This window comes from Oryctolagus cuniculus, chromosome 10 (assembly GCF_964237555.1).
Source record: "Oryctolagus cuniculus chromosome 10, mOryCun1.1, whole genome shotgun sequence".
Classification (NCBI taxonomy): Eukaryota; Metazoa; Chordata; class Mammalia; order Lagomorpha; family Leporidae; genus Oryctolagus; species Oryctolagus cuniculus.
In genome coordinates this window covers 18,644,834-18,714,802 of record NC_091441.1, presented here as the reverse complement: position 1 = coordinate 18,714,802, position 69,969 = coordinate 18,644,834, and the positions used below count along the sequence as shown (strand labels likewise).

Below are 69,969 nucleotides of genomic sequence, written 5' to 3'. Positions count from 1 at the left end.
GCAACACCAGCATCACATTTAGTTACCAGTTCGAGTCCCAGCTGCTCCACTTCCAAACCAGCTCCCTGCTAAAGTGCCTGGGAAAGAGCAGAAGATGGCCCAAGTCCCTGGGTCCCTGCACCCATGTGGGAGACCTAGAAGAAGCTTCTGGATCCTGCCTTCCTCCAGGCATTGTGGCCATTTGGGGAATAAATCTGCAGCTGGAACTCTTTCTCTCTCTCTGTAACTGTGCCTTTCAAATAAATATAAATAAATCTGTTTTTAAAGGTAAATGTGTTCTGTATGTGGGAATTTCCTTTCTGGAAGAACACCGGGAGGTGCTGGGGGCATCTGACACAGTGGTGAAAATGTCACTGGGGACAGCTGGGTCCCATATCAGGACACCTGAAGTTGAGTCCTAGTTCTGCTGATTCCAGCTTCCTGCTCACATGCACCCTGGCAGGCAGCCGATGGTGGCACAGGTAGTTGGGTTCTGGGCTCCTGGCTTCAGCCTGGCCCAGTCTGGCTGCTAGGGACATTTGGGGAGAGAATCAGTAGATGAGACATCTTTCTGTGTCTCTGTTTCTCTCTGTGTGTCCTGGTACCTTGCAGATGAAGAAAATAAATAAAAATTAACCAAAACAAAGAATCCTTGGCAGAGGGTACAATCTTTTCCAGTCACAGGCCACTGGTGAACCTTCTTATAGATCAGTTTCCTGATGTCTGCCATTCAGGGTTTAATGGTGATCCCACATGGACTGCTTGGATCCCTTGTCACTCAGCAAAAGCAAGGGGGTCAGTCCCTGCAGTGGGACCCAGCAGACTGCATCCGCAGCTGTTTATGGCCATGAGCTCCTCTGATAACAAACCTCTGCTGGGAGGCTAGTTCTGAGGCTCAGGAAACCATGACAAAGTCATTCACAGGCCACTGCCAGGGGTGAGCGTGGCTGCAGTGCCCAGCGAGCCGGACACAGATCGTCAGCGCCAGTCATGACCCAGGCCACAGAGAAGCCACCTCAGGGCCTGCTGCCAGCAGCAGGAGGGAAGCCACAGGACAACAACAAGGGTGGGACCCTGAGAAGAGACAAGATGTCCCCTGGGCTTCATCTGGAGCTGGGATCAGCGGGGCAGATCCCTGGGCCTTGGCTAGAGTCCTGGAGGACTCAGATTAGAGAGGAGGGGTGCGTGTCTGTGTGCGCGTGCTTGTGTGTACATGCATGTCTGTGCATGTGTGTGTGTGTGTTTGTGTGTGCGTGCATGTCTGTGCATGTGTGTGTGTGTGTTTGTGTGTGCGTGCAGTTAGGAAGGCAGCCCCTGCTGTCCCAGACTTTATGACAACCAGCACCAAACAACTAAAGACGAGGCCACAGAGAGCACTCCTGGAAACCCAGGACATATTCTAATTTATTCCCCTCTGCCCATGCTGTTATTACTAGCAAGGACTTCCTGTCTGTCCTTAGGAATGTAGAGAGCAATAAGCAGTCTAAGTCTTTATTTTACAGGAGGAACTGGCCCAGGGAGGAGGAGAGCAGAAAGAAGGCCAGCAGCAGTTTGGCTGCCACTAATGCTAATGGGTGATCAGACAATTCCCGGCTCCTGCACTGATTACCTCGGGCTTACTTAACACAGTCGACTTGGAGCATCTGCTGCCAGCCACATGCAGGAGGAAGAGGAGGAGGCAGTGGACATGACCTTCACCTCACCGAGCTTAGTCTAGGTGGGAGGATCAGTGAGAGTACAGAATCAGGAACCAGACCACAGTTCTGATGCAACTATCACTTCTGCTGTCTGTAAAAAAATCAAACAAGAAACAGAAGAGGTGACCTATTTTTGGGTAGATGCAGAAGAGTCGTCAATGGCGTTTTGGGATGGCATCTTGGCAGAGAGGTTTACGTCTTCACTTGTGACACCAGCATCCCATATGAGCACCTGCCGGCGCCCAGCTGCTAGCTCCCGGCTTTGTGTCTGGGAAAGGAACTGGGGGTTCAACCACTGTTCTGGTCGTCCTAATCAAAACTCTTTGGCTGTCCCAGACCCAGCTGCACCAGCCTGCCTGCTGCCCCCACCACGGCTGCTGTCAGCAGGTCAGTGCCACTGCTTGGGAGGGGCCCAAAAGGCAGTTTTGTCTGAAGCACTGTGGGATGAGGATGAGGTCAGATTGCCTCTCCCTCGCCTTTTCACAGGAAGAACTTCTCAGAGGATTAGCACAGTGGTCTGCTGGTTCAGGACACTCAACAGACGCAGATAGGGTCTCTCTCTTCACAGCCTCAAGGTCATGCAATGCACATTCTCAGCCAAAACAGACCCCCCCCCCCCCCGCCCAGACACAAAACCATGGTGGATGGTCACCAGCCAGAGACAGGTGTAGTGCAGAAGGTTGCTATTCCAGTCCATTCCCTGAGGAGGGCCACTACCTTGCCCCACCTTCCCGTCCCCAGGGACACAGCCTAGGGCAGCCCTGGTCATCTGGTGGAAGAGTCCACCCCACACAGCACTGCGCAGGAGGCAATGTCAAGCCCCAGTCTCCTTTGGAGAAGCACACTGTTACCAGGGCCTTGCGAGAATGGGAGGTCACTCCCCCCTCTCTCGGAACTACCACCGTTTATCAAGTGACTGCTTGGTAACCACACTCTACTTGGTTGAACCACTCTCTTAATGATGCCAGAGTCCGTGATATGCATGGCTCTACAGCTAGAGCCTGTTTCTGATTCTACACTCTGTCCTTACAGTGTTCAGACAAGCACTGACCACACAGGACAGCTGTGCCCCCTGGAGGCAGATTCTCTTGTCTGAGAACATGCTGAGATTGAAGCAGCGGCGTCTAGAACAAACTATTTCTCTCCTTAAACTAGGTACTCTTCCTGCATGAAGGAGGCAAGGTTGACATCTCACAGAGACGACACTAAAACTGACAGTGCCTTCGCACATGTCCCTCTGCCTCTTTAAGGCCACAGAGCGCTCCCTAAGAGGCAGCGGGGATGGCTCAAGTAACTTGGCCCCATCAGCCATGTGGGAGACCAGGACAGATTTCTGCTCCTGGCTTTTCAGCCTCACTCAGATCCGGCTACTGTGGACATTTGGGGAGTGAATCGGACGTTGGGAGCTCTGTCTTTCCCCCTCTTTCAAATAAATGAATAAACTGTAAATTAAAAAATAAAAAGAACCACTGCTGACAAAGGATGGTGTTTTGTGCCAAGGCCCCCTTGGGTCAGAGCTCCATGGAGCCTTGTCCTGGGACCTCTGAAAGGAGAGGGGGAAGGGCTGGCACTGTGGCACAGCAGGTAAATCTGCCTGTAGTGCCGGCATTCTTCATGGATTCTGATTCCAGTCCGGTTTACTCCACTTCCAATGCAGCTCCCTGCTGATGCACCTGGGAAAAACAGCTGAACATGGTCCAAGTGCCCAGCCCTGGCTGCTGCGGACATAGGGGCAGTGAACCAGTGGGTGGAAGATACTTTTCTCTCACCCCTTCTCTCCTCTCTCTGTATCTCTGCCTTTCAAGTAAAGAAATAAAAACACACACACACACACACGGAAAAGGAAGTGGGTGAGACTCCCTCACTTCCCAACACCGATTGGAGATCCCACACTGTTTCCTGCAGGAAATTCATTCGATAACGACAATTAGGGTATTTGGTTAGGAGGTTTCCTAAGAGAGAGCTTAAAAAAAGCCACCTTGTTGATGCTGATGTGCTAATCCACCCGGCCCCCAGCCTGTTCCTGGACTTGTGCTCTGAGGCTCTGAAAGTATTCAATTCCTCTTTGGATTTTCATTTACTTTCTCTGTCTGTCGGCTCTTTCCGTGTCTGAGGACATCAACAAGAATGCTTTTGTAAGCCGGCGCCGCGGCTCACTAGGATAATCCTCCGCCTTGCGGCGCCGGCACACCGGGTTCTAGTCCCGGTCGGGGCGCCGGATTCTGTCCCGGTTGCCCCTCTTCCAGGCCAGCCCTCTGCTGTGGCCAGGGAGTGCAGTGGAGGATGGCCCAGGTGCTTGGGCCCTGCACCCCATGGGAGACCAGGAAAAGCACCTGGCTCCTGGCTCCTGCCATCGGATCAGTGCGGTGCACCGGCCGCAGCGGCCATTGGAGGGTGAACCAACGGCAAAGGAAGACCTTTCTCTCTGTCTCTCTCTCTCTCTCACTGTCCACTCTGCCTGTCAAAAAAAAAAAAAAAAAAAAAAAAAAAAAAAAAAGAATGCTTTTGTGGATCAACTTCGGGTTCCAATGACCCTCAGCCTGTCTAAGCTCCACACAGCACAGTGGCTGGCCAGGTTTCCCTGGCGATGAGGAAGGCACCCAGTGTGGATGGATTCCAGGACTTTCTGGGTTGGGACTGCCTCCCTGACTGCCCTCTGTCCTGCAGGTGGGCCTGGTGGAGTCAGTAGAAAGGAGGCCCCCAACCCCGGAGCCTTCCCCCTCTGATGGAAGCTGTGAGCTGGGTGTCCTGCAGGAAGCAGGGAGGGGCCCGGGCCCTGAGCCCTCCCCATGTGACAGGCACCTGTGAGCTGCTTTGCCCTTCTTACTGCTTCTAGGCCTCACAAAGGCCTTGCATGGGAGGTGTCACCATTAGTCTTCTTCCTTTTCAAGTTAGGAAAGAGAGGCTCAGAACAGGTCAGCATTGCTTATCTATCCAGGAGACAATGGAGCTAGCATGCAAAGAAAAGGGGAAAATATGTGAGAGCTGACACCAACTTTCCCACAGGAAGCTCTACAGTCCCAGACTGCTTTGCTTTGTTGGAGGAGATTAGTTTAGCTGTTACTATGTTCCTAGAGCAGGAACTTGAAGCGATGAGGAATAAAAGTTGGGTAGAAGAAGCAGTGAAAATATTGTGGAGGAAAGGGCAGCCCTGCTCCTGGGGCATGAGCAGCTTACTTGAAGGTGCCCACAGGCCAAGGTAGGACATGCTGTCCCAGTGAGACGCTGAGGGTGCTGAGCAGACCTGTTTGGGTGGCACTGGCACTTTCTAGAATTTACCCGCAGGGAGTGATCTTAGGGAACTGGAGTTTAGAGACAGAAGGAAGGGTGAGGGCTCCCCAGGCACAGAAGGTGTGGGAAGTCTTGCAGATGCCAGGTGCAATACCGCTCACTGTGGAGAGAGGAACTGGAGAAGGAAGTGCCCAGGGATGCTGACAGCAGGAACACAGGGCAGGAGGCAAGTGCCGATGTCGGGCTGGGATCCATGTCCCAGTGTGCAGTACGGGAAGAATTATGCCTCAGGTTCTGTAAGTGTGGACTGGAAAGGGCAAGTACCTGGCGGGCAGGGGCTCGGGGAAACCCTCCCCAAGGCCTTTCTCTGTGCTTTTCCCAGGCCTTGTGTCCCAGCACAGAGACAAGAACAGGCAGGTGGGAGGGTGGGGGCGGGGCTCCCACAAAGCCCTGTGCACCTGTCAGGCCAGGGTTCCCTCTGGGTCCCTCATGCAGCTGTTTCTCCAGGGGGTGCCCTGGGCAGCCCGCAGGTTGGCAGACTCCCCACCCTCAGCTCTGTTCTTCAGGAGTCTGCTCTCAGCCTTGACTTTGCTCACAGTCATCATACACAACACAACTTCCCTGCAAACTCCTACATTTCTAGAAAGCCCAGTATGTCCCAAAGCCAAATCTAAGACTGAATAACAATAGTGGTGATTGGTTCAAGTGCTTCTTAACCTGCTTGATATTTACACATGAACTGTGAACCTCTGGAGTTGGTTTCTATTCAGATAAGGAGGTGGTTCAGATAGTATTTTTTTTTTCTGAATACACAGTCAGTCCTCTTAAAGACACTAACGGAAACATCTTTCTTCCCTGGATTCTCCTCCTCAGCCATGTCTTTCATTCCCACCTGGGTCACTCCTAGGGAGCAAGAAAGAGGAAGGCCATGAAGACAGGCAGATGGACTTGGATATAACAGGAACTGGGAAGCAGACAACAGACGTTTAGTTTGACCTAAAGAATTTTATGCATACTGCAAGCAATTCAAGGTTTTCTGAATCACTCATTGAATGTAAGGTGGGCAGCATATCTCAGGAATTCAAGAAATGCTGTGTTAAGCTACAGACATTAAATCTTTTTCACATTATGCAATGTTGTGTATGTTATCCTACTAGAAATGCACTTCAGATGTAAGTTCCTTCAAAGTGTTAATTGAAAGAATACTTAGTGTTGTGAGCGGAAAGCTTGGGAAGTGTGGAAAGTGTGTCACAGCACAACTTCCACTGAACAGCACCTTCCTGGCTGACAGGTGTTCTAAATGGGTTCCCTTACGGGGCTACCGATGTATTCCTTACCGGATACACTGCTTCTGAGGGTATTAACCACATTTATGGTGGGAAAGTAACTACCTGAGACATGCTTTAACAGCAGGTGGCCCCACCCTGGTCAGGAAATGTGGGAATTCTCAGAAGACAGGTTGCAACAGTGGCTGTGTGGATGACAGTACCGTGTCCTATGAGAATTAATGTAACAGCTACACATGACAGGGTCTCTGGCTTAATCCCGACTACACTGCTCCCACTGAGGCTGAGAGAATCCAGACCGCTGGAATCTACCCTCTGATGGTATCACTCACCTGCTTAGAGCCCTCAGTGGGCCCCTTGGCTGTCCATAACATCCAGATTCACTAAAGCCACAACACAGACATGGGCAGATCTGCACTGTCATTTCCTACTTGGCCCATCAGGAGGACCAGCTGGAGACAGTTTTAAAAGCGGTCATCGTCACCAGTCCCTCCCCTTTTGTTTCCCAATCAGATAGTAGGGGGTTCTACTGCCTCATGAGAGCTATTTCCATATTTCCTCACTTCAGTGGTCAAGATATCTTTATGTTTCTATCTTGCAAGCCCAACATTAAATGACGCACGACTTTTCTACAGACAGATGATTAAAAATGGTTTTGCACATTGGGATCCTTCCTAATTCCCTAAAACAAATGTTAGATGTGGTAGCATAGACAATGGCGCACTGACAGTCCACAGTCACCCAGCTGGCTTGGTAAATCCTCAGCAGGCCTCCTGCCCATTGCTTCTTCTTTCCCCCAGGAGGTGGAATTTCCATCCCCTCCCTAAAGGCCACAATATTCCTAAAGTTGTATCTACCTGTTGGCTGCACAAATAACACCTACATCAGTCTCAAAACTAAGTTGTTTCAAAGTCAAGAGTGGTTTATTTCCTTGCTTATAGTCCTGTGTGTACCTTCTACAGGGCCCTGAAAGAAATACACATTTGCTAGTGTGTGGCCATTGCATGATTTAAGATAAATAAACACTCCGATGTCTACTGGGTGCAGATAATGCAGGTGAGAAAGGCAAGCAGCAGGGAGTGTCCTGGGGAACAGGAGCTCAGGGGCTAAGGAGGAGGGGTCTGTACAACATCTAAACTACTCTGCACTTCTGCACAGTGGACCCCAGGTTGTCACGCCTTCCGACTTCCTGACAACCCAGGCTTCTAATGCAACCTTCTGGATATTTCAGCGTTGGACCCATGCGCGGTCCAGGAGTCCTCACTGCTGGGTCATGCTGTCGTTCCCTGTGGGCCTGGGCTAGGAGGGCGTCCAGCTCCCTGCCTGCATGGATACTGAGAATGGACTTCACCTCTGCGAACCTCAGGTTCTGCACCTCCAGGGCGGCCTGGGCTGTTTCCAGGACAGAATGAGAACCTGAGAGCCAAATCGCTTGGCACAAGGCAGCCCCGCCTGCCAGGTGCGCATCCCGGCGCTGCCTCTGCTCCCCACACTGCCATCTGTGTCCATGGCCAGCACCATTCCGGGAGACCTGTGTCTCCGGACCCCGCTTCACCGGATGTCTCCTTACTAAAAAGCAGGACCCGCACCTGCCGCCGCACCCACTCTCCCCGCGGGGAGCCGCGCTTCTCCGTCTCCGTCCTGGCGCTGGAATCGGAGCCCGAAGTCTCTCCGTTTAGAAGTGAGTCATGTCTGGAGCTGGTTGTTTCTCCAGGGCCGCTGGCCTCTCCTCTGCGGTTCCTAACGCCCGTTTCTCTTCCGTCTCTGCCACTTGCTGCCTCGTCCTGAGTCGCTAAGGGCCAAGGGTCCAGGAATACGCGGCGCCAGGCCTCTCGCTGCCTCCACCTGTCCCTGGAAAGCCTCCCCTCCCCGTCGCCCCCAGTCCGCGTACGCGGGCAGTGAGTTCCAAGGCAAGGCGATCCCTGTGGATCCTAAAGCCAGGCGCACCCGCGTTCTGAGGCAGTAATATTTGGGGTTGTCCAGGGTCTGTCCCACCCAGCCCCTGGCGCTCCTGCTGCGTTTCCGTGATGCCTGGGTCTCCGCGGTCGCGTCACAGGCAGGACGCGATGGCCACGGCTCCCGCGATCACAGACTCTCCACTAGCAGTGCGGGCGCGCATGGGGCGGGGCCGTGGGCCGGGCCTAGAGTCTGGCTTCTCCCCGTCGGCGGAGGCGGAGTCCCTGCAACCCCAGGCTGGCTCAGCGCGCCCTGGCGGACTCGGTGCTCTCCTGCTGCCCAGGGCCAACATTGCTGCGCCTGCGCTCACAGGGATCATCGCGCGACCTACCGGAAGCACCTTGTCTTCGCACGCCCTAGTGCCTGATCCTAGAAGAGTCCCTGGCACCCGCAGCGCACTTCCCGGCGGTCCTCCTGACCATGCCCGGGAAAAGGGCGCGCAGGTACGGACCGGTTCTCGCTTTCAGAGACCCTGACCCGCTGAAGTCGTGAAAAAGGTCTTATAGAGGCAGGGACCACCCCTGGGACTCGGGCTCCGACCACAAGAGCTCTAAGGTCTGGCCAGGTTGGCGCCTTGGCGCGCGCCTCCTCTGTGCACCCAGGTAATTCCGCGGGGAATTTCCCCGGACGACTTCTGGGCTCCTACACAGCCGGTGTGAGGACAGCAGCGGCGACGGTCCTGCAGCGCACGGCAGGCGTGCGGGTAGCGGGCTGTTTCCCCATTCATCCGTGTGCACTTCCCTGTGTCCACGGGGAGGAAACGTGAAAGCGAGGAGGCTGCCCCGAGGTGAAGTCGGACCGGGGATATAGTCCGGCTTCTCTATGTCACGGGAGGAGTCCCTAGGATACCTGGCTGGCTCATCGCGCCCCGTCGCGCTTAGACCATTCGCATTACCCGAGCCTGAGGTTGCAGGGGTGACTCCACAGCAGGCGCCCATCGCTCACCCTTACACAAGCCCCGCGCCTGGTCCTAGAAGATTCCCTAGCACCGGGTGCGCAGGGTCGGGCCAGGTTGGCGCCTTGGCGCGCGCCTCCGGCACGCGCCCAGGTAGTCTCTGCGGGATTTCCCTGCACAGTGTCTGCGCTCCCACACACGCGAGTATAGGACGCCGGCCCGCGACAACAGCCGTGCCCGCGGGCTGGGCATCGGCGTGCTGGGCAACAGGCTGTCCCTACTTAGCTCCCGCCAGTCCCATTTGGAACCTTCTCAATGCTCATCTCCAGTTGTGCGTTCCTTGTAGAGCTGGAAGGTGGCTGTGGCGCTCAGCTTTCCGGAACGGGACTGCCCCTCCCCGTGTCTGCGGAGTTTTCAGCAGTGGCCCTGGCGGAGAAGTCTGGGAAGAAGGCACAGAAGAACGCCCAGCCAAGGCCGGCGCGCCCTCTGTCGGGTACCAGCCCTGCCGCCCCGAGAGAGCCCTGGGTGCCCTAACCTGTCAGCCCAGGGGGCAGGGTCTAAGCTATGGGAGGTCAAGGTCTGGCCAAGTTTGCGCTCTGGCGCGTGCCTCGGGGACCTTCAGGAAGTTTTCTCCAGTGCGGTGGGCAGTGGTATTGAAGTGGGAGCTGGTCCCCAGTGTTCTTTCCCCCACCTCCCCGCATTCCCCACTCTATTCTGGCAGGCTTCAGGGTAGCCCCCTCACCTCCTCTCCCCTAGAGACATCCCATCAAAGGCACAGGCCATCTATCTGCTAAGGGGTTTAGGAGGAAGGGCCTGAGGCTGTGGGTTGGAAGTGTGGGCGGATCATGGTGCTGGTACCTGAGCCCCTGGCAGGATGTCCGGAGCTGGGCCCAGGTGAAGGGAGTGGTGCCCCGCACAGGTGATGTTCCGTGCTGGCCAGAGCTCTGAGAGATCCAACCTGTGCACAGCATTCCAGTGCTGCTCACTGAGCTCCGGAGGACAGAGCACTGCTGTCCTGCACACCTCGCTCTGAGAACAACAGCAACAGGCGTCCTTCCCCAGTTCATTAGCTGTCAATCCACTTATAGGTGTGGGACGGGATCCAGACATTCAGGACACACTGGGGGTACTTCCTACTTCTTTTGGTGAAAGGGATCAGTTTTCCTTATCACCGTTCGGGGCTGCCAAAGTCATGGGTGGATGAAATGGCAGGATGCCCTGGGATATTCAGCCTGTCACTTGGATGGCTGTCTTAGCCCTTGCAGGTACAGCTGGGAGTACTGCCCGTGGTAACATGGGTATTTTGCTTTTTCTTAGAGCTGGAAGTCGAATGTGCCACTCAACTCAGGATCATCGGAGATCAACTGGACTTGAGCAGGAAGTGCCGAATCTGGTAGCTAAGCTCTTTAGCTTAGTCACTTGACATTTTTGAGGCTAATGTTTGGGCCAACCTCTTTAAAAAAAAAAGAGCCATTTCCCAATCTTGTGCAAGTTTCCTCACTTAAAGGAGACTTCATTATCACTGAGAGGACTGTGGAAGATCATTTGCATGCTTTGGGATGCCTTTGAGATGAGAGATGAAGGGGCTGGCTGCCGCCTGCTGGTTGGCTTCACCTACAAGCACAGGTTCGAGTTCTGTCTGCTCAACCTCAGATCCAGCTCTCTGCTATGGCCTGGGAAAGCAGTGGAAGATGGCTCAAGTCCTCATGCCCCTGTACTCGAGTGAGAGTCCAGAAGAAGCTCCTGGCTATTGGCTTCAGATCTGCCCAGCTCCAGCCCTATTGGCCATTTAGGGCTTGAGCCCAGAGATGCACCCTCCTGGGACACCTGGAAGACTCTCCTGACTCGTGGCTTCAGATTGGCCCAGCTCTCCCACGTCTCTGTCACTTTCCCTTGAAATAAATAAATCAATCCTTGAAAGAAAAAGTGGTGGAATATGAATTCTGCCATGCCATCTGAGGAGCAGGGGCTGCTCTGGTGATTTCTCTGTCAAATCAGATGGTGGGGAGTGACCCCAGAATCTCTACAGCCAATTCCTGCACTGGCTCCCATGACTCACACAAGCTAGGGCACTATTCAGGAGCCTTCAGCTGATTGTTCTTCTCTTCTTCCCGTCACCGCTTCCCTTCCTCACCCTCTACCAATGATGTGAGCTCACTGTTTCCAAGGGTAAGGGTAGCGTATACACGTGTCTCCTAGATGCTAGCTGCAAACAAGGGGTGTCTCTATAGCTCTCATTCTGAAACAGGAAGCAAGCTACGCCTACTTCTGCACAGGACTTGGCTACACATGAAGCAATTCTTGCTCTGTAGGACTGGGGGCAGAGGGAAAAGTGAGAGATCACCTGCAGCTCCTCTGGTCTGGCAGGTCCACCCAGGAGCAGTCCAGGGTGCAAGCTCACTGCTTCTCCAATTAGAAGTGGAGTCTCCGGAGCCAGCCACTTTAAATAAATCCCTTCAGGGCATCCATGTGGAGCACTGAGCTTCCCTCAATACCTCTGCCTAGGATTAATTTCCTATTTCTCACAATTTTCCTTCCCAATTAAATTGTATGTCCCTTAACAACAGAAGTTACACCAATGTTCCTGTATTTTCTACTCCTACCTTGGAGCTGGAACAAGGGAAATGATGTGGTCAAAAGACTCGTGCCAATGGAGACCAGTGAAGATATTCTGGGTTGATAATGAACACGTACTAGTTCATGTCGTGAACAAAATGAATGCAGAGGATGGTGATCACTTTAATAGCTTATTGCCACAGTAACAACTTTTGCATGTGTACAAATGTATAAATATATTCATAGATCAAAGGACAAAGTTCAGTTTCTGAGAAGAAAATTAAAAATCCTTACAATGAAATAAAATGGTTGTAAATCATACTGAGGCACAGCTGATTCTGCAGTAGCTTCCATGTATAGGAACGATAGCCCACACTCAAATTCTTACTGCAAGAATTCAAGTGCTTTGAAATTCTTGGATCCTGACTTAAAAAGGCTACTTTAATACTCATTTTCAAACTAAGCAGATCCTTTAATTTAAAGAAATAAAATAAAGATTATTCCTGATTTGATTATGACATTTCCTGAAGTATTTTTTGTTGTTTTATTTTTAATTGACAATTTGATGTGTGTGTGTGTGTGTGTGTGTGTGTTTACAGAATTCAATGTGATGTTCAATACGTGTATACGTTGTGGAATGATGGAAAGAAAGGGACGCCCATATATTTTCCCTCATCCGAGGTAGCTAATGGAGTACCGGAAATGTACTGTGTGAAGTGAAATGGCCATTTTGAGATACCATGATTGGTTGTAGCCTTTTTTTCTTCTGTTGAGGAACAGTGTGTTTTTTCTTCACACTATTTGTTGAACTCTTTTACCTAGTGTACAATCATTAATTAAACTGAAAATAGATCTTTGTAAAAATTAAGAGTGGGAATGGGAGAGGGAGGAGGAAGAAGGGTTGGAGCTTGGCGGGAGGGAGGGTAGAGTGGGAAGTATCACTACGTTCCTTAATCTGTGTATGACTTAAATAAAATTTTTTTAAATTGGAGAAAAAACAGTTAAAATCCTCTTAGTTATTTTGAAACAAATGTTAACTACAGTCACCTTGCTGTGCAATGGAACACCAGACCCCTTTGCCATACAACTTTCTACCTTTTGAACTTGCTTTACTCACCTCAGCCTCTGGCAACAACCATTCTACTGATTTCTCTCTCTCTCTCTCTCTCTCTCTCTCTCTCTCTCTCTCTTTCTCCCTTCCCTTCCCTTCCCTTCCCTTCCCTTCCCTTCCCTTCCCTTCCCTTCCCTTCCCTTCCCTTCCCTTCCCCTTCCCCTTCCCCTTCCCCTTCCCCTTCCCCTTCCTTTTTTGACAGGCAGAGTTAGACAATGAGAGAGAGACAGAGAGAAAGGTCTTCCTTTTCTGTAGGTTCACCCCCCTCAAATGCCCCCACGGCTGGCGCACTACGCCAATCCAAAGCCAGGAGCCAGGTGCTTCCTCCTGTTCTCCCATGTGGGGCAGCGCCCAAGCACTTGGGCCATCCTCCACTGCCTTCCGGGGCCACAGCAAAGAGCTGGGCTGGAAGAGGAGCAACCGGGACAGAATCCGGCTCCCCAGCCAGGACTAGAACCCAGGGTGCCAGCGCCACAGGTGGAGGATTAGTCAAGTGAGCTGCGGTGCTGGCCCATTCTACTGATTTCTAATATGCGTTTCACTTTAGACCTTTCTCTTGTATCCGCACATTGTCATCTATGCCAAAATTATTTCATTTACCGTGTGTTCTGTGCACATCCATGTCATAAGAATGATAGAATTTTCTGGATTTTGTTCCACTGGGGACACACACTACTTTTATCCACACATCCCTTGATGAACACTTAGGTTGAGTCCATTATATTGGCTACCTACTGTAAATAATGCTATGATGATCATGAAGATGCAGATACTTCTTCCACACACTGATATCAAATCCATTGCGTATACGCCCAGTCGTGAGATTGCTGGATTGGATGGTAACTCTATTTTTAGTTTTTAGCTTCATATTGCATCTCAAAAATGGCTTCACTAATTACAACAGAACAATGGGCAGTCAGAATATCCCTTTTCTCTCTATCTCTGTTTCATTTTTCATCTTTTCTTTTTGTTTTCTTTCATTTTACCATTTAAAAATTTTATTTAATTTATACAAATTTTATAAATTTCATATATACAGGTTTAGGAACATAGTTACACCTACCCTGCCTCCTAACCATGCTCCAATCCTTCTTTCCCCTCCCTCTTGGATTGCCACTCTAATTTTTTACAATGATCTATTTTCAGTATACTTAATGATCATATAGTTAACCCTACTCTCAGTAAAAGAGTTCAACTAATAGTATGAAGAGAAAGAAGAAACAGAACAGACAAAGTCTATAAACAACCATAAGTTCTAAAATATCTATTTCATTTCAATACATTACATTTCAGGTACTCTATTAGTTAACTCGGATTAGGGAAAGCATATGGTATCTTTCTTTTTTGGGACTGCTTTGTTTCACTAAGTATAATGGTTTCCAGTTGTGACCATCTTGTTGCAAAAGAGAGGGTTTTAATTTATTTATGGGTGGGTAGTACTCCATAGTGTGTGTGTGTGTGTGTGTGTGTGTGTGTATATATGTATATCATAATTTCTTTATCTATTCAACAATTGATGGACATCTGGGTTGATTCCATATCTTAGGTATTGTGAATTGTGCTGCAATGAACATAGGGGTACAGATAACTCTTTCATATACTGATTTTTTTTATTTTGGTTTGGGTAAATTCCCACGATGGCTGGATCATATGGTAGGTCTATATTCAGATTTCTGAAATGTCTCTATACTGTCTTCCACAGTGGCTACACCATTTTACATTCCCACAACAGTGGAACCTTTCCCCATATCCTCGCCAGATTTGTCATCTGTTGATTTCTGTATGAGAGCCATTCTAACTGGAGTGAGGTGAAACCTCATTGTAGTTTTGATTTTCACTTCCCTGATGGCTAGTAATCCCGAGCATTTCCTCAAATGTCTGTTAGCCATTTGAATTTCCTCTCTTGCAAAATGCCTGTTCAATGTCCTTTGCCCATTCCTTAACTGGATTATTTGTTTTGTTGTTGTTGAATTTATTGAGCCATTTATAGATTCTGGAAGTTAACCCTTTCTAAGTTTCATACTTTACAAATATATTCTTCCATTCTGTCAGTCCCCCTGTTCACTTTTCTGAATGTTTCTTTTGCAGTGCAGAAGCTTCTCAGCTTGATATAATCCCATTTCTCAATTTTGGCTTTGATTCTTTTGCTTCTGTGGTCTTTTGCAAGAAGTCTTTGCCTATGCCAATCTCTGGCAGCGTCTCCCCAATGTTCTCTAATGATTTGATGGTATCAGGTCATAGAATTTTGTCTTTGATCCTTTTTGAGAGGATTTTTGTGTAAGGTGTGAGGTAGGAGTCTAGTTTTATACTTCTGCACATGGAGATTCAGCTTCCCCAGCACCATTTGTTAGACTGTCCATGCTCAAGGGATTGATTTTAGCTCTTTTGTCAGAAACAAGTTGGTTGTCGATGCATGGATTGATTTCTGGAGTTTCTATTTGTGTGCACGTCTGTTTTTGTGCCAGTACCAGATTGTTTTGATTATAATTGCCATGTAGTATGTCTTGAAATCAGGTATTGTCCTTAGAATAAATTTAACCAAGGATGTCAAAGATCTCTATGATGAGAATTACAAACATTAAAGAAATAAATAGAAGAAGAACAAAAAAATGGAAAAATCTTCCACGTTCATGGATTGGAAGGATCATCAAAATGTCCATACTATGGAAAGTGATTTGCAGATTCAATGTGATATCAATCAAAATACTGAAGACATTCTTCACAGGTATAGAAAAAACAGTGCTGAAATTCACACGGATGCACAGGAGACCCCAAATAGTTAAGCAATCTTATACAACAAAAACAAAGTCAGGGGCATCACAATACCAGACTGCAAGACATACTACCGGGCAGTTATGTTCAAAACAGCTTGGTATTGTGCAAAAGCAGATCATTAGGCCAACAGAACAGGAAAAAAATCAGAAATCAATCCAAACATCTACAACCAACTCATCTTTGACAAAGGAGCTAAAATCAGTCCCTGGAGCAGACAGTCTCTTCAACAAATGGGGCTGGGGAAACGGGATCTAAACATGCAGAAGCATGAAGCAAGATCTCTGCCTTACACCTTTCACTAAAATCCACTCAGAATTGACTAAAGACCTAAATCTATGACTGGACACCATCAAATCATTAGAGAACATTGGGGAAACCCTCAAGACATTGGCATAGACAAGAGTTCTTGGAAAAGACCCCAGAGGCACAGGAAATAAAAGCCAAAATCAAAAAATGGGATTACATAAAATCGAGAAGCTTCTGCCCTGCAAAAGAAGCAACAAGCAAAGTGAAGAGACAACCGACAGGATGGGAGAAAATATTTGCAAACTATCCAACTGATAAAGGATTAATAACCAGAATATATAAAGGGATCAAGAAACTCCACAACAAAACAAACAACCCAGTGAAGAAATGGGCAAATGATTTAACCAGACATTTTTTCAAATGACGAAATCCAAATTGCCAACAGACACATGAAAAAAAAATTTCAGGATCACTAGGCGTCAGGGAAATGCAAATCAAAACCACAATGAGGTTTCACCTCACCCCATGTTTTTTTTGTTTTTATCTTTTTTTTCTTTTTCTCCCTCATACAAAGTGCTGAACTCTTTACCTAGAATAGAGTAAATATTCTGTGTATAAAGTTAAATGAGAATAGACCCTAGTAATAAATAAGACTGGCAACAGGAAAGGGAAGAAGTAGAGTGGTGGGAGTGTGTGGGAGGGTAGTTATGGTAGAAAGAATTACTATGTTTCTAAAGTTGTATTTATGAAATGTATGCAAATTAAATAAAATAAATCAGGTATTGTGATGCCTCCAGCCTTGGTTTTGTTATATAAGATAGTTTTAGCTACTTGGAGTCTCTTGTGTTTCCATATGAATTTTAGCATCATTTTTTCTAGTTCTGCAAGGAATATTATTGGTATTTTGATTGCAATCATAATTGAATCTGTAAATTGCTTTTGGTAATATGGACATTTTGATGATCTTTCCAATCCATGAGCATAGAAGATTTTTGCATTTTTAAATGTCGTCTTGTATTTTTTCTTTAGTATTTTTTAATTTTCTTTCTCCAAATTTGTGAAGTTTCCTGTACTTACTTCACTAAATAGGCCTTCTAGTCCACTATTGTTCCACTTCAGGAATTCCTAAGACCCAGATGTTGGGTCATTTGATAGGGTCCCACAGATCTCCAACACTGTTTTTATGTTTTTTATTTTCCTTTTTTTTTTCCCCGTCTGACTGTAAGATTTCCGAATATCTGTCTTCTAGTTCAGATGTTCATTCTTCTACCATGCCAAGTCAGCTGATAAGGCTTTCCACCACATTTTTTATTTTATCTTTTCTTATTCTTCATTTCTAATATTTCATTTTGAATTCTCTTTAAAATTTTTTCATGGGAAAAATTTTCATTCATGTTGTGTATGGTTTTCTTTAGTTTGTGGATTTGCTTCTGATTGCTTTTGAGTCATCCTAATTAATTTTTTGAATTCCATTCCCTGCATTTCATCAATCTCTTCATTTTCATGTTGTAATACTGAAATATTGTTGTGTTCCTTTCGGGGGTTATGGTGTCTTCCTTATTTTTTTTTTTTTTTTGAATGTCTATGTTTGTTTTTAGACATTCGTGGAGTTGATTTTGGTATTTCTTTTACTCTGATGTCTTTTATCTTTGATATATACCTCTGTGGCATAGTGGAATGTCTGCATCTTCAGTTAATACCAAGAGGTGTGTGGTGGAAGTGGGCAGGGATCTCTAATCAGTGCTCCTGGGTGGGGTAAGTATCCAGGGTAACACCGAAGTTGGGCATGGTAAATCTCAATACCTGCTACCTCCTGCACCTTCTCAAGTAACCCCCGAGTTCCCATGGTCTCAGCACAGAAGGCTCCCATAGTCACCGAGTCCAGAGGTTTCCCTTCACCGTGCCAGCCTGCCTAGTCAACAGAGAAGCAGACATTGCCCAAGACAACTCTACCTAGGAGTCCTGAAAGTTGGAGGATATGGGTGTCCCACGTGGCTGCTCAGCCAGCTCCTAGCCAGCCTCAAAGGCAGTGGGGACTGTGGACCATTCCTACACTAGAATCTCTGGATCAGACCTGCATACAAGAGCCACTGGCCAAACCTTGCTACCTGCCCACTGTGGCTCCCCATCTTCATGGAGGAACGACACAGGACCCTGCGCTGTTCTTTTGTCTGCTCGGCCCTCCCCGGGTTTGCTGCTGGTTCTTCCCGGGTTGGCTACTGTCCCTTCCACCTCCGTGGAAGGGCGGTTCCCCCTGGCCACTTTCCCCACTTCCGCAGGGGATGTTCCCCTTAGTTGTTCCTGGTGCGGTGCATGTTGTCTCTCTCCTCCTTTATAGTCCTCTTCCGCCAATCCCAACTCGGCTGCCCACACGCCCAGTACGCTGCTCTCCTCCAATCAGGAGCAGGATCAGCTCCTGGAGGTCATCACTCAAGTTGGCGAGAGGCAGCTGCGTAGAAGCTGTTTTCTCCTCTCCCAGCGCCACATTGTGGGAGAGCAGATGCATAGAATAAGTCTTAATTCCAGTAACTCAGTCCAGTCCGGGTTGCTCCCCACACCCACCACTGCCACCAGAACAGCAGATTAGGTGTCCCTTTCAGTAAGCTGCTATGGCTGTGCACAAAGGATTCCATAGCTGACAACCTAGCCAAAAATAGTGCCTGCCCTCGCTCATCCCAGAAGTGGGCACTGCTGTGGGGAAGTTGGAGCAAGACATACATGTCCCCTCAACTTCCACTGGGTCCAGAGTCAACTACGAGCAACCGCCAGCACCCAGGGCTCCAGTCCAGGTCCAGGACATGCTCTCCCCCTGGCTATGTCCCCACGGGTCACTACAGTCTGCTCTCACCTCTGTCTCCAAGCTGATGCTCGCTCCAGCTCTCCCCCACTGCAGCTGTGCTCATGCTTGTACTGTGCGCCTGCTCCCTCCACACAGGTCCATGGCCTTCCTGCTCTTCCCTTAAGCCTTGCAGTGGGTTTCCTCTCCAGTTCTCCACCAGAGAGTGCACTTCCTACACTTTTCTCTTCACTGTTTATCCTTAGCCCAGCTCAGCCTGTCACTCCCTAATCCACCCTCTTGGAATTCCATCTTTCTTGTTGTGTAAGTGTATGTATTTCTTTGAAAGGCAGAGTTGCAGGCTAGGAAAGACAAAGTGAGTAAGAGAGAGACAGAGATCTTCCATCTGCTGGTTCAGTCCTCAAATGGCCACCAGGACTGAGCTGGACAGGAAGCCTCAAACTCCATCCTGATCTCCCACATGGGTGGCAGAAGCCCAGGTACTTGGGCCTTCTTCTGATGCTTTCCCAGGGGCATTAGCAGAGCAGGTTGGGAAGTGGCTCATATGGGATGCCACTGTTGCCGGTGGCAGCTTAACCCACTGTGCCACAACACCAGCCCCATCATTTTTTTGAGAATAGCTGACTTGGCAAGTGAGGCAGTACCTCACTGTGAGTGTAATTTGCCATCCTGGTAATAGATGTTGAGCATTTTCCTATGCCAGTTAGCCATTTGTATGTCTTCTTTTGAGAAACATCTATTCGAATCATTTGCCATTTTAAATAGGATTGTTTCTTTATTATGGAGTAATTTGAGTTCCTGTTCATAGCCCAGAAAAACAAAAAAAACTCAAGAAACTCTTCTGAGAATCTATGTACTATTCTAAGGCAAACAATCAATACAGGTATCCATTTAGGTATGTGTATATATGGGAGTGCCTCAAAAGATTATGGAAAATGGAATGAAAAGTTTAAGTTGGTTCTGGTGCTAAATAACTTGAAATCCATGCAAATTTTTTATGACTTCTCATGTACATGGGCTTTTAACTGTAGATCAGAAATATAATTTCTCTTCATTTACTTTTTAAGAATTATTTATTTCAAAGGGATAGATACACACAAAGTAAAGCACACACAAGGGATGGGGGAAGACAGAGAGGGACACACAGAGAATTTTCCATCTGCTTTACTCTCCCCAAATGTCCCCAGGGGCTAGAGCTGGGCCAGATCAATGCCAGGAGCCTGGAACTCCATCTGGTCTCCAACATGGTGCATGGGCCCAAGCGTTTGGGCTATCTTGTGAGGCTTTCCCAGGCACATTGGAGGGAAACAGATTGGAAGTGGAGCGACTGGGACTTGAACCGGCACCCATATGATTCTGGCATTGCAGGCCAAGCTTAACCTGCTGGACCACAACACCAGCCCCAACCTTTTCCCTTTTGAAGAACAATGCATTCAATTTTGAAAACATTCATAATTTCTCCTAGAAGATGAGCTTTCAGAGCACAGACACTGACCAGGTGAGGAAATGCATTTTACAGTTTGTTAGAACTGAGCACTTTTTTTTTTTTTAACTAAATCTTGATTAAATCATTGAGGGTTGAGTCCTGTTCCTCTTAACCCTGGTTATAAAAATATCCCGTACTCGTTATCATTTAACATTCAATCTGTAAGAGTTCTACAGCCAAGAGGTAACTCTTGTGTACTTGTATTCAATTCTTTCCAAAGTTCTTTTCCAGTTCTCCATACTTTCTACGAATCCCCACAGGAGCACATAAAGGGAAAGGTCATCAGGACAGCAACCAATCGACTTCAGTTACAAAATGAATTATCAAACTATTCTACCTTCTGTAGTGACCTAGAAAGTCAGCATTCACTGTGATGTTCAGTGTTTCCAGAATGAAATTTTCTTTGTATCAAGACAACATATGAACACCAAGTACGACAGGTTGTGCTGGAGTTCTCAAAAGAAAGCACAACCAGAACCCCTCCTGCCCTGTCAGTCCTCTCAGCTGCTCTCACACCAGCTGGGCAGCAGCCTTCAGCAAAAACACAGGGACGCTGAACAGACAGAATCCACTGGAACAATTTTCTAAGCCAAAGAAATGCATTTCAAGTTTCCTTCCTTCTTCAACAAGTGGTTTAAGTTCTTATATCCCCAAAATGGCTTCTGGGAAACGCCAAACCAAAACTCATTTATAACATATTCTACCACTTTTTCTTTAAGGACTTATTTATTTATTTCAAGAAAGAGTGACAGAGACGTGGGAGAGCTGGGCCAATCTGAAGCCACGAGTCAGGAGAGTCTTCCAGGTGTCCCAGGAGGTGCATCTCTGGGTTCACACCCTAAATGGCCAACAGGCCTGGAGCTGGGCAGATCTGAAGCCAATAGCCAGGAGCTTCCTCCGGACTCCCACTCGAGTACAGGGGCATGAGGACTTGAGCCATCTTCCACTGCTTTCCCAGGCCAGCTGGATTGAAGGTTGAGCAGACAGAACTCGAACCTGTGCTTGTAGGTGATGCCAACCAGCATGCGGCAGCCAGCCCCTCCATCTCTCATCGCAAAGGCATCCCAAAGCATGCAAATGATCTTCCACAGTCCTCTCAGTGACAATGAAGTCTCCTTTAAATGATGAAACTTGCACAAGATTGGGAAATGGCTCTTTTTTTTTTTTTAAAGAGGTTGCTCAAAACATTAGCCTCAAAAATGTCAAGTGACTAAGCATTTTACATGCTTAGCTACTAAGCTTAGCTACCAGATTCGGCACTTCTTGCTCAAGTCCAGCTGATCTCCGATGATCCTGAGTTGAGTGGCACATTCGACTTCCAGCTCTAAGAAAAAGCAAAATACCCATGTTACCACGGGCAGTACTCCCAGCTGTACCTGCAAGGGCTAAGACAGCCATCCAAGTGACAGGCTGAATATCCCAGGGCATCCTGCCATTTCATCCACCCATGACTTTGGCAGCCCCGAACTGTGATAGGAAAACTGATCCCTTTCACCAAAACAGGTAGGAAGTACCCCCAGTGTGTCCTGAATGTCTGGATCCCGTCCCACACCTATAAGTGGATTGACAGCTAATGAATTGGAGGAGGACGCTCTGTTGCTGTTGTTCTCAGGAGCGAGGTGTGCAGGACAGCAGTGCTCTGTCCTCCGGAGCTCAGTGAGCAGCACTGGAATGCTGTGCACAGGTCGGATCTCTCAGAGCTCTGGCCAGCACGGGACATCACCTGTGCGGGGCACCACTCCCTTCACCTGGGCCCAGCTCCGGACATCCTGCCAGGGGCTCAGGTACCAGCACCATGATCCGCCCACACTTCCAACCCACAGCCTCAGGCCCTTCCTCCTAAACCCCTTAGCAGATAGATGGCCTGTGCCTTTGATGGGATGTCTCTAGGGGAGAGGAGGTGAGGGGGCTACCCTGAAGCCTGCCAGAATAGAGTGGGGAATGCGGGGAGGTGGGGGAAAGAACCCTGGGGACCAAGTCCCTCTTCCATTGCCACCGCCCGCCGCCCTGGAGAAAACTTCCTGGAGGGTCCCTAAGTCACGGACCAGGCTGCAAACCTGGCCCGACCTTGACCTCCCATAGCTTAGACCCCGCCCCCTGGGCTGACAGGTTAGGGCACCCAGGGCTCTCCCGGGGCGGCGGGGCTGGTACCCGACAGAGGGCGCGCCGGCCTTGGCTGCGCGTTCTTCTGTGCCTTCTTCCCAGACTTCTCCGCCAGGGCCACTGCTGAAAACTCCGCAGACACGGGGAGCGGCAGTCCCGTTCCGGAAAGCTGAGCGCCACAGCCACCTTCCAGCTCTACAAGGAACGCACAACTGGAGATGAGCATTGAGAAGGTTCCAAATGGGACTGGCGGGAGCTAAGTGGGGACAGCCTGCTGCCCCGCACGCCGATGCCGAGCCCGCGGGCACGCCAGTTGTCGCGGGCCGGCGTCCTATACTCGCGTAAAGGGAGCGCAGACACTGTGCAGGGAAATCCCGCAGAGAACTACCTGGGCGCGTGCCGGAGGCGCGCGCCAAGGCGCCAACCTGGCCCGACCCTGTGCACCCGGTGCTAGGGAATCTTCTAGGACCAGGCGCAGGGCTTGTGTAAGGGTGAGCGATGGGCGCCTGCTGTGGAGTCACCCCGGGAACCTAGCGAACGGGTAACTCGAGCGGTCTGAGCGCGACGGGGCGCGATGAGCCACCCAGGTATCGTACGGACTCCTCCCGTGACGTGGAGAAGCCGGACTATATCCCTGGTCCGACTTCACCTCGGGGCAGCCTCCTCGCTTGCACGTTTCCTGCCCGTGGCCCCGAGAACGTGCACACGGATGAATGGGGAAACAGCCCTTGCCCGCACGCCTATGCGGAGTGCCTTTCGACCGTCGCCGCCGCTGTCCTCACACGGGCTGTGCAAGAGCCCAGAAGTCATCCCGGGGAAATTCCCCGCGGAATTACCTGGGTGCACAGAGGTGGCGCGCGCCAAGGCGCTAACCTGGCCAGACCTTAGAGCGCTTGTGGTCTGAGCCCGAACTCCATGGCTGACCCTGCCTCTAAAAGACCTTCTCCCCGACCCCCATCTGGTCAGGGTCTCCGCAAGCCAGAACCGGTCCGTACCTGCTGGCGCTCGCTTCGGACTCGACTGAGATCTCTTGCGCACCCTCTTCCCAGGCATGGTCAGGAGGACCGCCGCGAAGTGCGCTGCCGGTGCCGGGGACTCTTCTAGGATCGGCGCTAGGGCGAGCGAAGATATGGAGCTCGCGCTAGGGTGCGCGATAATACTTTGCCTCTGCGAGCGCACGCGCTGCAATGTTCGCCCTGGGGAGCCTGAGAGCGCTGAGTGTGCCCGGGCGAGCTTAGCCAGCCAGCTTTTAAAGGGATCTCCCTCTGGTGACGGGGAGAAAAACTGACCCCAAGGCCCGCCCACGGACCCGCCCCTTGCGCGCCCGGGCTGCTAGCGGAGAGTCTGCGATCCAGGGAGCCGTGGCCATCGCGTCCTGCCTGTGCGGCGAACGCGGAGACCCAGGCATCCCAGAAACGCGGCAGAGGCGCGACAGACCACGGTCAGCCCCAAAATTACTTCCTCAGAACGCGGGTGCGCTGGGCTTTGGGATCCGCAGGGATCGCTTTGCCTTGGAACCCACAGCCCGCGTCTCAGGGCCTGGGGGCGGTTTTCCAGGGACAGGTGGGGGCAGCGAGAGGCCTGGCGCCCCGTCCTCCTGGGCCCTTGGCCCTTAGCGACTCAGGACAAGGCAGCAAGTGGCAGAGACATGAGAGAAGCCGGCGTTAGGAACCGCAGAGGAGACGAGGAAGAAACAACCAGCTCCAGACATGACTCACTTCTAAACGGAGAGACTTCGGGCTCCGATTCCAGCGCCAGGACGGAGACGCGCGGCTCCCCGCGGGGAGGGTGAGTGCGGCGGCGGGTGCGGGGCCCTGGTTTTTAGTAAGGAGGCAGGTGAAGCGGGGTCCGGAGATGGGAGTCTCCTGGAACGGTGTTAGCCCTGGGCACAGATGGCAGTGTGGGGGCAGAGGCAGCTCTGGGTTGTGCACCTTGCAGGCGGGGCTGCCTTGTGCCAAGCACTTTGGCTCTCAGGTTCTCCTTCTGTCCTGGAAACAGCCCAGGCCGCCTTGGAGGTACAGAACCTGAGGTTCGCAGAGGTCAAGTCCATTCTCAGTATCCATGCAGGCAGGGAGCTGGACGCCCTCTTAGCCCAGGCCCACAGGGAGCGACAGCAGGACCCAGCAGTGAGGATTCCCTGGACAGCGCATGGCCCTCTGTTGACCTGTGCAGTTCACCCTGCGCTTCGGGTTGGGGCGCAGTGTTGGTCTGCAGTAGACTTCTGAACCTCTGAATGGGTTTCCGACTCTAGAAAAATCGGGAAGGTTGCATTAGAAGCCTGGGTTCGCTGTGTCTAGGGAAGTCCGAAGGCCTGACAACCTGGGGTCCACTGTGCAGATGTGCAGATTAGTTCAGAGGTGGTCAAGCCCCTCCTCCTTAGCCTCCTGAGCTCCTGTTCCCCAGGACACTCCCTGCTGCTTGCCTTTCTCACCTGCATTATCTGCGCCCAGTAGGCATTGGAGTGTTAATTTATCTTAAATCATGCAATGGCCACAAACTAGCAAATGTGTATTTCTTTCAGGGCCCTGTAGAAGGTACACACAGGTCTATAAGCATGAAAATAAACAATTCTTGACTTTGAAACAACTTAGTTTTGAGACTGATGTAGGTGTTACTTGTGCAGCCAACAGGTAGATACAACTTTAGGAATATTGTGGCTTTTAGGGAGGGAATGGAAATTCCATGCTGAGGGAAAGAAGCAGCAAGGGGCAGGAGTCCTGCTGAGGATTTACCAAGCCAGCTGGGTGACTGTGGACTGTCAGTGCGCCATTGACTATGTTATCACATCTAACATTTGTTTTAGGGAATTAGGAAGGATCCCAATGTGCAAAAACATTTTTAATCATCTGTCTGTAGAAAAGTAGTGTATCATTTAATGTTGGGATTGCAAGATACAAACATAAAGATATCTTGACCACTGAAGTGAGGACATAATGGAAGTAACTCTCACGAGGCAGTAGAACCCCCTACTATCTGCATGGGAAAAAAAGGGGAGGGACTGGTGAGGATGACTGCTTTTAAAACTGTCTCCAGCTGATCCTCCTGATGGGCCAAGCAGGAAATGACAGTGCAGATCTGCCCATGTCTGTGTTGTGATTCCACGTTTCCTGACCAGGATAGGAACACTTCCTGTTAAATTATGTCTCAGGGTGTTACTTTTCCCAGCATAACTGTGGTTAATACCCTCAGAAGCAGTGTATCCGGGTAAGGAATACATTGGTAGCCCTGTGAGGGAACGCATTTAGAACACCTGTCAGCCAGGAAGGTGCTGTTCAGTGGAAGTCGTGCTGTGACACACTTTCCACACTGCACAAGCTTCCCGCTGACAACACTAAGTATTCTTTCAATTAATGCTTTCAAGGAACTTAAAACTGAAGTGCATTTCTAATAGGATAACATACACAACATTGCATAATGTGAAAAAGATTTAATGTCTGCACCTTAACACAAGCATTACATGAATTCCTTAGATAGGCTTCCCACCTTACATTCAATGAGAGATTCAGAAAACCTTGAATTGCATGCAGTATGCATAAAATTCTGTAGGTCAAACTAAACGTCTGTTGTCTGCTTCCCAGTTCCTGTTATATCCAAGTCCATCTGCCTGTCTTCATGTTTTCCTCTTTCTTGCTCCCTAGTAGTGACCCAGGTGGGAATAAGGGCAGGGCTGAGGAGGAGAATCCAGGGAAGAAAGATGTTTCCCTTAGTGTCTTTAAGAGGACTGACTGTGTATTCAGAGAAAAAAATACTACCTGAACCACCTCCTTATCTGAATAGAAACCAACTCCAGAGGTTCACAGTTCATGTGTAAATATCAAGCAGGTTAAGAAGCACTTGAATCAATCACCACTAACGTTATTCAGTCTTAGATTTGACTTTGGGACATACTGGGCTTTCTAGAAATGTAGAAGTTTGCAGGGGAGTTGCATTGTGTATGATGACTGTGAGCAAAGTCAAGGCTGAGAGCAGACTCCTGAAGAACAGAGCTGAGGGTGGGGAGTCTGCCAACCTGCGGGCTGCCCAGGGCACCCCCTGGAGAAACAGCTGCATGAGGGGCCCAGAGGGAACCCTGGCCTGACAGGTGCACAGGGCTTTGCGGGAGCCCCGCCCCCACCCTCCCACCTGCCTGTTCTTGTCTCTGTGCTGGGACACAAGGCCTGGGAAAAGCACAGAGACAGGCCTTGGGGAGGGTTTCCCCAAGCCTCTGCCTGCCAGGTACTTGCCCTTTCCAGTCCACACTTACAGAACCTGAGGCATAATTCTTCCCGTGCCACACACTGGGACAAGGATCCCAGCCCGACATCGGCACTTGCCTCCTGCCCTGTGATTCTGCTGTCAGCATCCCTGGGCACTTCCTTCTCCAGTTCCTCTCTCCACAGCGAGCGGTATTGCACCTGGCATCTGCAAGACTTCCCACACCTTCTGTGCCTGGGGAGCCCTCACCCTTCCTTCTGTCTCTAAACTCCAGTTCCCTAAGATCACTCCCTGCAGGTAAATTCTAGAAAGTGCCAGTGCCACCCAAACAGGTCTGCTCAGCACCCTCAGCGTCTCACTGGGACAGCATGTCCTACATTGACCTGTGGGCGCCTTCAAGTAAGCTGCTCATGCCCCAGGAGCAGGGCTGCCCTTTCCTCCACAATATTTTCACTGCTTCTTCTACCCAACTTTTATTCCCAATCCCTTCAAGTTCCTGCTCTAGGAACATAGTAACAGCTAAACTAATCTCCTCCGACAAAGCAAAGCAGTCTGGGACTGTAGAGCTTCCTGTGGGGAAGCTGGTGTCAGCTCTCACATATTTTCCCCTTTTCTTTGCATGCCAGCTCCATTGTCTCCTGGATAGATAAGCAACGCTGACCTGTTCTGAGCCTCTCTTTCCTAACTTGAAAAGGAAGAAGACTAATGGTGACACCTCCCTACAGGGCCTTTGTGAGGCCTAGAAGCAGTAAGACAGGCAAAGCAGCTCACAGGTGCCTGTCACATGGGGAGGGCTCAGGGCTCGGGCCCCTCCCTGCTTCCTGCAGGACACCCAGCTCACAGCTTCCATCAGAGGGGGAAGGCTCCGGGGTTGGGGGCCTCCTTTCTACCGACTCCACCAGGCCCACCTGCAGGACAGAGGGCAGTCAGGGAGGCAGTCCCAACCCAGAAAGTCCTGGAATCCATCCACACTGGGTGCCTTCCTCATCGCCAGGGAAACCTGGCCAGCCACTGTGCTGTGTGGAGCTTAGACAGGCTGAGGGTCATCGGAACCCCATGTCGATCCACAGAAGTGTTCTTATTGATGTCCTCAGGCATGGAAAGAGCCGACAGACAGAGAAAGTAAACGAAAATCCAAAGAGGAATTGAATCACCTTCAGAGCCTCAGACCACAAGTCCAGGAACAGGCTGGGGGCCGGGTGGAGTAGCACATCAGCATCAACAAGGTGGCTTTTTTTAAGCTCTCTCTTAGGAAACCTCCTAACCAAATACCCTAGTTGACGTTATCGAGTGAATGTCTTGCAGGAAACGGTGTGGGATCTCCAATCGGTGTTGGGAAGTGAGGGAGTCTCACCCACTTCTTTTCCTGTGTGTGAGTGTTTTTATTTCTTTACTTGAAAGGCAGAGATACAGGGAGAGAGGAGAGAAGGGGTGAGAGAAAGGTATCTTCCACCCACTGGTTCACTGCCCATATGTCCGCAGCAGCCAGGGCTGGGCACTTGGACCATGTTCAGCTGCTTTTCCCACGTGCATTGGTAGGGAGCTGCATTGGAAGTGGAGTAAACCGGACTGGAATCAGAATCCATGAGGAATGCTGGTGCTACAGGCAGATTTACCTGCTGTGCCACAGTGTCAGCCCTTCCCCCTCTCCTTTCAGAGGTCCCAGGACTAGGCTCCATGGAGCTCTGACCCAAGGGGGCCCTGGTACAAAACACAGATCCTTTGTCCAGCAGTAGTTCTTTTTTTTTTTTTTTTTAATTTACAGTTGATTCATTTATTTGAAAGAGGGGGAAAGACAGAGCTCCCAACCTCCGATTCACTCCCCAAATGTCCACAGTAGCTGGATCTGGGTGAGGCTGAAAAGCCAGGAGCAGAAATCTGTCCTGGTCTCCCACATGGCTGATGGGGCCAAGTTACTTGAGCCATCCCCGCTGCCTCTTAGGGAGCGCTCTGTGGCCTTAAAGAGGCAGAGGGACACGTGTGAAGGCACTGTCAGTTTTAGTGTCGTCTCTGTGAGATGTCAACCTTGCCTCCTTCATGCAGGAAGAGTACCTAGTTTAAGGAGAGAAATAGTTTGTTCTAGACGCCGCTGCTTCAATCTCAGCATGTTCTCAGACAAGAGAATCTGCCTCCCGGGGGCACAGCTGTCCCCTGTGGTCAGTGCTGGTGTGAACACTGTAAGGACAGAGTGTAGACGCAGAAACAGGCTCTAGCTGTAGAGCCATGCATATCACGGACTCTGGCATCATTAAGAGAGTGGTTCAACCAAGTAGAGTGTGGTTACCAAGCAGTCACTTGATAAACGGTGGTAGTTCCGAGAGAGGGGGGAGTGACCTCCCATTCTCGCAAGGCCCTGGTAACAGTGTGCTTCTCCAAAGGAGACTGGGGCTTGACATTGCCTCCTGCGCAGTGCTGTGTGGGGTGGACTCTTCCATCATATGACCAGGGCTGCCCTAGGCTGTGTCCCTGGGGACGGGAAGGTGGGGCAAGGTAGTGGCCCTCCTCAGGGAATGGACTGGAATAGCAACCTTCCGCACTACACCTGTCTCTGGCTGGTGACCATCCACCATGGTTTTGTGTCTGGGCGGGGGGTGGGGTCTGTTTTGGCTGAGAATGTGCATTGCATGACCTTGAGCTGTGAAGAGAGAAATCACAGGAGAGACCCTATCTGCGTTTGTTGAGTGTCCTGAACCAGCAGACCACTGCGCTAATCCTCTGAGAAGTTCTTCCTGTGAAAAGGCGAGGGAGAGGCAATCTGACCTCATCCTCATCCCACAGTGCTTCAGACAAAACTGCCTTTTGGGCCCCTCCCAAGCAGTGGCACTGACCTGCTGACAGCAGCCGTGGTGGGGGCAGCAGGCAGGCTGGTGCAGCTGGGTCTGGGACAGCCAAAGAGTTTTGATTAGGACGACCAGAACAGTGGTTGAACCCCAGTTCCTTTCCCAGACACAAAGCCGGGAGCTAGCAGCCGGGTGCAGGCAGGTGCTCATATGGGATGCTGGTGTCACAAGTGAAGACGTAAACCTCTCTGCCAAGATGCCATCCCAAAATGCCATTGACGACTCTTCTGCATCTACCCCAAAATAGGTCACCTCTTCTGTTTCTTGTTTGATTTTTTTACAGACAGCAGAAGTGATAGTTGCATCAGAACTGGGGTCTGGTTCCTGATTCTGTACTCTCACTGATCTTCCCACCTAGACTAAGCTCGGTGAGGTGAAGGTCATGTCCACTGCCTCCTCCTCTTCCTCCTGCATGTGGCTGGCAGCAGATGCTCCAAGTCGACTGTGTTAAGTAAGCCCGAGGTATTCAGTGCAGGAGCCGGGAATTGTCTGATCACCCATTAGCAGTAGTGGCAGCCAAACTCTGCCGTTGGCCTTCTTTCTGCTCTCCTCCTCCCTGGGCCAGTTCCTCCTGTAAAATGAAGACATAGACTGATTATTGCTCTCTACATTCCCTCCACTCACCAAAGTTATCTGATTCACAACAATGTTGAATGAATGATGGATGAAGAAAAAGACAGTGTTCCACATTAATCTCTGTTGTTTTTAGGCTATCAAGTGAAACCAGCCAAGCTGATTACAGAGATAATTTTGAGTGGAGACCACAGAAGCTGAGAGTCCACATCTGTGAGTCAGGCCCCAATGTTCCTGCTCTTCTCAGCCTCTCCCTCTCTTCTTATTTCAACTCAGACTTCAAAAGCCGCAGGATGTCTGCCACTGCCAGTTGGCCATGGAGCTTCTGCTGCTCTTCACCATAGATTTGGAAGTGAGCCCCGGAGCGCTTGGCCCCCAGCTGAGTCTGCCTGGTCCTGGTAGGCTGGCCTTCTAAAAGCTCCTTCTGTTTTGTGTCCAAGAGTCAGTTCCTCCTTGCTGCTACAGGCACCGTGGGGTCCAGTATGAGGTAGTCCTCACCACTTCCTGAGCTGCCGGTTCTGCCGCTGGTTATCCCTGTGAAGCTAAAGGACCCACCAGGAAAACCAGTGTCTGGGCAGCAGTGTCAAAGGTCGGCTCTAAGGACAGACAGGAAGTCCTCGCTAGTGATAACAGCAGGGCAGAGGGGGAAATGAAGAATGTGCCCTGGGTTTGCAGGAGTGCTCTGTGTGGCCTCATCTTTAATTGTTTGGATCTGGCTGTCATAAAGTCGGGGACAGCAGGGGCTGCCTTCCTAACTGCACACACGTACAAACACACACACACACACATGCACACAGACGCACGTGCGCACACACACAGGCCTGCACACACAAACACACAAGCACACTACAAGCATGAACACATGCACACGCACACACACATGCACACACACACACACACATGCACCCCTCCTCTCTAATCTGAGTCCTCCAGGACTCTAGCCAAGGCCCAGGGATCTGCCCCGCTGATCCCAGCTCCAGATGAAGCCCAGGGGACATCTTGTCTCTTCTCAGGGTCCCACCCTTGTTGTTGTCCTGTGGCTTCCCTCCTGCTGCTGGCAGCAGGCCCTGAGGTGGCTTCTCTGCGGCCTGGGTCATGACTGGCGCTGACGATCTGTGTCCGGCTCGCTGGGCACTGCAGCCATGCTCACCCCTGGCAGTTAGTTTTACATATTTGAAAGGCCAGGAAACAGAGGCAGCAGAGTGAGATCTCACTTTCTGGTTCACTTCCCAAATTTCTGTAACAGCTGGGGCTGGGACAGGAGCCCAGAACTCAGAGTGGGGTCTTGAACCCAGGCCTTCTGATAAGTGGTGCAGACATTCCCAAGTGGCATCTGAACCATGGGGCTAAACACCTGCCCCTCCCTGTGTGATCCTAGAGACTGGCTCTCTCATGAACTCCCGGGGAATTAACACTCTGTGAATACTTATTTGCCAGGACTTGAGCCTTGTTTATTCCCTGTATCAGATTCCTGCATTTTAACTGCATAGTTAAAAATGATCTGAATGAAGACCTCTCATCCTTCAGGCCTAATAAGGCCAACTGCCGACTCAGCAGAAGGCACCGTCTTACCATGGCGTATCTGCTCCTGTAGCTCTTTTCTCAACTTCACTCTGTTCCACGCCCACGTCATAAAACATGCTATTCATCATGTTGAGGCACTTTTAGCCAAGTCATGGAATCGGGAAATTCCTTTTGTTTCAACATGCTCCCTTTACTTGAAAATGCATGTTTTTTCTTTGATAACCATGTTGCTTTCAGAACATGAAGTTATATAATGAAAACTGAATAAAATATGCAGCAAAACTGCTTCCTGCGTGTCAACATAGAAGATGCTATGACGAGAATTTTCTCCTTCCCCTTATGTCTTTAAATTACAGTCCTATCTTGTCAGGTGGAATTTGGGTAAAATCATTTACAGAGAGCACAATATTTCAATATCATTAGATGAATAGGAAGAATTTGAAAAACATGAGATAGAAAGAATGGGGGAAAGATCTAATTCATCTTCATACTTTTTTTTTTAAAAAAAGACTTATTTTATTTAGTTGAAAGACAGAGTTACAGAGAGAGGTAAAGACAGAGAGGTCTTCCATCTGCTAGTTCACTCCCCAGATGGCCACAACGGCTGGAGCTGCACCGATCTGAAGCCAGGAACCAGGAGCTTCTTCTGGGCCTCCCACATGGGTGCAGGGGCCCAAGCACTTGGGCCATCTTCCACTGCTTTCCCAGGCCACAGCAGTGAGCTGGATTGGAAGAGGAGCAGCCAGGACTAGAACCAGTACCCATACGGGATGCCAGTGCTTCAGGCCGGGGCTTTAACCTGCTGCACCACAGTGCCGGCCCCTCTTCACACTTTTACTACTAAAATGTAAGCATAGTTTCCTCTTCACATAAGGAGTTGTGTCTATTCATTGTAACATTTTCAAAAGCATAGAAATGTAAGAGTTGAGAAATAAAGCCCCAGTCATCGCACTCAGCCATCTCTAATTCTTCTTTAATTTTGATATACAATTTCCAGATTTGTTATATTACCACAAAACGCAGGCACCTATAGGTAGCTATTTAGAATTTTTCTACTGCATAACCAGCTTTTAATCTCCTAGCTACACCTAGTGAGACTGTTAACATCTTTTCCTTAAGTCTATCTCATTCAGTGAGATCACACCATCATAACAACCATTCTGCTCATGATAAAAATCTTGTGTTCATTGTTTTGTTTACACACATTACCAGGAACATCCTTTGCATGGCAATTTAACATGCTTCATTCATTCATCTGAATGGAGACATTCTAGGTGGGATTGTTGAATCCGGTGTACTTTCCTTGGTCACCTATTACTGTGTGGAAAGTTCATGTGTCATTTACGTTCCCTCTCATGGCATTTGAGATTCGTTAAGGCACTCTGTCTGCCAAAGGCTCTTTTCTCAAACTGCATGTTTGTGTTTGACTTTGTCATTATATACTGCCATCTCCCATACACTGGCTCACTCCTCAGATGCCTGCCATAGCTTAGCCTGGGCCAGGCCAAAGCCAGGAGTCAGGAACTCTTTCTGAGTCTTCCATGCGGGTGGCAGGATCCCCATTCCTTGAGGCACCCCCTCTGCCTCCAGGCTGTGGGGTAGCAGAAAGCTGGAATCAGGAGTGGAGCCAGGACTCGGTCCCACACCTTCCGAGAGGGATGGGAGCATCACACACAGCAGCCCAACCATGGGCAAAAGCCCATCCCTATTTTTCATCAAGTTGTAATATTTTAGGTGTCCAGATTTCTTTCTCTTTCTTGCTTTAGCCTGGGTGCTACTGTATTAGGCGCTACTCCACCAAGCTTCTAAAAATATTCAGCATGGTCTCCTTCTAGTATCTGCCAATCTGGCAAGAGCAAGAACAAGTCCCCCTCCTGTACTTCATATTGCCCCCGGTTCTCAGAAAACTGATCTTTTAAATATGCTTACCAACCGTGTTTATTTCTCCTCCTGGAAATTGTTTAGATTATTCTTGGTTTCCCTTTCTGCTGGATATTTGTGTGTGTGTGTGTGTGTGTGATGGCTCTGCAAGAGCTCTCTAGGTTTTCATAGACATCCACCTCAAGATTTGGAAAATATATGGGCCCTTTTGAAATTATGTATGAGAGAGCTAGAACATTCATGAAAATGCTGGCATTTGGCACAGCTATTAACCTGTCACTTGGGATGCGCACATCCCATATCCGAGTGCCTCAGACTGAATCCAGGCTCTGCTTCTAATTCTAGTTTTCTGCTAATGCCCAGCCTAGGAGACAGCAAAGGACGGCCCAAGTTCTTCTTGCTCCTGCCAGCCACATGGGAGGCTTGGATGGAGCTCAGGGCAGCTGGCTTCAGCATGGAAAATTAGAGCCTGGTATTAACAGACATCAGCCTCGTACTAGAGACATTTAGAGAGTAAGCCAGCAGAAGGAAAATATCTCTCTCTGCTTTTTAATAAATAAGAGTAAAAGAAAAACATTTGTGGAGATAAAAAGAAAAGTCAGACTCATCTTGTTGAAATACATGTTGAAATCTTTGCATAAAAACAGATTTTCAAAAAGGTCATGGAAAATGCATATAGTGAAACAACTGTGCATGTTTTTTTTGTTTGTTTGTTTGTTTTGCTTTAATCAACTTAGCTTTGCAGCCAATTATTCCTTGAACTTTGTGAAGTGCCCAAATTTGTTGCAAAACTTCTGAGGTGCACTTTCAGCTGTCCGTGGCAGTCTAGGGGTGATGTCTCAGATCAGGGATCAGGAGATCTGACCTTTGACCGGAGGTGAACAAGAGGGATGAGGGCAGGGAGACAGGGAGAGGGGAAGACTAGAGGAAGCAGCCCCTGGAAGGGCAAAGCCTGCCAAAGCAGGACTCCCTCTGCTGCTAGTGTGCATCTGCTGTGGCCACAGGAGAAACTGAAAGGGAAACTACTAGAAGGCAGGGAGGCTTGAGGGAAACTCCCAGGTCTGGGGGGAGGGGGCGGAGCCTGATTTACCCATGTGATGCACAAGTGAGAGCAGAGAAATCCATGCACAGAACACAGTGCACTGGGATAGAAACGTGCTTTTGTCCTTGTGCCAGAGTTCTACAGTCATGAAGCTGATTAGTTCCAAGTTATACTCCTCTCACTCCCACCATCAGCAATCAGGCACTAGTGCCTTTCTCACCAACACAGGAAATAAAGTGCTTTTATACGGTGAGTCTTGCCTCTGGTGCTCAGAGTCTCTTTGCTGTGGGAAAGCTGTGATGTCCAAGGGGATCCTGTAGCTGTCACAGTGACATCTAACTAGCTTGTGTGTAACAACGTCATTTGTGTTTCTAACTCTAATTAGAATGTTAGAATGTACGCACACAAGGAACCAAAACATGAAAAATCCCCTACCCTGTGTACACATTTCCACTGCTGTGTGCACGGTGTCTCCGTGCTAGGCAGCAGTACCAGGAGCAACCTGCTTTGCACACTTGCTGCAAGTGCACAGCCTTAACACAGTCACGCCAGATAACTCTCCTGATGTGGCCTTTGTCAATACTCGCTGTACTTTCTTGTATCAGCAGGTATTAGGATCCTGTTCACTAAACACTTTGTAACCTTTTTGATAGCAGGGCAGTTGGAAAGCTTTCTGCATGCGATCAGCCTGTCTCTCACCTCTGTGTTAAGGAGTTGTGGGGCATCCTGGCGGAGAAACAAAACCCTGCTACAAAACCCTGCTACATACACGCTCTCACCCCCACTGCAAGCACCCCCAGCAACAGGAAATCCACTGGCGCTCAGTGGTCACAGCTGGCCTCTTACCCCATTCCTGAGCCTCAGACCTACTTTAAGTGCACATAAGACTCCCTAAGAAGAATGCGGTCAAGGAAAGGCTCCCTGTGCCTGGAACCTTCCTGCCAAGCAGGGGATCCCGCACGTGGAAGGAAAAGTCATCTCCTCCCATCAGGTCATTTGGAAAAGTGTGGTTGACCTGGACTGGCAGGGAAGGGGAGCGCGTGTGTCTTCCCCTCACTGTCTGCATTGCAGGTGTCATGCTCAGCTGTGCTCTGACCCATGAGGAGGTTAAGTCCAGGGGAAGAGAGTGCCCGAGGGGAGGGGAGCAGGCAGCAGCTGTCAGGCAGGAGAGCAGGCAGGGCTGCAGGGTGGGATCCACAGGCTTCACCTTCCAGCAGCACTGGAGGAGCTCTGGTTCTGTAGAAGCAGCACAGGAGGGAGGCCTCCTGGTTCCTGCATGCTCTGTTGCAGAGAGTGTAAAACGCTCTGAGCACAGGGTTCTAACCCCAGGCTGCACACTTCCTTGCTAGCAGGGCAAGGACACCAGTAGACCCTGAACTCCCCTCTAGTTTGGACAACAAGGTTAGGGTAGAGACTGGAGACTCCAAGAGAGGTAGTGGATGGAGGTGACTGTGGAAATCTGTATTGCTAGAGTAAAACACTTTGTTTTAGACTGGCAGCCTACAATCAGGAGAGGTAATGAGCCCCCAGGGAGGCTTGTCTTCCCTGAGGCAGCCACCCCCATCCCCATACCAGATACTTTCAGTGGGTGCTGTCCTGAGTGATGGAATCATGGCAGCTGTCTCTGCTCACTGCAGACTTCCAGGAAGCCTAAGTCACACTGTAACCCGAATGCCAATTACAAACTTCTGTTTCCTTTCTGGCAACAATATTAAGTAATAATAACTATGATTATTACTATTTTCTCAAGTTCCTCTTATTCTTAAGTAACCATGTAGTCATATAATCACTTTGTAAGCACACAATATCATCTCATTGTACAGATTTAAAATTATCTTCCCTAGAACTTGTTAGCAATCAAGTCTTTGGTCTGTTATTATTATTGTTGTTGTTTTACTTACTGACAGGTGCTTTTCACTCTGGCCTTGGCCTCTGCTCAGATTTGTGTCTCTAGTCAGTGGTAAGTCACTGCTAGATAACAGGCACCTTGTCTAAGCTGCTTTGAAGAGCAAGGAGCCCAGTCATCTAATCTGTGATGCAAACTTTGTTTCCCAGAGGCTCATTCTTGTACAAAACCACTTTCCATACAAATGAAGGTAAACACCAGGGCAGAGCTACAGGCCTGTGCCTCCAGGGCCTTGGCTCCTTGTTATGTAACAGCTTATGCTAAGGATCTCTGCAGGTGCAGGCAGCCTTTCTGGGGTACCAGAGACTCCTGGCTCTGAGTGAGTTCTCCCAGCTGACTTGGATTTTCTTCAATGGGCATCTTTGTAGGCACTGTGGACAGAACTGACCTGTGTCCAGGACTCCTCTGGTCTGGGAGATCTGCACCATTTTTAAAAAAATGTTCATCTTCCTGTATTTGAAAGGCAGAGAGAGAAAGAGTTTCTATCCCCTGGTTCAAGTCCCAAATGTGTGCAACAGCCTGGGCTGGGCCAGACAAAGCCAGGAGCTTTCTGGTCTACCTCGTGAGTGGCAGGGACCACTTCAAGTACTTGAGGAATCACCTGCTGTGTCTCAGGGTGCACATCGACCAGAGCCAGACTTGTTCCCCACATGGAATGCTGTCCGCAAGGGACAACGTTGTCCACTGCCTCCAATGCCCACCCCAGTCTGAATCCTCTAAAGACTATTTCAGAACAACCTTCTTCGAGATGGTTTCTTAGAGCAGCATCAGGTTCACAGCAACATGAGGAAGCTGCAGAGGTTTCCTGAAAGTCTCCTGCCAGCAGAGGCTCAGGCTGCCCCCGGGCACCGGGTGGCGCATCTGTCACCCCCATGAACCTGCCCTGACATCCACATCACCCTGAGTGCGGTGCATTCTGGGGGACTGGAACCTTGTGTCCTGACATAGGACTTTCTCCTCCCTGGAAGGCTTCTGTGGGCCTGAACGTTTTGAGGAGAGGGCGCCAATGTTGATCCCTTGCCCTGGGGTCCAGGAAGCAGGCCTTTAGCTGGCAGTGCTTCCTGGGCCTCAGGCAGAGGGAGGGTGGCCTTTTGCCCAATCAGAGTCTGTCCAGCAGCTGGACACGTTCACAGAACCTTCACTCTCACCCTGGCTGCAGGCAGAGGGAGAGCTCTGGTCCTGACCTCACCAGACTCAGGCCTCCTGTGCCCCAGGGAAGGAGAACTCCCTGGTTCTTCTTGATGCTTGTGCAGAGGTCTTCCAGAGATCAGCAGGCTCAACTCCCCTTTGTTTCGCTAATTCCTGGCTCTTTAAGGCAGGGGCTCTGCAGAGGCCAGGCCCAGAAGTCTGTTTACCAACTTTATCTGTGGAAAAGACACTGTGTATCTGCATCTGTATCTCCTTGCTTACAGCCTGCAGGTCAAGTCTCAGTGCTCTGCAGGAGACTTCATCTCTGCAGGAGGGATCCCTGCTGCTGGCCTCAAGCCCCCTGTGCCCAGCTTCAAGGCTGCTATTCCACAGGGACTGGGTGGACCAAGGGGGTGAGCCTGCAGTGGAAGGGTCCTGGGGAGTGAGAGCGATTGGGCAGCAGAGCTACCTCAGTCTCTCCAGTTATGGAGGATGGCTGCCATCTAAAGGTCTCCAACAAGTGCAGAGTAGACACCGAATCCTTTTGTCTGTGCAGCTGCCTTGCAAACCAGAGACTAAGTAACGTTTTTACCCAAGAAAAGACTGCTACTCTTAGAACTGGGGCAGCTTGCCTAAAACCACATCCCTGTGAGTGGCAATGCCAGGAGGTTCATTTGTCTCCAAATCTCTTGGAGCCTCTCTGACATCAAGCCACACCCCAAAACTATCTGAGACATTTCAAATGAGACTGAACTTAGAACTATACTCAGAGCAATGCCTGACTTAGTGAGGTAGGCTGGGTGGAAATTGCTGGTCAGAACCCTAACCCTTGGTCTTCCTTCAGTAACCTGGAGGAGTGCTGGGCTCTCTGCTCTGACCCCGGAGCAATGCAGAATGTAGAATGAACGCATTCCTACCCATCTCTGCTGGAGTCCAGAAGTGCTGTCTACCCTGCAGCCTGCATCCCCTGGCCTGGCATGAGTCCCTGATGCACCTGAGCATGTATTTTAAGCCATTCAGCCCAGGCAAGGCCTCTGCTGGAGGAAGAGGGTTTGCTTCCCAGCCTGTGTGCATCACGGGCACGGGATGCGTTAGAGGACCTGAGAGCATGTGTACACACGATTCTCCAAGCTCCGCTTTTGTCTCCTAGTTACTGCTGCCTGCTTCTTTTCCCCTGGAACGCTTGGCTGAACCAGCGATGAGTAACGACGAGGGGAGGGTGTGTGTGTGTGTGTGTGTGTGTGTGTGGACAGAGGAGGGTAGGGTTTGTTTACTCCCCGTGTTGAAAGCCAGTGAAAGGTCTTCCGAAGTAGCCAGTGTTCAATTCATGACTCAGCTGCAACAAAGCTCTAAGCCTTGGACACAGTGCTGGATGCTGACTTCCTTTTTTTCTACAGCGGGGACCAGAGCTTCCCTGCCCCCTGGGTGTCTGCAGGCATAGAGGGATGGAATCCACAAGTGAAGGAACTCAGAGGCTTTAGTACACTGTAGACTTGACTCCTGAGTTTTCTGTCTGTGAAAATCTTTGTCCCAGAGACACAGTTGCTAGAGTTTGCTGCAAATTTCTAATTATCTGTGTCTTACTTCCACTTCTCCTATATATCTTAATTGGGATAAAAGGAAATCATAATGTCATATGTGTGCGCAAATCTATACTTATTAAATACATAAAAATATTGAGTAACCCAGTGCCACATAAGACAGTGGTTGGTAGATGTTTGTATTTTTCACAGCAGTCACAGGTAGTGTAGACAATGCTGGTGTCATCTCCTGCAGGCTAGACTGTGCTTGTTGCAAGGGTGACTGTTACAAAGCGCCACAGTGGGGTGGCTACAAAGAGTGAATGTGTTGTTGCACACTTCTGGAGGCTGGCAGTCCCAAATCAAAGTGCTGGCAGGGCTGGTTCCTTGTGAGGGCTGAGGGGAGGAACCCATTCCACGCCTTTCTCCTCTCTTCTGGTGTTTTCCCGGGAACCTTTGGTGTTTTTGAACCCTCGAAGCATCACTCCAATGTCTGTCTTCATCTCCACCTGGACTTCTCCCTGTGTGTGTCTGTCTCTGTGTCCAACGACCCCTTCTGTATGGACATCAGTCATGTGGGATTATTGCCCACCCCCCAAAATCTCATTTTAACTCCACTTACAAAGACTCTGTTTCCAAATAAGGTCACAGTCATATACACTGGGTGTTAGGACTTTGTATTGATCAGCTTTCCTCACTGTAAGTAAAAGGCAGCCACAGATGACTCAGGCAGGAAGGAGGAGAATTTTGGCTGAGAGTCTTCATTATGTAGTCCAAGGTCGGTGGACCCCAGGGGTATGGTGGGTGGTGAGGCTGGAGAGTGGCAATGCAGAGCCTGTGACAAAGCAGAACAATGGTGAGGCAGGAAGCAGGGCGTGGGGCTGAATCAGACTGGGCTTTTGTAAGCAAACTGCTCAGGAGAACTTCTTGGGGAGCGCACTTAGGAGGCCTGCTTCTGAAAACCGCGGTGGGGCGAAGCTTGCACCCTCTCTGAGCCACCAGCCTATGACTTGGAAGATTAAATGTCTGCTGAACTTGGGGGCCAAACCTTCAAACCAGACATCAGCATCTTTCAGGTGGACACAGTTCAACCCGTCACATTCAAATCGTTTAACCCGGTTCCTGTACAGATGCCTTATACCCCAGGCTGTTTCAGAATCAGTTACTGCTTTCTGTTGTTTGTTTTTCTAGTACTATAGCATAGGACAGGCCTTGGGCGCAGTGGTTAAAATGCTACTTAGGATTCCTGCATCCCATGTCAGAAGGCTTCAGATCCAGTCCCGCTTGCTTCCAATCCGGCTTCCTGTTGATGGGCATCCGGGGAGGCACTGGGTGATGGCTCAGGTCCTTGTGTTCCTGACACTCTTGTGGGAGACCTGCATTGAATTCCTGGCTCCTGGCCTGAGGGCATTTGGAGCGTGAGTCAGTCATGGAAGATGTGTCTCTATATTTCTCTGCCTTTATTCTTCTTCATTTAAAGACTTATTTATTTATTTAGAAGACTGAATGACAGAGGGACAGAGAGAAGGAAGTCTTCCATCCACTGGTTTTCTCCCCAGATACCTGCAATTGCTGAGGCTGGAGCCAGGCTAAAGCCAGGAACACGAACTCAATCCCAGTCTCCCACATGGGTAGCAGGAATCCAAGTACTGGGGCCGTCACCCACTGCCTTTTAGGTGCAGTAGCAGACTCTCAGAAGGATGTGTGCAGTAGCTAGGACTTGAGCCAGCATTTCATTATGGGATGTGGATATCTCAAGTCCCAGCTGAACCACTGCACCACAATGCCCACCTCTTTCTGCCTTTCAGATAAGTAAACAGTAAACAAGAACTGCCAGGAACACAGGTACCTAAGAAATAAAAATTAAAGAACGATAGAGTTGTTTTGCCTGATATGGATGGAGGACGAGCCAACCATCCGGTAATCCTGAAACATTTGCTCATGTCTTGCTAGGTCCATTTCAGCAAAATGTTGGTATGAGCGATGGCACAAGGTGGAGCCATATGATTGCCACCATCAACAAGGTGCCACCCAGGGATACCTCCAGAGCCTGGCCACACCCAGTGCCAGTTGCAGAGCAACAGCTGGTGTCAGGAACTGGACTTCCAGTCTCAGAACGGGGACTGGCAAGAGAGAAGCAAGGGAATTTTGAGGTTGAGTGTTGGTCAGACAGCCGGCACCGAGGATAGCTAGCAATGGAGAAAACACAGGCCCCGTCTGGGAGATCACAGAGAAACTCATGTTTGAGCTGCAGTACCAATTAGTATTCAGAGCCAGACCTAGTGCAGAGGGAGGAAGGAAGGCAGGGAGGGAGGGATGGACGGACAGAGGGAGACAGAGGGAGGAAAGGGAGAGAAAGAGAAGGAGGCGTCCTTAAAACACCTTGGAGATGCTTGCTCACGGAACAAATATTCTGCTTCATCTCACAGAGGAAGAAACAGTGGCTCGGCAGTTTCCTGAGTTCCTCCAGTTCCCAGGAGCTGAACCAGGCATTCTAGCTGGCCCTTGACTGAGAGGGAAGCAGGCCTGTGTGTTCCGTATGTGTTGCTGTGCTCCCTAAGCCCGGACAGTGCTGTGGAAGTTTGAGACAACTTCTGAAGCACCTGCGGACAAATCTGCCTCAGCGAGGCAGCCAAGGGAAGGCGGGGGCATGAGACCCAGAGCTGGAGGCAGACGCAGCCCAGGTGGTCAAGGGGCGCCGGCCTTCCTGCCTGCCCCTTCATGAGTTTTGATTGGACTACTAAGGGTAACTCAGACCAATTAAGCGTCTAGGAGCCTATCCAAGCCACTTAACTCAGACGTGCTGAGGTGCCAACAGGCACGAGGCTTGTCTGTCCTTTACCACTGGGTTGGCACAGCCGGGTCTCCAGCAGGAGCCGAAAGTTTTATGGTGCACCATAACAAGCTGACTTTCAAGTCAGGGGTGAGATTTTCTCCTTGCAGTCAGGACAGCCATCACCGAGGCCTGCCCTGGCCCCGCACGTTGGGAGGCTGAGGTTAGGTCGTGCAAGCACAAGCGTTTTCTCACTCAGTGGAGGAAGCGCCTTTGTCTTGGGTAAATTTACGCACATGGACACGTTTAGCCTTTCTGTAGGAAATGTGAATATTTGCTGCTGGCTTGGCCTTTCCCTGTTGCAACTGTTGTTGCTACTGTAGTTTTTTTTTTTTTTTTTTTTGGACAGGCAGAGTGGACAGTGAGAGAGAGAGACAGAGAGACAGAGAGAAAGGTCTTCCTTTGCCGTTGTTTCACCCTACAATGGCCGCTGCTGGTGCATCACGCTGATCCGAAGCCAGGAGCCAGGTGCTTCTCCTGGTCTCCCATGGGGTGCAGGGCCCAAGGACTTGGGCCATCCTCCACTGCACTCCCTGGTCACAGCAGAGAGCTGGCCTGGAAGAGAGGCAATCGGACAGAATCCGTCGCCCCAGCCGGGACTAGAACCCTGTGTGCCGGTGCCGCAAGGCGGAGGATTAGCCTAGTGAGCTGCGCTGTTTTAAACTGATCATAATTTGGCTACAACTCACAATGCACTGAAAAAATAAATCCATGTGAATTACAGCTTCGGCTCAGCACATACACTTCTGGAGATGAAAATGCTTTAGAGAAAAACCGAAACTTGGCAGTGTTCACTTTTTTTTTTAAAAAAGATTTGTTTATTTACTTGAAGGCCAGAATTGCACACAGAGACAAGGTGAGGGAGAGGGAGGGGAAGTGGGAGGGAGGGAGAGGGAGGAGAGGGAGGAGAGAGAGGGAGAGGGAGAGGGAAGAAGGAGAGGGAGAGGGAGAGGGAAGAGGGGAGAGGGAGAGGGAGAGGGAAGAGGGAGAGGGAGAGGGAGAGGGAGGAGAGAGAGGGAGAGGGAAGAGGGGAGAGGGAGGAGAGAGAGGGAGAGGGAAGAGGGAGAGGGAGAGGGAGAGGGAGGAGAGAGAGGGAGAGGGAAGAGGAAGAGGGAGAGGGAGGAGGGAGTAAGGAGGCGGGAGGAGGGAAGAGGGAGAGGGAAAGGGAGAGGGAGAGGGAGAGGAGGAGGGAGGAGGGAGGAGGGAGAGGAGGAGGGAGAGGAGGAGGGAGAGGAGGAGGGAGAGAGAGGGGGCCTTCTATCTGCTGCTTCATTCTGCGGTTGGCCACAGCAGCCGGAGCTGCGCCGATCTGAAGCAGGAGCCAGGAGCTTCTTCCTGGTCTCCCATGTGGGTGCAGAAGCCCAAGAACTTGGGCCATTTTCCACTGCTTTTCGAGGCCATAGCAGAGAGCTGATCGAAAGTGGAGCAGCCAGGACTTGAACTGGCGCCCACATGGGATACCGGCACTGCAGGCGGTGGCTTTACTCACTATGCCCCAGCACCAGCCCAAGTGTTCACTTTTTGAGTACATGCATGGGAAGAAAATAATTTCCTTGCTTTCCCCACTATGCACAAGAGTGAGAACCCTCTCATTCTTCCCAAGGCTGCTATTTTGCAGAAAGACTTAGAGCAGAGAACAGCAATGAGAAGAATGCAGGCTTGTGATGATGAAGGAACGGGTTCTGGTTCTGGGACCGTGTGCTCCTTCCCTCCACCATTCACACCATCTTTCCCCACAGCATTCATGCTCATGACCCACTGTGCAGCAGTGAGGAGAGTAACATCACGGATAGCCCAGATCCCAGGTAAAACCTGCAACAGCTCAGGTTTGTATGTGGGCTCTGTGCTTCATAGGAGTTTCTTACAAAACCCTCCTGACACAGATTTAGGCTTCCTAGGCCACGGCCATGCGCTGCAGGCGCTGAGCTGAGCTGAGCACAGCAGCGCGCATTCCCACATCTGTGCTGAGGGAGGTATGCAGTGTACTTGGCAGCACAGTGCATGAGGCTCCAGGCAAACAGAGTGAAGACAGAGGGCAATGGCTATGTGCAACTGTGCCACTCAGCTAAACCACTCAACTCCTTTTAAAAAATTATGTATTTATGACTTGAAAGACAGAATTACAGAGAGGCATGGGGGGGGGGAGAGAGAGAGAGTGTCTTCTACCTGCTGGTTCACTCCCCAAATGTCCACAAACACTTGAGCTGGGCCAAGTTTAAAAGCCAGGAGACAGGAGCTTCTTCCTGGTCTCCCACGCAGGTGCAGGGGCCCAAGCACTTGGGCCATCTTCTACTGCTTTCCCAGGCCACAGCAGAGAGCTGGATCGGAAGTGGAGCAGCCAGGAAATGAACCGGCATCCATCTGGGATGCTGGCACTGCAGGCAGCAGATTTACTTGCTAAGCCACAACCAGGCTCCTGTATTTTCATTTTAAAAACATTCATTCGTTAAATGTGAACGTCCAAAATAGCTCATAAGTTTGGCATTTCTTTTTCCCAAAATGAGAATTTACAGAATTGAAGGATAACACCGTGAATATACGCTTCACCAAATCACCATGGTTAACATTTATATTCATCAAATAAAAGTTAAAAAAAATCTACTCAACATGGATTAAAGACCTAAATCTATGACCCGACACCATCAAATTATTAGAGAACATTGGAGAAAACCTGCAAAATATTGGCACTGGGAAAGACTTCTTGGATAAGACACCAGAGGCACAGGCAGCCAAAGCCAAAATTAACATTTGGGATTGCATCAAATGGAGAAGTTTCTGTACTGCAAAAGGTACAGTCAGGAAAGTGAAGAGGCAATCGACAGAATAGGAAAAAATATTTGCAAACTATACAACAGATAAAGGATTAATAACGAGAATCTACAAAGAGATCAAGAAACTCCACAACAACAAAACAAACAACCCACTTAAGAGATGGGCCAAGGACCTCAATAGACATTTTTCAAAAGAGGAAATCCAAATGGCCAACAGACACATGAAAAAATGCTCAGGATCACTAGCAATCAGGGAAATGCAAATCAAAACCACAATGAGGTTTCATCTCACCCCAGTTAGAATGGCTCACATGCAGAAATCTACCAACAACAGATGCTGGCGAGGATGTGGGAAAAAAGGGTTAAGCCACTATGGAAGTCAGTCTGGAGATTCCTCAGAAACCTGAATATAACCCTACCATACAACCCAGCCATCCCACTCCTTGGAATTTACCCAAAGGAAATTAAATTGGCAAACAAAAAAGCTGTCAAGCTGTCTGCACCTTAATATTTATTGCAGCTCAATTCACAATAGCTAAGACCTGGAATCAACCTAAATGCCCATCAACAGTAGACTGGATAAAGAAATTATGGGACATGTGCTCTATAGGATACTATACAGCAGTCAAAAACAATGAAATCTGGTCATTTGCAACAAAATGGAGGAATCTTGAAAACATCAAGCTGAGTGAATTAGTCAGTCCCAAAGGGACAAATATCATATGTTCTCCCTGATTGGTGACAACTAACCGAGCAACAAAAAGGAAACCTGTTGAAGTGAAATGGACGCTATGAGAAATGGTGACTTGATCAGGCCTTCCCCTGACTGTTGATGAACAACTTAATACTTTATCAACCTTTTAGTATTTTTTTTGTTCTACTTAATACTATTGGTTGAACTCTGTAATTAATGCACAACTTAACTGAAAAGTGATCCCTGTTAAATATAAGAGTGGGAATAAAAGAGGGAAGAGATGTATAATTTGGGACATGTTCAATCTCAAATTGACTTGCCCCAAATGGTAGAGTTAGAAATGTGCCAGGTGATTCCAACTCAATCCCATCAAGGTGGCATGTACCAATGCCATCTCACTAGTCCAAGGGATCAATTTCTGTTCACAATTGATCATAATGATAGGACTAAGAACCAAAGGGAGCACATAAACAAGAATAGTGTCTGCTAATACTAACTGATAGAATAAAAAAGGGAGAGAACCATCCAACATGGGAAGCGGGATGCACAGCAGACTCATAGAATGGCAGATGTCCTAAACAGCACTCTGGCCTCAGAATCAGCCCTTAAGGCATTCGGATCCAGCTTGAAAAGCCCAGGAGAGTACTTCAGGCATGGAAAGCCAAGGCACTATGGCAAAAACAAAATGACCTAAATGAAAGATCTCTGCAAGTGAGATCCCAGTGGAACGAACAGGTCATCAAAGAAGGAAGTACCTTTCTCTGAAGGGAGGAGAGAACTTCCACTTTGACTATGACCTTGTCTAAATAAGATTGATGTCGGTGAACTCAAAAGGCTTCCATAGCCTTGGCAACTCATGACAAGAGCCTGGGGTGATTACTGATGCCATAAACAAGAGTGTCAATTTGTTAAGTCAACAACAGGAGTCACTGTGCACTTACTCCTCATGTAGGATCTCTGTCCTAAATTTGTTGTACATTGAGATTTAATGCTATAACTACTACTCAAACAGTATTTTACACTTTGTGTTTCTGTGTGGGTGCAAACTGTTGAAAGCTTTACTTAATATATGCTAAATTGATCTTCTATATACAAAGAGAATTGAAAATGATTCTTGATGTGAATGGGAGAGAGAGAGGGAGAGGGGAGTGTTTTGGGTGGAGGGAAGTTATGGGGGGGAAAAAGCTATTGTAATCCATAAGCTATACTTTGGAAATTTATATTCATTAAATAAAAGTAAAAAAAAAAAGAAAAAAAAAAAGAAAAAAAAATTTCACTACTGTTTGTCTTTCTCCATTCTCTCTCTCTCTCTCTCTCTCTCTCTCTCTCTCTCACACACACACACACACACACACATTCTTTTAAAAAAATTATTTTCATCTACTTTCATCCATGGTTCCCACCCCAAGTACCTCTAACAGCCAAAACAGGGCCAGGCTGAAGCTGGGAGCCAAGAACTCCACCTGGGTCTCCCACCTAAGTGGCAGGGACCCAAGCACAGGGGTCATCACTTGCGCCTCTTAGAATCCATTCACAGGGGGGCCGGCGCTGTGGCGCAGTGGGTTAATGCCCTGGCCTGAACTGCCGGCCTGCCATATGGGCGCCAGTTCAAGACCCGGCTGCTCCATTTCCTGTCCAGCTCTCTGCTATGGCCTGGGAAAGCAGTAGAAGATGGCCCAAGTGCTTGGGCCCCTGCACCTACGTGGGAGACCAGGAAGAGACTCCTGGCTCCTGGCTTCGGATTGGCACAGCTCCGGCCATTGCAGCTATCTGGGGAGTGAACCATCAGATGGAAGACCAATCTCTCTCTCTCTCTCTGCCTCTCCTCTTTCTGTGTAATTCTGACTTTCAAATAAATAAATAAATCTTAAAGAAAAAAAAGAATCCATTCACAGGAAGCTGAATCAGAAGCAGAGTCGCTGGGCTCTCCTGGGCTGGGGGCATCCCAAGTGGCACCTCAGCCAGTGTACCACAAGGCCCAGCACACTTATTATTCCCCTTGCTAAATCGTGAGATACTCTGATCTTCTGTTGGGCACTTTGTAGGGGATTACATCGATTTCTCAATGGTTTGGGTGTAGCTATTGTGAGTGGGATTTCTTTCTTGATTTTTCTTTTGCAAGAACACTGTGGTGATGAAATGCCGCCTTTTGTGTGTGTGTTGACTTTGTATCCTGTGACCTTACTGAATTGGTATCAGTTCCCATAGCCCTTGGTGGCATGTCGAGGGTATGTAGGACATCACACATACAAATGTGAATATTTTGCCTCCTCCTGTCCAATGCCAATGCCATTTGTTTCTTTCACTTCCTTAATTGCTCTTGCTAACACTTCAGCCCTAGATAGAATGAGAGTGGTGAAAATGGGCTTCCTTGTCTTATTCCGGATCTGAGAGGAATGCTTGCAGTGTTTTGCTTTCAATGTGATATTGACTGTGGGTTTGTCACACATAACCTTGATAATTTGAGATATGTTTTGAGATATCTGTTAAGGCACTTATACCTTATAAAGGTTGTGTTCAGATATTAAATTTTTTTCAGATTTTGAAATGTGGGTGTATGTTACACTAATAGAAACTCAATTTACTTTTAAGTTCTTTCAAAGCATTTACTGAAAAAATGCTGAGTTGTGAGAGGGAGGTGTGGAGAGTGTGTCCCACCACAACTTCCACTGAACACCATGTAGGATACACACATTTCCTGGATGACAGGTGTCATAAATCTGTTCCCTCAGAGGGCAACCGATGTATTCCTCACTCAGTCTACACTGTTCCTGAGGTTTAATTCAAGCTGCCAGGTTTATGAAGGTTTGCAGAATGCAATGGGATGAAAAAATGTTTCCATAGAAGATTTTTAAAAATTTAAAGGCAACTTATAAAGGGAAATGTTGGGGTTGAATTACGGAGCCCCAGAGATATATAAAGTCCTGGTCCCAACCTTCCACCTTGTGAAGGTCACTTTACTTAGAAGCAGGGTCTTTGCAGAGCAGTAAGTCAAATGCAGTCCTACTGGCTTAGTGCAGTTGCTGTATTGCAACAACAATGTCTTCCTAAGAGGGAAGTTCAGATGCAGGCTCACAAGGGAGAAGGCCATATGCACACAAAAGCAGAGGTTCCGGGAAGCGTTGACAAATGACCACCGCAGGCAACACCAGCAGCTGAGAGAGGCAGGAAGACCCCTCACGGGTCTCAGAGAGGGTACGGCCTTGCCAACAGCCTGCCTTTGCACTTGAGCCTCCGGAACTATGAGAGACATTTTTCCACTGCTTCAAGCCACCAGCTCGTGGTATTTTCTACAACAGCCCTAGGACTGAGTGTAGGATAGGATATTAACCACATGTATGGTGGGAAAGTAACAACCTGAGACATGCTTTAGCAGGAGGTGGTCCTACCCTGGACAGGAAACGTGGGAATTCTCAGAAGACAGGTTGCAACCGTGGCTGTCTTGGATGACAGTATCATGTCCTGTGAGAATTAATGTAATAGCTTCAAATGGCAGGGTCTTTGGGTTAAGCCTGCCTACGCAGCTCACACTGAGGCTGAGAGAATCCAGACCGCTGGAATCTACACTGTGATCATAGCACTCACCTGCTTAGAGCCCTCAGTGGGCCCCACTGGCTGCCCATAACAACCAGACTCCTCCAGTGGATTTCTGTACTCACCACTCCCTTCTCCCCACCTCACACTGCTGAATCCCCCTCATTCCCTGGGCCCCAAGGTTTCACAGAGTCCCAGCCAAGCCCTGGGGCTCTGTGTAGACGCTCTTCCTGCTCCTGGCCGCCCTGCAGTTCTGCAGCTGTCACAGATGCCTGGCAGAGCACCGTCGCACTGTTCCCTGCACTGGCTGCTTTACCATCTCTGCCCTCTCTGGCCTGGCTACTCAGTGTCCACTCACCAGAGGCATCACCATCACCAGTTCACCCAAGATGCAGAGGCCTGGGGTGGGCATTGTGGCCTAGCAGGGGAAAGTGATGCTTGGAAAACATATATCCTGTGGCAGAGCTCCTGGTTCCAGTCCCAGCTACTTTGCTTCCAATCCAGCTTCTAGTTCATGTGAATCCTAGGAGGCAGCAGGAGCTTGGGGCACCGCAACCTATGTGGCAAGCATGGATGAAGTTCCTGGCTGTTGTGGGTATTTGTGGAGTAAACTACATGATAGAAGTTCTCTTTCTCCCTCCCTCCCTCCCTCCCCCCTCTGATTTTTACGTAAAATATATAAACATTTGTTTAAAAAATGATGCGGAATCTCAGGTCCAACCAGAGCTCCAGGACCAGTCTGCACATCAAGAATGTACTCAAGTGATTTCTTGTTAAAGATTTATTTATTTATTTGAAAAGTACAGTGACACAGAAAGAGGAAGAGACGGAGAGAGAAAGACTTCTTTCCCTCTGATTCATTCCCCAAAAGGCCACAATGGCAAGGTTGGGCCAGGCCGAATCCAGGAGTCACAAACTCCATCCAGGTCTCCCATGTGGGTGGCAGGCCCCAAGTACGTGGGCCACTGTGGGGAGCAATCCGGACTGGACTGGGTTGCTGGAGTTAAGACTTATTCTATGCATCTGCTCTCCCACGGTGTGGCGCTGGGAGAGAAGTAAACAGCTTCTACACAGCTGCCTCCAGTTCAGCTAATGAACTGTAGGACTTGCTCCTGATTGGAGGAGAGCAGCGTACTTGGCGTGTGGGCAGCCGAGTTGGGATTGGCAGAGGAGGACTATAAAGGAGGAGAGAGACGGCATGCACCAGGAACATCTATGGGGAACATCTAAGGGGAGCATCTAGCTGAAGGAACACCTGTGCAGCCCCCGAGAAGAGCCGGCCGGCGGTGTGCCGCTCCCCTGCGGAAGTGGGGAATGTGGCCAGGGGGAACTGCCCTTCCACGGAGGTGGAAGGGATAGTAGCCAACCCGGGAAGAACCAGCAGCAAACCCGGGGAGGGCCGAGCAGACGAAAGAACAGCGCAGGGTCCTGTGTCGTTCCTCCACGAAGAGGGGGAGCGACATAATGGTGCCGTGACTCGGATATGAAGCCTAGGCAGGGTTTAGTGTCGTTCCCCCACGAAGACGGGGAGCGACAGGCCACCATTCAGGACATTCCCAGGTGCCTTAGTGGGGAGCTGGGCTGGAAGCAGAACAGCTGGGACAGGAACTGAGGACCCCTATGGGATGTGGGCGTTACAGCAGGGGGCTCACCTGCTGGGCACCAACAAGGACCTCTGAAGTGATCCTCAAGCACAGGACGTTAGTGAGGTCCCTGTCCTTCTATGGTGGGAAGGACCGTGGAGGCAGGGTGCACTGTCTTCCCATAGCCTAGCACAATGGCTACCTTAAAATAGATATTTAACAGAAGGCAGCATCAGATGAATTTCCTGTTACCAAACATGCGCTATAGAAATAAACCAAGTCCCTCTTTATTACAATTACCAAAATGAGGTCCGCAGCCTGAATATTTCACCACAGGCTTCCTCTAAACACCACCTCCTGTATCACAATAATGTTCAGCAGTCCAATTCCATTTTCTTCATAAATGCATGAATGACTATTACTAATCATGCTTGTTTCATGTAACTTTAATAACACTCTAAGCCACAGCACAGACATGGGCAGATCTGCACTGTCATTTCCTATTTGGCCCATCAGGAGGATCAGCTAGAGACAGTTTTAAAAGCGGTCATCGTCACCAGTCCCTCCCCCTTTGTTTCCCATACAGATTAGTAGGGGGTTCTACTGCTTCCTGAGAGTTATTTCCATTATTTTCTCACTTCAGTGGCCAAGATATCTTTATGACTGTATTTTTCAAGCCCAACATTAAATGATACACGACTTTTCTACAGGAAGACAATTAAGAAGAGCTTTGCACATTGGGCTCCTAATTCCCTAAAACGTACGTTAGATGTGAAAAAAGCAGTCGATGGAGCGAGCACTGCCAGTCCACAGTCACCCAGCTGGCTTGGCCCATCCTGCAGCCCACCTCTGGCCTCTTCTCTCCTTTCTCCCAGCAAGTGGAATTTGCCATCCCCCAAAAGCCACACAGTCACAACACCGTGTACCTCCCAATGCTGCGTCCATCTGGTGCTCCAACATCATCATCCTCAGCTGTTGATCCTCACAGGATACACACTGTCCCTGGGGTGGTGACTGCCTGGTCAGTGCTGTCGCTCCCTGTGGGCCTGGGCTCCCTGCCTGTGGGAATTCAGGGATAGGATTTGATCTACGCAAACCTCAGGTTCTGCACCTGCAAAGCGTCCGGGGCTGTTTTGAGGACAGAGTGAAAGAGAGCCACAGCCTGTGGCACAAGGCAGCCCCACAAGACCGCCGGCTGCGCAGCCTGGCACCGCCTCTGCTCCCTAGGCCAATGCCTGGCCTGGAGCCACAGGTCCGCAGCTTCACCCGACTTCGCCTTTCGAAAACCAGGGCCCTGCACCTGCCCAGCGCCGCACACTCACCCTCCCCGCGGGGACCCACGCTTCTCCGTCCTGGCGCAGGGCTCCGATCCGGAAGTCTCGGTTTAGAAGTGAGTCCTGTGTGGAGCTGGTTGTTTATCCACGGCCGCTGGCGTCTTCTCTGCGGTTCCTAATGCCCGCTTCTCTCCCGTCTCTGCCACTCGCTGCCTCGCCCTGAGTCGCTAAGGGCCAAAGGCCGAGGAGGACGCGGCGCCAGGCCTCTCGCTGCCCCTACCTGTCCCTGGAAAGCCCTGGTCCCCGCGACGCGGGCAGTGGGTCCCAGGTCCGGGTCTGCCTGCGGATCCTTAACGCGCAGCGCGCCCGCGTTCTAAGGCCGTAATTTTGAGGCTGAGCAGGGTCTGCCCCGTCTTCCCCCGCGCCGCGTCCCTGCTGCGTTTCGGCGCCACCAGGCGACTCCGAGGTCCGGGTAGGCAGGGCGCGGTAGCGGCGGCTCCCCACGACTCGCCGCTAGCAGCGCGGGCGCGCGTGGGGCGGGGCCTGGGTTTAGGCTTCTCTACGTCACGGGAGGCGGAGTCCCTGCAAGACCTGGCGGGCTCCAGGCTCCCTGGCGCGCTCAGTCCTCTCCGGATCCCCAGGGCCGCCGGTGCGGTGCGTGCGCTCACAGTTCCGCTCTCCTCGCGCGCCCTAGCGCCAATCCCCGCGCTCGTCGCGCACCCTAGCGCCGGATCCTAAAAGAGTCCCCGGCACCAGCAGAGCACTTCTCAGCGGTCCTCTTGACCATGCCCGGGAAGAGGGCGCGCAAGAGATCTCAATCGAGTCCGAAGCGAGCGCCAGCAGGTACAGTCCGGTTGCGGTGCGCGGAGACCCTGGCCGGGCGAGGGTCGGGCAAAGGTCTCATCGAGGCGGGGTCGGCGGCTCCTGGGGCTCCGACTCCAAGGTCGGGCCAGGTTGGCGTCTTGGCGCGCGCCTCCTGTACGCCCCCTGGTAGTTCTGCGGGGGATTTTCCCCGGACGATGGCCGCGGAGGCTGGCGGGCTGGAGAGCGGGGCTGGGCTTTGGCGTGCGGAGCAGCAGGCTGTTCCCCTTTCTCCCCCGCGTGCGCTTCCCCGCGGCCACTGGGAGGGAACGAGCAGGCGAGGCGGCTGCCCCGATGCGAAGTCGCCTTCCTCGCACGGAGGGGCGGGCGATGCTGCGGGACCCCCTGGCCTCTGGCGGAGACCCCTGGGGTCCCCGGGTGCACTCATCGCTGCCCCGTTCCGACCTGCACCGCCGCTGCTCCACGCGAGACTGATGGCGGCTTCAAGCCACCTCGCCGTCACTCGCGTGTGGAGGAGCCCAGAAGTCGTCTGAGTTCAGAGGACAGCGGTATAGACAACGAGATTGTGCGGGACGGGGATGCGGATTGGGGAGTGTGTTGGACCCCGGAGGTTTTTCACTCACATCTCGCCCGCTGCACGCCCGTCCCGCATCGGCAGTGTCCCTGCGCTTGAGGTTCACCCTCTCTGCCCCCGCGTTCCATGGGTCCCATCTGATGGGACGTCAGGAGCTGAGGGCTCCGCTGGAAAGCAGGCGACGCCCTGGGCAGGAAGTCGGAGCCGCTGAGGAGCTGATGAGTCAGCTGACCATGGCCCCTTTTGTGCGGAGCGCACTGGCGTGCGTAGGGAGTGGTGTGTTGCAGAGGTGGCCCTGGCCAGACTGGCACCGGGCTGCTGTCGCCTGGCTGGAGACTGCGTTGCTCGATGTTTGTAACGTCCCGATTCCCGACCGTGCTTCCCAGACATAACCTGTGCATAGCATCCTCAGATCCCGCTGCGTCCCTGGGGACCCTGGACAGCAGAGAGCCCATCCTGAATTCGATTAGATGCAAGTCCGCTTCCAAGTATAATAGAAATCAAAAAATTCAGCGAACCTTTGGGAGCCATTGTGTGCCTTTTTGGGTGAAAGAGTTTTTCCTCATAGGACTTGCGAAATTCCTATGCTGAGTGGAGCATTCGAAGAAGACGAAGAAGATGGTTAATAGAATGTAAATACCTCTCACGGTTAATAGAATGTAAATACCTCTCAAGATGCTGCACCTGTAGCCCATAAAGAAGGACATTTTAAGAGACTTACTCAGTCTTTGGCTAGTGATTTGTAAGGAATAAACTCAGTTCATGTGGAGAGGGAAATTAGTTTAAAAGCTTACTATGTAGTTACAGTTTTTATTTATCTTGAACATAAGTAGGAGGTTTGCATTGTCTGCTTACAAAATGGACAGGATAATGTGAATTTTCATGGTCATGATCTTGAAGTGGATAAAAAGACCTCGAATAAATCATGGTTTAGAAAAAATAGTGATTAGTATATTCACTTACTGCAAAAGAATACTTGGAATTTAGGTTGTAGGCATTGTTGTCTTTAAAACAGGCTTTATCATGCCTAAGCTCTTAAAAAGTAGTAAACAGGTGATTAAACATCACTTAGTTTTTGCTTAACTCTTCTCAAGGCAGGCAGTGAGTTGGTGCTCACTGGGCTTGCAGACATAAGTGGGCTTTGAGTAAAATGTCAATTTAGAAATTATATTGGAGAGTATAGATTAATTTTGGAAGGAGATTTTTCTGATTCCTTTATGAGAAATATAAAAAATTTTCATGAGGAAAATAGCAAATTTTGATTCATCTATTAATGAAGGTTCTATCTAAACTATGATTTACTGAGCCCTTATTCTTAGCCTTAGCTCTCTTATCCGTGTGCATGTGTGTGTGCGTGTGTGTATATGTGTGCATGTGTGTGTGTGCGCCCACACACACGTGCACCTATTTTCAGCAACATTGGTAGTGAAAACAGGTGCATATGAAACTGAAGTGAAGTGACGCCTCTGGGATGTTTAACTTGCCGCTGGATGTGCCTATGAGAACGGTTGCCAGTAACCATTTGGAACCTTCTCAATGCTCATCTCCAGTTGTGCGTTCCTTGTAGAGCTGGAAGGTGGCTGTGGCGCTCAGCTCCCCGGAACGGGACTGCCCCTCCCCGTGTCTGCGGAGTTTTCAGCAGTGGCCCTGGCGGAGAAGTCTGGGAAGAAGGCACAGAAGAACGCCCAGCCAAGGCCGGCGCGCCCTCTGTCGGGTACTAGCCCCGCCGCCCCGGGAGAGCCCTGGGTGCCCTAACCTGTCAGCCCAGGGGGCAGGGTCTAAGTTGTGGGAGGTCAATGTAGGGCCAGGTTTGCGCCCTGGCGCGTGCCTCAGGGACCCTCCAGGAAGTTTTCTCTGGGGCAGCGGGCGGTGGCAATGGAGAGGGGCTTGGCCCCCAGTGTTCTTTCCCCCACCTCCCCGCATTCCCCACTCTATTCTGGCAGGCTTCAGGACAGTCCCCTCACCTCCTCTCCCCTAGAGACATCCCATCAAAGGCACAGGCCACCTGCTAAGGGGTTTAGGAGGAAGGGCCTGAGGCTGTGGGTTGGAAGTGTGGGTGGGTCATGGTGGTGGTACCTGAGCCCTTGGCAGGATGTCCGGAGCTGGGCCCAGGTGAAGGGAGTGGTGCCCCGCACAGGTGATGTCCCGTGCTGGCCAGAGCTCTGAGAGATCCAACCTGTGCACAGCATTCCAGTGCTGCTCACTGAGCTCCAGAGGACAGAGCACTGCTGTCCTGCACACCTCGCTCCTGAGAACAACAGCCAACAGGTGTCCTTCCCCAGTTCATTAGCTGTCAACCCATTTATAGGTGTGTGACAGCAATCCAGACATTCAGGACACACTGGGGGTACTTCCTACCTGTTTTGGTGAAAGGGATCAGTTTTCCTTATCTCAGTTCGGGGCTGCCAAAGCCATGGGTGGATGGAATGGCAGGATGCCCTGGGATATTCAGCCTGTCACTTGGATGGCTGTCTTAACCCTTGCAGGTACAGCTGGGAGTACTGCCCATGTTAACATGGGTATTTTGCTTTTTCTTAGAGCTGGAAGTCGAATGTGCCACTCAACTCAGGATCATCGGAGATAAACTGGATTTGCGCAGAAAACTACTGAATCTCATATCTAAGTTCTTCAACTTCGTCCCCTGACATTTTTCTGTGCTATTTGCTGGACAGACAACTTTTTTTTAAAAAATACCATTTCCCCATCTTGTGCAAGTTTCATCACTTATAGGAGACTGCATTATCACTGAGAAGACTGTGGATGATCATTTGTGAGCTTTGAGATGCATTTGGAAAAGGATATGGAAGGACTGGCTGCCGCCACCTGCACTGTTGGCTCCCTATGTGGGTACCAATTTGAGTCCTGGCTGCTCCACTTCCAATCCAGCTCTCTGCTGATGTGCCTGGGAGAGCAGCAAGTCCCTGGGCCCCTGTACCTACGTGGGAGACCTGGAAGAAGACCCTGGCTCCTGGCTTCAGATCAGCCCAGCTCTGGACATTGTGGCCATTTGGGGAGTGAACCAGCAGATGTACCCATGTGGGAGACCCAGAAGAAGCTCCTGGCTCTTGACTCCTGGCTTCTGATCAGCCCAGCTATGGGCCATTTGGAGAGTGAACCAGCAGATGGAAGATTCTGTCTTGTCTCTGTCTCTCTCTCTTTCTCTCTATAATTCTGCCTCTCAAATAAATGATCTTAAGAATAAAAAGAAAAGAAAAAGAGGTGGAAAATGTTATAAAGAGTTTCGGGTAGACATTTCTGAGAAACCATTTTTGGAAATGTGAGAACGTAAACCAGTTGTTGAAAGGAAGAATGTCAGAGCCTTGATAGTAGGAGGGTAACTACTGCTGCATTTCTTTTGTTTAGAAAATTGTTCTAGTGGCTTTTTTCTTGTTGGTGGTATCTCCAGTGTTTTTGCTGAAGGTTGCTGCCCAGCCTGGCCTGAGAGCAGCTGAGAGATGACTGACAGGGCAGGAGAGAGAGTGCAGTGTCTTTGCTTTGTCTAGCACAATGTGTATTTCTTGATGTTTATATATTATCTAGATACAAAGAAAAATTTCATTCTCAGAACACTGAATATCATAGTGAATGCTGATTTCCTACGTCACTACAGAAGGTAAAATAATTTGATAATTCATTTGTTTTGACTTAAATCGATTTGTTCCTGTTCCGATGACTTTTCACTTAATGTGTTCCAGTGGGGATTCATAGAAAGTATGGAAAACTGGAAAATAACTTTGAAAAGAATTGAAAACAAGTACACAAGAGTTACCTCTTAGCAGTAGAACTCTTACAAATTTAATATTAAATGATAAAGAGTAGGATTTGTTTTTTATAATCAGCGATAATAGGAACAGGACTCAATCCTAAGTAATTTAATTGAGATTTAGTAAAACAAGTACTCAGTTATAAAAATCTGTAAAATGCATTTTGCCACCTGGCTATGCTATGAAAACTGATCTTTCAGGAGAAATTATGAATATTTTCACAATTGCAATATAATGTTCTTTAAAAGGGAAAAGATTGGAGCTGCTAAGGTGGTCCAGCGGGTTAAGCTAGTGCCTGCAATGCCTGCATCCTATATGGGTGCTGATATGAATTCCAGTGGCTCTACTTCCAATCTAGCTCTCTGCTAATGTGCCTGTGAAAGCATTGGAAGGTAGCCCAAATACTTGGGCCAATGCACCCATGTTGGAGACCCGGATGGAGTTTCAGGCTCCTGGCTGGGGCCTGGCCCAGCCCTAGCCACTGTGGTCATTTGGGGAGTGAAAAGGCAGATGGAAGATTCTGTGAGTGTGTCTTTCTTTTTCTCTGGTTCCTTCCCTCCCTTCCTCCCATCCTTTGTGTGGGCTTTACTCTTCCTTTAATTCTGCCTTTCAAATAAATAAATCTTATAAAACAAATAGAAGTCATGCAGCTGCCTTGGCCCACTCTGCATCTGGCCTCCTGCCCCTCTCTCCTTCTTTCCCCCAGCAGGTGGAATTTCCCATCCCCTAAAAGCCACAGTGTACCTAATGTTTGTATCTACCTGTTGGCTGCACACACAAACACCCTACATCAGTCTCAAAACTAAGCTGTTTGAAGTCAAGAGTGGTTTATTCCATGCTTATAGACCTGTCTATACCTTCTGCAGGGCCCTGAAAGAAATACACATTTGCTAGTTTGTGGCCATTGCATGATTTAAGACAAACAATGTCTATTGCGTGCAGATAATGCAGGTGAGAAAGGCAAGCAGCAGGTTGTGTTCTGGGGAACAGGAGCTGCCAGGGCTGTGGAGGAGGGGCTTGACCACATCTGAACTACTCTGCACATCTGCACAGTGGACCCCAGGTTGTCAGGCCCTAGGACTTGCCCAGAACAGTGAACTCAAGGCTTCTAATGCAGGCTTCTCGATTTTTCCACCGTTGGTAACCCATCAGAGGTTCACAAACCTGCTGCAGACCAACGCTGTGCCCCAACGGGAAGCACAGCCTGAACTGCACAGGTCAACAGAAGACCATGCGCTGTCCAGGGAGTCCTCTGGTCACTGGGTCCACTGGTCACTGCTGGGTCAGTGCTGTGGCTCCCTGTGGGCCTGGGCTCTGAGGGCGTCAGCTCCCTGCCTACGTGGGTACTGCACCTCCAAGGCAGCCTGGGCTATTTCCAGGACAGAATGAGAACCTGAGAGCCACAGCGCTTGGCACAAGGCAGCCCCGCCTGCCTGCTGCGCAACCAGGTGCTGCCTCCATTCCCACACTGCCATCTGTGCCCACAACACTCCCGGAGTCTCCTGTCCCTGTACCCCCGAAAACCCGACGTCTCTTTACTAAAAACCAGGACCCGCACCCGCTGCCGCACTCACCCTCCCCGCGGGGACCCACGCTTCTCCGTCCTGGCGCTGGAATGGGAGCCCGAAGTCTCCGTTTAGAAGTGAGTCATGTCTGGAGCTGGTTGTTTCTCCAGGGCCGCTGGCCTCTCCTCTGCGGTTCCTAACGCGGGCTTCTCTCAGGTCTCAGCCACTCGCTGCCTCGTCCTGAGTCCCTTAAGGACCAATGGCCGAGGAGGATGCGGCGCCAGGCCTCTCGCTGCCTCCACCTGTCCCTGGAAAGCCTTCCCCTCCAGCCGCCCCCAGTCCCCGCGACGCGGGCAGTGGGTTCCAAGGCAAGGCGCTCCCTATGGATCCTAAAGCCCAGCGCACCCGCGTTCTAAGGAAGTAATTGTGGGGCTGAGCAGGGTCTGTGGTGCCCAGCGCCTCGCGTCCAGTTGCGTTTCCAGGACGCCTGGGTCTCCGCGGTCGCGGCACAGGCAGGACGCGATGGCCACGGCTCCGGGGGATCGCAGACTCTCCGCTAGCAGCGCGGGTGCGCGTGGGGCGGGGCCGTAGGCGGGGCCTGGAGTCTGGCTTCTCCCTGTCACCGGAGGCGGAGTCCCTGCAAGACCTGGCTGGCTCAGCGTGCCCTGGCGCTCTCGGCACTCTCCGGCTCCCCAGGGCGAACATTGCTGCGCGTGTGCTCACAGGGATCTTCGCACACCCTAGCGCGAGCATCTTATCACCGCGGGCCCTAGCGCCGGAGCCTGGAAGAGTCCCTGGCACCGGCGGCGCACGTCCCAGCGGTCCTCCTGACCATGCCTGGGAAGAGGGCGCGCAAGAGATCTCAGTCGAGTCCGAAGCGAGCGCCAGCAGGTACGGACCGGTTCTGGCTTGCGGAGACCCTGACTAGAGGGGGTCGGGGAGAAGGTCTTTTAGAGGCAGGGTCAGCCCTGGAGTTCGGGCTCAGACCACAAGAGCTCTAAGGTCTGGCCAGGTTGGCGCCTTGGCGCGCGCCACCTCTGTGCACCCAGGTAATTCCGCGGGGAATTTTCCCGGGATGACTTCTGGTCTCCTACACAGTCAGTGTGAGGACAGCAGCGGCGACGGTCCTGCAGCGCACGGCAGGCGTGCGGGTAGCGGGCTGTTTCCCCATTCATCCGTGTGCACTTCCCTGTGTCCACGGGGAGGAAACGTGAAAGCGAGGAGGCTGCCCCGAGGTGAAGTCGGACCGGGGATATAGTCCGGCTTCTCTATGTCACGGGAGGAGTCCCTAGGATACCTGGCTGGCTCATCGCGCCCCGTCGCGCTTAGACCATTCGCATTACCCGAGCCTGAGGTTGCAGGGGTGACTCCACAGCAGGCGCCCATCGCTCACCCTTACACAAGCCCCGCGCCTGGTCCTAGAAGATTCCCTAGCACCGGGTGCGCAGGGTCGGGCCAGGTTGGCGCCTTGGCGCGCGCCTCCAGCACGCGCCCAGGTAGTTCTCTGCGGGATTTCCCTGCACAGTATCTGCGCTCCCACACACGCGAGTATAGGACGCCGGCCCGCGAAACTGGCGTGCCCGCGGGCTGGGCATCGGCGTGCGGGGCAGCAGGCTGTCCCCACTTAGCTCCCGCCAGTCCCATTTGGAACCTTCTCAATGCTCATCTCCAGTTGTGCGTTCCTTGTAGAGCTGGAAGGTGGCTGTGGCGCTCAGCTTTCCGGAACGGGACTGCCCCTCCCCGTGTCTGCGGAGTTTTCAGCAGTGGCCCTGGCGGAGAAGTCTGGGAAGAAGGCACAGAAGAACGCCCAGCCAAGGCCGGCGCGCCCTCTGTCGGGTACCAGCCCCGCCGCCCCGAGAGAGCCCTGGGTGCCCTAACCTGTCAGCCCAGGGGGCAGGGTCTAAGCTATGGGAGGTCAAGGTCGGGCCAGGTTTGCAGCCTGGTCCGTGACTTAGGGACCCTCCAGGAAGTTTTCTCCAGTGCGGTGGGCAGTGGTATTGAAGTGGGAGCTGGTCCCCAGTGTTCTTTCCCCCACCTCCCCGCATTCCCCACTCTATTCTGGCAGGCTTCAGGGTAGCCCCCTCACCTCCTCTCCCCCAGAGAGATCCCATCAAAGGCACAAGCCACCTGCTAAGGGGTTTAGGAGGAAGGGCCTGAGGCTGTGGTTTGGAAGTGTGGTCAGGTCATGGTGCTGGTACCTGAGCCCCTGGCAGGATGTCCGGAGCTGGGCCCAGGTGAAGGGAGTGGTGCCCCGCACAGGTGATGTCCCGTGCTGGCCAGAGCTCTGAGAGATCCAACCTGTGCACAGCATTCCAGTGCTGCTCACTGAGCTCCAGAGGACAGAGCACTGCTGTCCTGCACACCTCGCTCCTGAGAACAACAGCAACAGGTGTCCTTCCCCAGTTCATTAGCTGTCAACCCATTTATAGGTGTGGGACGGGATCCAGACATTCAGGACACACTGGGGGTACTTCCTACCTGTTTTGGTGAAAGGGATCCGTTTTCCTTATCTCAGTTTGGGGCTGCCAAAGTTGTGGTTGGATGGAATAGCAGGATGCCCTGGGATATTCAGCCTGTCACTTGGATGGCTGTCTTAGCCCTTGCAGGTACAGCTGGGAGTACTGCCCGTGTTAATATGGATATTTTGCTTTTTCTTAGAGCTGGAAGTCGAATGTGCCACTCAACTCAGGATCATCGGAGATCAACTGGACTTGAGCAGGAAGTGCCGAATCTGGTAGCTAAGCTCTTTAGCTTAGTCACTTGACATTTTTTAGGCTAATGTTTTGAGCAACCTCTTTAAAAAAAAAAAAAAGAGCCATTTCCCCAGCTTGTGCAAGTTTCCTCATTTAAAGGAGACTTCATTATCACTGAGAAGACTGTGGAAGATCATTTGCATGCTTTGGGATGCCTTTGCGATGAGAGATGGAGGGGCTGGCTGCCGCCTGCTGGTTGGCATCACCTACAAGCACAGGTTTGAGTTCTGTCTGCTCAACCTCCGATCCAGCTCTCTGCTATGGCCTGGGAAAGCAGTGGAAGATGGCTCAAAGTCCTTGTGCCCCTGTACTCGAGTGGGAGTCCAGAGGAAGCTCCTGGCTATTGGCTTCAGATCTGCCCAGCTCCAGGCCTGTTGGCCATTTAGGGTGTGAACCCAGAGATGCACCTCCTGGGACACCTGGAAGACTCTCCTGGCTCGTGACTTCAGATTGGCCCAGCTCTCTCACGTCTCTGTCACTCTCCCTTGAAATGAATAAATCAATCCTTAAAAAAAAGAAAAGAAAAAGAGGTAGAATGTGTTATAAATGAGTTTTGCGTAGGCGTTTCTCAGAAGCCATTTGGGGATATAAGAACTTAAACCACTTGTTGTAGAATGGAGGAAACTTGAAATGCATGTCTTTGGCTTAGAAAATTGTTCCAGTGGATTCTGTCTGTTCAGCGTCCCTGTGTTTTTGCTGAAGGCTGCTGTCCAGCTGGTGTGAGAGCAGCTGAGAGGACTGACAGGGCAGGAGGGGTTCTGGCTGTGCTTTCTTTGGAGAACTCCAGCACAGCCTGTCGTACACTTGGTGTTCATATGTTGTCTTGATACAAAGAAAATTTCATTCTGGAAACACTGAACATCACAGTGAATGCTGACTTTCTAGGTCACTACAGAAGGTAAAATAGTTTGATAATTCATTTTGCAACTTAAGTCGATTGGTTGCTGTTCCGATGACCTTTCCCTTTATGTGCTCCTGTGGGGATTCCTAGAAAGTATGGAGAACTGGAAAAGAACTTTGGAAAGAATTGAATACAAGTACACAAGAGTTACCTCTTGGCTGTAGAACTCTTACAGATTGAATGTTAAATGATAACGAGTGCGGGATATTTTTATAACCAGGGTTAAGAGGAACAGGACTCAACCCTCAATGATTTAATCAAGATTTAGTTAAAAAAAAAAAAGTGCTCAGTTCTAACAAACTGTAAAATGCATTTCCTCGCCTGGTCAGTGTCTGTGCTCTGAAAGCTCATCTTCTAGGAGAAATTATGAATGTTTTCAAAATTGAATGCATTGTTCTTCAAAAGGGAAAAGATTGGGGCTGGTGTTGTGTTCCAGCAGATTAAGCTATGGCCTGCAATGCCAGAATCCAATATGGGTGCCTGTTCAAGTCCCAGTGGCTCCACTTCCAATCTGTTTCCCTCCAGTGTGCCTGGGAAAGCCTCACAAAATAGCCCAAACGCTTGGGCCCATGCACCATGTTGGAGACCAGATGGAGTTCCAGGCTCCTGGCATGGATCTGGCCCAGCTCTAGCCCCTGGGGACATTTGGGGAGAGTAAAGCAGATGGAAAATTCTCTGTGTGTCTCTCTCTGTCTCCCCCCATCCCTTGTGTGTGCTTTACTTTGCCTGTATCTATTCCTTTGAAATAAATAATTCTTAAAAAGTAAATGAAGAGAAATTATATTTCTGATATACAGTTAAAAGCCCATGTACATGAGAAGTCATCAAAAATTTGCATGGATTTCAAGTTATTTAGCACCAGAACCACTTAAACTTTTCATTCCATTTTCCATAATCTTTTGAGGCACTCCCATATATACACATACCTAAATGGATACCTGTATTGATTGTTTGCCTTAGAATAGTACATAGATTCTCAGAAGAGTTTCTTGAGTTGTGTGTGTGTGTGTGTTTTTCTGGGCTATGAACAGGAACTCAAATTACTCCATAATAAAGAAACAATCCTATTTAAAATGACAAATGATCCGAATAGATGTTTCTCAAAAGAAGACATACAAATGGCTAACTGGCATAGGAAAATGCTCTACATATATTACCAGGATGGCAAATTACACTCACAGTGAGGTACTGCCTCACTTGCCAAGTCAGCTATTCTCAAAAAAATGATGGGGCTGGTGTTGTGGCACAGTGGGTTAAGCTGCCACTGGCAACAGTGGCATCCCATATGAGCCACTTCCCAACCTGCTCTGCTAATGCCCCTGGGAAAGCATCAGAAGACAGCCCAAGTACCTGGGCTTCTGCCACCCATGTGGGAGATCAGGATGGAGTTTGAGGCTTCCTGTCCAGCTCAGTACTGGTGGCCATTTGAGGAGTGAACCCAGATGGAAGATCTCTGTCTCTCTCTTACTCACTTTGTCTTTCCTAGTCTGCAACTCTGCCTTTCAAAGAAATACATACACTTACACAACAAGAAAGATGGAATTCCAAGAGGGTGGATTAGGGAGTGACAGGCTGAGCTGGGCTAAGGATAAACAGTGAAGAGAAAAGTGTAGGAAGTGCACTCTCTGGTGGAGAACTGGAGAGGAAACTCACTGCAAGGCTTAAGGGAAGAGCAGGAAGGCCATGGACCTGTGTGGAGGGAGCAGACGCACAGTACAAGCATGAGCACAGCTGCAGTGGGGGAGAGCTGGAGCGAGCGTCAGCTTGGAGACAGAGGTGAGAGCAGACTGCAGCGACCCATGGGGATATAGCCAGGGGGAGAGCATGTCCTGGACCTGGACTGGAGCCCTGGGTGCTGGTGGTTGCCCGTGGTTGACTCTGGACCCAGTGGAAGTTGAGGGGACATGTATGTCTTGCTCCAACTTCCCCACAGCAGTGCCCACTTCTGGGATGAGCGAGGGCAGGCACTATTTTTGGCTAGGTTGTCAGCTATGGAATCCTTTGTGCACAGCCATAGCAGCTTACTGAAAGGGACACCTAATCTGCCGTTCTGGTGGCAGTGGTGGGCAGGTAGCAAGATTTGGCCAGTGGTTTTTGTGTGTCCATGTGATCCAGGAATTCTAACAGAGGAAACTGCCTTTGAGCCTTGCTGGGAGATTGCAGGGCAGCCTTGTGGGATGGTGGGGCAAGGGATGGTTAGGGTCAAGACGCCTAAGCACAGCTGTCTTGGGGAATATCTGCCTCTCTGTTGACTAGACAGGCTGGCAGGGCAGAGAGAAACCTCTGATCCATCAACTGTGGGAGCCTTGTTCCTGAGACTGTGGGGACTTGGTAGTTACGTAGAAGGTGCAGGATGAAGATGGGTGTTGAGATATACCATACCCAACTTGGGTGTTATTCTGGATACTTACCTCACCCTGGAGCATTGACCATATTTTCCTGGCCACACCCACCACATAGCTCTTGGTGTTCACTGAGAATGTAGACATTCCACTAAGCCACAGAGACATAACTCAAAGATAAATGCTGCAAAGGAAAAAACCTAAATTAACTCCACAAATGCCTAAAAACAAATGCAGACATTCAAGAAACAAGAAGGAAGACACCACGTCCCCGCCAAAGGAACACACATTTCAATATGAGAATATGAAGATGCAGAGATGGAGGAAATGCCAGAGCCTGGAATCAAAAATTAATCACATGATTACTCAAAAACAATCAGAAGCCAATTCATGAACTAAATAAATCTGTTCATGACATGAATGAATTTCTTCCCCATGAAATTGAGATTTTAAAGAGAAACCAGAATGAAATATTAGAAATGAAGAATTCAATAAATCAAATAAAAATGTGGTGGAAAGCTTTAACAGCAGACTTGGCAAGGCAGAAGATAGAATATACAAAATAGAAGACAAATCTTTGGAAATCTTACAGACCAAAAAAAAAAAAAAAAAAAAAAAAAGAGAGAGAGAGAGAAAGAAGAAAATAGAGAACTTAAACAGTGTTAGAGATCTATGGGATACTATCAAATGACCAAACATATGGGTCTTAGGAATTCCTGAAGGTGTGGAAAGAGAGAATGGCCTAGAAGGCCTATTTAGTGAAGCAATTACAGGAAACTTCCCCAATTTGTAGATAGAAAAGGACACCTAAATAGAGGAAGCACATAAAAATCCTAAGAGACATGATCAGAAAAGATCTTCACCACAACACATTGTAGTCAAACTCTCCACAGCAAAACATAAAGGAAAGGTTCTAAAATGTGCACAAGAGAAATGCCAGATTACTTTCAGAGGATCTCCAATTAGATTCACAGCTTACTTATCACCAGGAGCCCTACAGGCAAAATAGTCTAAGTGTTAAAAGAACTGTCAACCCAGAATACTGTACCCTGAAAAGCTCTTATTTATGAATGAAGGTGAAATAAAGACATTCCCTAACAAACAGAGTCTGAAAGAATATGTCACCACTAGGCCAGCCTTATAAAATCTGCTTACAGATGTGCTACACACAGAAACACAGAAAGATATCATTAAGAAAGAATGGGAAGGCAGAAAATCCCCCCCCATAGAAGTAAAAAAGAAATCCAAAGTACACAATAGGAATATTTATGGAAAAACGGCAGGGCCAAGTTGTTACTCATCAATAGTCACCTTGGATGTAAATGGCCTCAACTCTCTAGTTAAAAGACACAGACTGGCTGAATGGGTTAAAAACAAGACCTATCTATTTGCTGCCTACAATAAACACATCTCACCAACAAAAATACATGCAGGCTGGCGCCGTGGCTCACTTGGTTAATCTTCTGCCTGCGGCACTGGCACCCCAGGTACTAGTCCCGGTTGGGGTGTCAGGTTCTAGTCCCGGTTGCTCCTCTTCCAGTCCAGCTCTCTGCTGTGGCCCAGGAAGGCAATGGATGATGGCCCAAGTGCTTGGGCCCTGTACCCACATGGGAGACCAGAAGGAAGCACCTGGCTCCTGGCTTCAGATCAGATTGGCGCAGTGCATCAGCCGCAGTGCGCCAGCCGTGGCGGCCATTTGTGGGGGGTGAACCAACGGAAAGGAAGACCTTTCTCTCTGTCTCTCTCTCTCACTGTCTAACTGCCTGTCAAAAAAAAAATACATGCAGACTGAATGTGAAGTAATGGAAAAAGATATTCCATGCTAACAGAAACCAAAAAAGAGTTGGTGTTGCCATCCTAATATTAGACAAAATAGACTTTAACATAAAAACTGTTAAAAGAGACAAAGAAGGGCACTATGTAATAATTAAGGGATCAATTCACCAGGAAGATGTAACTATAATAAATGTATATATACCCAATTGTATATATACCAATTACCCAATTTAAAAGAAATGTTAATAGATCTAAAGGGAGACTTAGACTTCAATGCAATAGTAATGGTGGACTTCAATACACTACTTTCTGCAATGGACAAATCACCCATACACTAAATCAGCAAGGAATCAGCAGAGGTATTTGACACTATAGGCCAAATGAACCTAATGGATATCTGCACAACTTTTCACCCCACAGCAGCAGAATACACATGCTTCTCACAAGTGCATGGAACTTTCTCTAAGATAGACAATATGGTAGGCCATGGAAGCAAGTCTCAGCATATTCAAAATATCCTAAATCAAATCATTCATCTTCTCTGACCACAGTGGAATAAAGCTGGAAATCAACAACTCAAGAATCTCTAGATCGGCCAGCGCCATGGCTCACCTGGCTAATCCTTCACCTGTGGCACCAGCACCCTGGGTTCTAGTCCTGGTTGGGGCACTGGGTTCTAGTCCCGGTTGCTCCTCTTCCAGTCCAGATCTCTGCTGTGGCCCAGGAAGGCAGTGGAGGATAGCCCAGGTGCTTAGGCCCTGCACCCACATGGGAGACCAGGAGGAAGCACCTGCCTCCTGGCTTCGGATCAGCATGGTGTGCTGGCTGCAGCGCACCAGCTATAGTGGCCATTTGGGGGTGAACCAATGGAAGGAAGACCTTTCTCTCTGTCTCTCTCTCTCACTGTCCACTCTGCTTGTCCAAAAAAACCTCTATATCATATAGAAAACACGTGGAGGCTGGACAACATGGTCCTGAATGAACAGCAGGTTGTAGAGAAAATCAAAAGTGAAATAAAAAATTTCTGGAAACAAATGAAGGTGACAACACATCATATCAAATCTTATGGGAAACAGCAAAAGCAGTGTTAAGAGGGAAGCTTATAGCAATTGGTGCCTACATGAAGAAATTGACAGGTACCAAGTAAATGAGCTATCAATGCATCTCAAGGACCTAGAAAAACAACAACAAACAAAGCCTAAAATTGGTAGAAGGAAAGAAATAATTGAAATTAAAGAAGAAATGAATAAGATTGAAACAAAAAACATACAAAAAAGGAGGAAGATTATCCATATCAATAAATTCAGAGATGAAAAAGGAAATGGAACAACATATACCACAGAAATAATAAGAATCATCATCATAAATTAGTATACAGAGCTGTAAGCCAACAAATTGCGAAACCTCGATGAAACAGACAGATTCTTAGTAACATACAATCTGCCAAAATTGAGTCATGAAGACATAGAAAAGCTAAACAGACCAAAAACCAAGGCGGAAATTGAATCAGGAATAAAGACACTCCCAACAAAGAAAACCCTAGGACCGGATGGCTTCACTGTTGAATTCCACCAGACATTTAAAGAGCTAATTCCAATTCTTCTCAATATATTCAAAACAACTGTAAAAGAGGGAATCCTCCCAAACTCCTTATATGAAGCCTGCATCACCTTAAATCCTAAACTTGAAAAAGATGCTACAGAGAGACAGAACTTCAAACCAGTGTCCCTGATGAACGTTGATGCAAAAATCATCAACAAAATATTAGCTAATAGAATTCAACAACACATCAGAAAGATCATTCACCCGGACCAAGTGGGATTTATCCCTGGTATGCAGGGATGCTTCAACATCCACAACTCAATGAATGTAATACATCACATTAACAAATTGAAGAAAAAAATACTATGTAGTTATCTCAATAGATGCAGAGAAACCATTTGATAAAATACAACATCCTTCCATGATGAAAACCTTAAGCAAACTGGGTATAGAAGGAACATTCCTCAACACAATCAAGGCAATTTATGACAAACCTATGGCTAGCATTCTGTTGAACGGGGGAAAATTTAGAAGGATTCCTCCTAAGATTCAGAACTGGACAAAGATGCCCACTTTCACCATTGCTATTTAATGGAGTCCTTGAAGTTTTAGCTGGCACCATTAGGTAAGAAAAATAAATCAAAGGGATACAAATTGGAAAGGAGGAAATCAAGCTGTCCCTATTTGCAGATGACATGATCCTATATATAGGGGATCCAAAAGACTCCATTGAGAGACTATTGGAACTCATAAAGGAGTTTGGTAAAGTGACAGGATATAAAATTGATAGACTTTGTATACACAGACAATGCCATGGTTGAGAAAGAACTTTTTTTTAAAAAAACTTTTATTTAATAAATATAAATTTCAAAAGTACAACTTTTGGATTATAGCAGCTTCCCCCCCCCCATCCGCACCATCCCATCTCTCACTCCCTCTCCCATCCCATTCTTTATCAAGATTCATTTTTAATTATCTTTATATACAGAAGATCAACTTAATTTCAACAGTTGGCACCCACACAGATACACAAAGTATAAAGTACTGTTTGAGTACTAGTTTTACCATTAATTTGCATAGTACAACACATTAAGGACAGATATCCTACATGGGGAGTAGGTGCATAGTGACTCCTGTTGCTGATTTAACAATTGACACTCTTATTAATGATGTCAGTAATCACCCAAGGCTCTTGTCATGAGCTGCCAAGGCTATGGAAGCCTCTTGAGTTCACGAACTCCAACCTTATTTAGACAAGGCCATATTCAAAGTGGAAGTTCTCTCCTCCCTTCAGAGAAAGGTACCTCCTTCTTTGATGGCCTGTGAGCAAGGACTTTTAATATCAGTCCTGTTCACAATAGGTCCCAAAATAATCAAATACCTTGGAATGAATTTAACCAAGTACACAAGCAAAAGTTGATACTGTGGCAATAAACTATTAAAGTGATCACCATTCTCCATATTCATTTTTTTCACGACATGAACTAGTACGTGTTCATTATCAACCTAGAATATCTTCACTGATCTCCACTGGCATGTGTCTTTTGACCACATCATTTCCCTTGTTCAGCTCCAAGGTAGGAGTAGAAAATACAGGAGCATTTCGCATGATTTTTGGTTGTTAAGGGACATACACTTTTAAAAAAAGATTTATTTATTTATTTGAAAGTGAGAGTTACACAGAGAGAGGAGAGGCAGAGAGAGAGAGAGAAGGAGGGAGAGAGAGAGGTCTTCCATCCGATGGTTGACTCTTCAATTGGCTGCAGTGGCCGGAGCTGCACCGATCCGAAGCCAGGAGCTTCTTCTGTGGTCTCCCACGTGGGAGCAGGAGCCCAAGCACTTGGGCCATCTTCTACTGCTTTCCCAGGCCATAGCAGAGAGCTGGACCAGAAGTGGAGCAGCTGGGTCTTGAACCAACTCTCATATGGGATGCAGGCGCTGCAGGTGGCGACTTTACCCTCTATGCCACAGCACCAGCCCCAGGGAACATACACTTTAATTGGGAAGGGAAATGGTGAGAAATAGGAAGTTAATCCCAGGCAGAGTCTTAAGGGTTGCTTAAAACTCCACATGAATGCCCCAAAGGGATTTCTTTAAGATGGCTGGTTCCGGAGACTCCACTTCTAATTGGAGAAGCAGTGAGCTTGCACCCTGGACTGTTCCTGGGTGGACCTGCCAGACCAGAGGAGCTGCAGGTGACCTCTCACTTTTCCCTCTGCCCCCAGTCCTACAGAGCAAGAATTGCTTCATGTGTAGCCAAATCCTGTGTAGAAGAAGGCGTAGCTTGCTTCCTGTTTCAGAATGAGAGCTATAGAGACACCCCTTGTTTGTAGCTAGCATCTAGGAGACACGTGTATGCGCTACCCTTTCGCTTGGAAACAGTGAACTGACGTCATTGGTAGAGGGTGAGGAAGGGAGGCGGTGACGGGAAGAAGAGAAGACCAATCAGCTGAAGGCTCCTGAGCAGTGCCCTAGCTTGTGTGAGTCACAGGAGCCAGAGGAGGAATTGGCTGTAGAGATTCTGGGGTCACTCCCCACCATCTGATTTGACAGAGAAATCACCAGAGCAGCCCCT

The 69,969-nt window shown here is 49.4% G+C and overlaps 2 protein-coding genes and 2 long non-coding RNA genes across 5 annotated transcripts in view; 2 read left to right on the top strand and 2 right to left on the bottom strand.

Moving 5' to 3' along the window:
- The window catches only part of LOC127492282 (uncharacterized), a 5,951-nt gene extending 4,184 nt beyond the window's left edge, over positions 1-1,767 (bottom strand). Inside the window, exon 1 of the long non-coding RNA XR_007921435.2 lies at positions 1,589-1,767. This is a non-coding gene — a long non-coding RNA (uncharacterized lncRNA). The remainder of the gene's footprint in view (positions 1-1,588) is intronic.
- Positions 1,768-23,459: 21,692 nt separating this feature from the next.
- LOC103349392 (phorbol-12-myristate-13-acetate-induced protein 1) lies at positions 23,460-56,027 on the top strand. 2 transcript variants are annotated; one of them, XM_070050092.1, is made up of 3 exons: positions 23,460-23,906; positions 54,379-54,525; positions 55,350-56,027. In XM_070050092.1, the coding sequence occupies exons 1-3, from the start codon at positions 23,767-23,769 to the stop codon at positions 55,393-55,395; spliced, it is 333 nt and encodes a 110-aa protein (XP_069906193.1). In that variant the 5' UTR covers positions 23,460-23,766; the 3' UTR covers positions 55,396-56,027. The 2 variants fall into 2 exon arrangements, with proteins under 2 accessions (XP_069906193.1, XP_008259644.1); XM_008261422.4 differs by lacking the exon at positions 23,460-23,906 and adding an exon at positions 52,040-52,258.
- On the bottom strand, positions 38,846-51,603 carry LOC108177148 (uncharacterized). Its single transcript, XR_007921432.2, has 2 exons — positions 51,464-51,603; positions 38,846-39,561 (listed from the first exon to the last, which is right to left on the bottom strand). It is a non-coding gene; the product is annotated as an uncharacterized lncRNA (long non-coding RNA).
- A 2,690-nt stretch (positions 56,028-58,717) lies between the features above and the next one.
- LOC127492278 (phorbol-12-myristate-13-acetate-induced protein 1) lies at positions 58,718-61,362 on the top strand. The gene is made up of 3 exons (XM_051851169.2): positions 58,718-58,971; positions 59,770-59,916; positions 60,739-61,362. The coding sequence occupies exons 1-3, from the start codon at positions 58,914-58,916 to the stop codon at positions 60,816-60,818; spliced, it is 285 nt and encodes a 94-aa protein (XP_051707129.2). The 5' UTR covers positions 58,718-58,913; the 3' UTR covers positions 60,819-61,362.
- The last annotated feature ends 8,607 nt before the right edge of the window (positions 61,363-69,969 follow it).

Excerpts from the sequence above, each read along its gene's own strand:
- LOC103349392 (XM_070050092.1), top strand. The coding sequence starts at position 23,767 with ATGAGAGAAGCCGGCGTTAGGAACCGCAGAGGAGACGAGGAAGAAACA. Across the intron at positions 23,907-54,378 it reads CGCGGCTCCCCGCGGGGAGG|AGCTGGAAGGTGGCTGTGGC; the intron begins GTGAGTGCGGCG and ends CGTTCCTTGTAG. Across the intron at positions 54,526-55,349 it reads GCCGGCGCGCCCTCTGTCGG|AGCTGGAAGTCGAATGTGCC; the intron begins GTACTAGCCCCG and ends GCTTTTTCTTAG.
- LOC127492278 (XM_051851169.2), top strand. The coding sequence starts at position 58,914 with ATGCCTGGGAAGAGGGCGCGCAAGAGATCTCAGTCGAGTCCGAAGCGA. Across the intron at positions 58,972-59,769 it reads TCCGAAGCGAGCGCCAGCAG|AGCTGGAAGGTGGCTGTGGC; the intron begins GTACGGACCGGT and ends CGTTCCTTGTAG. Across the intron at positions 59,917-60,738 it reads GCCGGCGCGCCCTCTGTCGG|AGCTGGAAGTCGAATGTGCC; the intron begins GTACCAGCCCCG and ends GCTTTTTCTTAG.